Consider the following 72,089-nt stretch of genomic DNA (forward strand, 5'->3'; position numbering starts at 1 on the left):
TCTTAGAATTTTTATCACAATGTTTATAAAGCTTAGATTCCAAGAATGGAAATGTGTTCAGTACATATTTTCTCAGAGTAATAATAATAAGAAAGCCAAATGGTGTTCTAGCACTTGCTAGATGCCAGGTACTGTTCTAAGCACTTTATACATTACTGCTAATACTTCTCACAACATTTTTATAAAGCAGGTACTGTTATAAGGAAGCCCCATTATAGAAGTTAGGTAAGTGAAGAAAAGAGAGGTTAACTAACTTGCTCCAGATTACACAGCTGGTAAGTGATCAAGCCAAGATTTGGATGCAGTCTGCCTTTAACCATGAGTCCAAATCACGGAAACTGCTTAATCAATTTTTTTAGCTTCATATTTGATTAAAGCTTCATATAGTAAGCATAATTTATTTAAGGTAAAAAGATGTGTTACTTGGAAAAAGATGGTTTCGGTTTATCCAGTTTGATGACTAAATAAGATTGATGCATAGATTTGTGATTGGCTAATCAATTTTATCATCTGCTTTGAGAATGTTTAAAACAACGGGAATGTTTAGGTAATATTCATATTAACCTGAAATTATTGTTATACTATTCATGTGTACTTTTATAGAGAATATGCCAGGGGTATCATCAATTCTATATTATCAAAGCCCATATTAATGAAGGTTTGAGAGCCAAGTTCCAGCTTCAGGGTACATACTCAATGCTGTGGACATCTGTGAGTTTGGGTAGTGGTCCAGGACCCACCCACCTCCTTCTGGCAGCAGCATCTTGACTCTCTTTTGGGGAACAACTCCCCCCTTATTCTGAACACATGTGGTTTAGGCATTGTCAGGCCTCCCTCCTGGACATGGGGGTGGACCCACAGAGTGGGAGACAGCACACCTACTCTGCTCCTTTTTGTCAAACCTTTACCCCACTGATACAGGAATGGACTAAGGGGTGACCTAAGCCAAGAAGTGAGACATGATGCCCAGATATGTTGAAATTGTTCAGAGAGATGCGTTCTTATTTTTCCTTTCTAGTTTACCAAACTGGAAAGAGGTGAGCTGGGAGCTTCAGAAGACCACTACTTGAAGAAGGAAACAGAGATAAAAACCCTGGTGATCTAGCATGCATGCAATAAGTGATCGTTTAAACAAATATATGAGGGCATAATCAAAATGAAAATGGGAAATTCTGAGCCTTTGGGTTTCATACTTATGGTTGGGTAGAGCAAGTACAGGCAGGAACAAAGAACTGTGATGTCAGAGTGCATCAGTAACTAGTATAAGGAAACCCTGCTTTCATATTTGTAATGAAATATACAGTCTTGTCAGCTCAAATCATTGCCTACTAGCCACTCACAAAAGGATATGTTCCAATCTCTCTTGGTAATTCTTATTTGGAGAAAAATTATTTTCTTTATTTACTGCCACATAGACATATACTGACACACATATTTCTGAAGTTTATTTTACTTAAAAATGCTGAGTTTTAATACATTTTTTATGAATATAATTAAAATTACAACTTGAATCACAACCTTGTGAAATTCATACTATAATGACAGCGGATATATATGATAAGTAGCAGAAAAATCTTTTTGTTCATTTCCTGGTGAAGAACAATAAAAACGAAATTAAAATAATTGGAAACCTTTTATTACTTTAATCTATGTGGCAACTTATTGAAGTTTTAGGGACAAAGAGCAGGAACATCTTAAAATAAAATAAAATTTTCATATAATTATGCCTATTTAGCACTGCAACAATTTTTATATTAAAGTAATATTTTAAATTAAACCTTGCTGTGTATGCAAGTTGTGAAAAAAATATCAGTACCAAAATAGAATGCATTTTTGTTTCACAAAGAAAAAAAAATCACTCTTTCCATACACTCCTCACAGTTGAATTGCTTAAACTGCCAACAGAACTTCATGCCCGCCGGAAGCTTCGGGCCACTCCTACCTGTGAGCAGGGGAGTTAGTGTAGTGGCTCCTCTGGATTAAGAGACCCAGCGTCTATCCACATCTATCCAGATCAGACTTGCTGTGGCTGGTCTGACCTGGCTCCCAAGGCTGGATACTATGGTCTCTCTACCTTGCCTTGGAAACAAGGCTCCTCTTTGAACCACCGACCACACCAATTCCAATCAATTGGCTTGACCTTATTATTCGTCAACATTTCTCTGACTTAATAAGCTACCAAACAACCCACTTCTCTTAAGACCAGTTCCCAGTTTTGGTTTTTACTGGTGTGTCCAGGATTAAAGCCCTAAACTATTACACAATCAGAGCCTTGAGTCCCACCGCTTGATCTTATCAATAGTGACTACAATCCTTGTAATTTGTTTTAGTGCTTTGTAGAAAACAGTTACCATGACAAATAGTAATGATTAATTAAAGTAAATGTAGATTCTTTTTAAAAAGACTTATTTTTAAGTACTCTCTATACTCAATGTGGGGCTTGAACTCACAACCAAGGTAAAGAGTCGCATGCTCTACCAACTGAGCAGCCAGGCACCCAGACTATTTCTGATCTTCAGTAGCTCATTATCTAATGCAGAACAAAACATTTTACAAAGTTAGAGATCCTATACCATGAGTGGTACAGTGAGAGTGTCTAATGTGCATCCATTTTCCATGCTTAGTCTATAAGCTGATTCAGTCAATTGGCAGCCACGGAAGGCCATCATTGTAGAATAGAGTTGTTTTGTTTTGTTTTGTTTTGTTTTAGAACAGAGTATTTTTAAAGCTTGACAATATAAAAACAATGGCATGGGAGACAGAAATTGGAAGAAAAAAAAAAGAGATGATACACAAATACTTAATCTTACATAGAGACAAGTCATGACATGTCTAATATCAATTAATAAAGGAAATAGAGTATCAAACACATCAAGTAGATCAACAAATCTAACCAACAGAAGAAATAAAAGTAAAATGTTAACTATTCAGAGGGTAAAAAATAGAGAAGTCAGCTTTCATGTTTTATGAATGGAGGCAATCAATATTGTTAAAAATTAATAAATTGTGAAATGCAGACATATTTAGGAAAAAATGTTAGAAAGAGAATCGCTAGAAAAAATATGACAGAAAAGTTTAAAATTGAAACCCTCTGAAGATTGGGGTTGGAACTGGGTTTGGGCAAAGAAACGGAGACTTTTACTTTTTGTTTGATACCCTTCTCTACTATTTTTTGTTATCAAATTTATGTATAGACTTAAAATATTCAATTAAATTATAAACTGATTATGAAATTTAATTATGGAAATAATTTAGGAGGACAAATTACATTTGGAATAAGCTGCCTTGGGAAGGAATACGTCCAGTTTCTGACGTACATATTCTCATTATTCACATTTTACAATTTGAGGGATAGAGGCTTGGTGATTTTATGTAAATTGTTCCAAGTTGAAAGGTAACAAGGAAAATTCACGCAAAGTCCTACCTGAATTCAGAATCTGTGTTCCCCATCAAAATCTCAATGCTTCCAAAATGTGCACTTTTCTCACTGACCTCTGTACCATTCAGCAAAAGTCCTAGCTGCAGTGACCTCATCTACTCAGATCTTTTGGTTAATGCTTTTTGATAACAACTTCATCACCAAATTATTTATGTGGCATGAGATCCTCTCATAATATGTCTTATCTTTCAGGTGTAGAACATAGTAACTCCACAAGTTTATTCAATATGCTATGTGTACCACATTCTTTAATTTGGTAAGTTCTGTGTCACTTGAAAATTGTTAAACAGTTTAAAACTATTGATCATCTCACTAAAGATAGAATTTCCCATTTTTGTCAGGTTTAATGATTTCCAAGTTTTCTTAGCTGATATCAGTCTGTTAGTCATTTTCTTATTTTTATTGTTTTGTGCCTCCTTGATTTCCATAAAATAATAAAGAAAATATGATAAATCAATTTTCATTTTTTTTTGGTAGAACACATTCTTCAAGCCAAACATGATCTAAAGAGCCAACGTGTAGCTTGGCTATAAATAGAACCTCTGTCATCTTCACTCCATGTGTCCCTTGAATATCTTTGAGGAACTGCAGAAACTCAAGGCTATAAGTAAACCAGAATGAAATTATCTTCAATGAAATATTGAAATATGAGCTTACAGAAACCTCACTATTCCAAGATGGTGGAACTTCTATATGGAACTGTTGGCTGTTACAGTAGACCACCAAAGGATAGGTCACAAAATAGGCTGAATAGGCATCTTTAAAACACTGAGTGTCAATGCTTAAACCCCTAATGTTCAGGTTAATGGAAGGTCAAAAGTATAAATTTAAAGACTACTTGTATGTGGGAAACATACAGACTTATAGACATAGCCACTGGCAAGAGCCAGCATTCCAGCAGGATTCTAATATGGGTGGACTAAGATCACAGAAACAAGCATTTTTGCATTTCTTGGCTCTTTCATTTTTTTTCCTCCTTAATCATTATTTTCATCTGTTTGCAATTTTAGTTACCTCTGTCTTTCCTATGCCATCTATCTTGTACTTCTTTGCTTTTAGAGTAGCAATGGCTAGGCTCTCATTTATACCCATTATCAAAAAGAGAGAGAGAAAGAGAGAGAACATATCTTCTTGTCAGCAAACAAGAAGCTATTCTCTTATTTTTGAGTCATCAACCATTTTCATAGTTACTGTAATATCTCACCTCTAGTTTGATCCATATTCTAGATAATTTAAGTTATAAGGGTCTAGGTACCACTACATGGATGCTCACGGTTTGAAACTTTTCTGTGTAACAATCACTAAAAAGAAACAGTAAAAATTCATGAATTTTTTAAAGATTATTTATTTGAGAGAGAGAGAGAAAGAAGAGAGGGAGCATGAAGAGGGAGAAGGACAAGCAGACTCCCCACTAAGTAGGGAATCCAACATGTGGGACTTGGTCCCAGGATCCTGAGATCATGACCTGAGCTAAAGGCAGGTGCTTAACCGACTAAGCCATCCAGGTGCCCAAAAAGTTCATTAATAATTACTGACTTCACTGTTTGCTCTGATAGAAGCAGGGTTATTTATTGGAAAGAATATGGGGAAACCATATTGGAAGAAACATGAAATATTCACTTTATTCTCTTTAAAGGTTTTCCCCTCAGTATTTCCTATTTTACTTTTTTTTTTTTTCCTATTTTACTTTAATGGTTCCACCAAATACCCAGACAATACAACTGAGTCTTATCTCTATCCTCCCAATCTATCTCCCATATCATAGTGGTTATTAAACAAAATTTATTATATTTCTAGCATTTCTTAAATTCATATTATCCTGTCTTGCTCCACTGAAACTACTCAACTCAGCTATTCATGATTCACTTTCTTCACTAATTTTTTCCTATGACAGGTTTCCATTCCACTTACTTTGATTCTCTCCAGACCACACACAATACCATTATCAGTTTTAGCTTATTGCATTCAAAATCCCATATTCTTCCATTACTCAAAATTCTACAATAAGTCACCAGCAGAATAGGAAGGCACTGGAAATTCTGGCTTCTTTCTGCCACCACATCTTGATCTACTTGCTGGTTCCTTTCTCCATACCTTTGCACAGGTGTTTCACACTCTCTGAAATGGTTTCTTCCATCCAGCAGTCTCCTAGTCTTTCTTCAAGAATCACTTCTAGGGGCATCTTTGTTTTTTTGTACTCAGTAGAGGCTGAATGCCTGGCTGGATTTGCAGGGGAGGCATGGGTGGCTCAGTTGGTTAGGGAATCTGCCTTCAGTTCAGGTCATGAACTCAGGGTCCTGGGATGGAGCACTGCGTCGGGGTCCCTGCTCAGCAAGGAATTTGCTTCTCCCTCTTCTCTACCCCACTCATGCTCAGTCTCTCTCTCTCTTTTTTTCAAATAAATAAATAAAATCTTAAAAAAGAGAGAGAATCAGTTCTATAGTCAATCACTCTATGATACTTTCATTGTCTCTTCCAAACAACTTATGGGCCTTTAGTCTATGTTTATATTAAAATACGCACATGCCTCTATTATAGTAAATCACACAGCATGAAGTGTGCTCTGACTGTACTTTGACTGGTCTACTAGTTTCTCAAGAGTACGAAGCATATCTTTCCACCTTTGTGCTCCCAGAGACTGCACCATCAATGCCTGCCACATGGTTATGCTAAAAAATAAACAAAGAATTTATGAAATCACAGGAAATCTTATTTTCTCATTTTATTTAAATATCTTTTAACTTTAGTGAGAGGGAGCATGACGTAGCAGTCCAGATTGTGATGGGCTCAATTCAAAGTCTGGCTCCACCACTCATGAGATCCACAACCTTGAGTAGATAACAGCTTCTTTGTGCTTCATTTTCATTGTATGTCAAATGAGGATGACAATGACACTTACCTCATAAGATGTGTGGCAAAATTATAGTAGCTAATATATATTAGTTCACTTGGAACAGTACCTGGCACATAATAAGGGATATATAAGGGTTTGCTATATTATTAATTTTTACCTTATCTGTGCTTATTTACAAAAAAAAATGACAAATTGTAAAAAATCAAGTTGGTATCACATATGTTTACCATGTATATTTGACATAAGACTGAGATCGTATCGCTGAATTACGAAATGGTTTTCATTCATTCATTAATAAACATTTCCTCAGCCCCCAGTTTGAGCTAGACACTCCTTTAGACATTAAGGAAACAGAGATTTATTAGAAATAGTCCCTACCATCCATTAATGTTTTCAATCTAGTTGAGGGCGATGAGAAGAAATTGGACAATCACGATGTGATGCCGTAAGTGCTAACATAAGCACACAAAATGCAAAGGTAACACCAATAGGAGGAGATGAGACATAGGTCGTATTTTTCCTTATTTTAAATACTTACATTAAAAACAAAGATCTTGATCCTCATGTTGCTAATTTAGCTCTTATGGTTAAAGAAGGAATCATAAACAATCATAAGCAATCATAAACAATACATGTATCTAATATTACAGCCACGATTTGGCATTACGAGCAGGAATTAGCTCTGATAAAAGAAATCCACTGATAATACAAAGGCTATTTTATCCATTTATTTCAATATTCTCCACACTTTGTGCTATTTACTATAGCTCCCTGAGCAGCCAAAATTATAAATTTGAGCTGTATTTATTATCCTGTACACTATTTACACAGAAATGGAGGTGTCAACACCCACAGGCAGACAAAAGAAAGGAAGCTAAAAAATGAATGAAGTTGATAATTAAAACCATTAAACATTTAAGGATCTTAGAGATAATTTAGTACAAATCTTTAATGCAGAGATGAAGGCCCTGAGATCCCCTGTGGGCTTAGATCAATGCCACTCAGCTAGTTGGTTACAGAGCGGGAACTATAACCCAGGTGTCTAAACAGCAATGCTCATTAATTTATCCTAAAGAAAATGACAGCTGTGCAACATTTCAGGCACATAAGCTTTCCACACATTCTCTAATGCATTCCACAGTTCAAGGTCAGTAATTAAAGGAAAGCCATCCCACCAATGTATTCACTGCTGGAGAAAATAACATAGAAGACTGGGGGGGAAAGAATAGTAAAAACCCAAGGGGCTAGGAATTGGTTGTATAATGTTCAGAGAACTAACAAGCACAGATTTTAAATTAAGCTAAGGCAATAGAAGTGACATAAGACTTTCAAGAAAAGACAAGGAGACAAGAATGTTTCAAATAATGGATATATCTTCAGAGCAGATATATAAACTGATTTTGTTAAAATAAATGCATAGTTTACTAGAGAAAGGGGTTGAATGTCTAAAACTGTATCTTATTACATTACATCAATAGCGGTATCTACAAATGAATATATTTTTCTTTTCCTCCCACTTGGATAAATGTTAGTTTTCAAATGAGTAAAATCATTTGTCCTTGATATTCACATTCTGAAGGTTACACTTAAAAAAATGCATGAGACACAGCATGCTGTTTAAACTCATACAAAGACATAATGAGTAGGATTTTCCTCGTGGTGGCCATTTTCTTGTTTGAGTTGCATAAATTACTCTTTATCATTGTCTTGTGTATTATTAGATTACCTCACACTGACATTTTACAAAATTAAAAAATTAGTAGGCATTTGTATTTTAAGAATACTGTGTCTCTCTGTGAGATTAGTAGGATGCCTAAATATCACCCAGATTCAAAGCCATACCCTTGAATCTATCTTTTCGATGGTTATGTTCTTTGTTCAAATGGCACATGAGTTGTTTTTATTCTATCAATAGTCAATTGAGTGCTTCCTTACGTGTGATTTGTAGTCTCTAGGAAAGTTTCTATAAGTGATATGCTATATTAAATTTGTGTTTGCGTGTCACCAATTTTGTAGTATTACACTTAGAAGCAAGCTCATTTTAAAAGGTACTAACAACCAAGAAAACAGATCAAAAAGAAGAGAAAGTTAAAATTATACCAGGAATTTAAGGTTAAGAGTTACATCCTGAAGAGTTTAACACAGTAATTAAAGAAAAAGAAACCATCATGATTAACTAATAAATGCACACGTCTTTTAATTATATCAGCAACAATTTATGCTGCCAGTCTTAGGAACCATATCGCAAACAGGAATATAAAGAAATATTTCATGAAACATATGACAAAATATTAGATTTTTTACTTTGAGTTCTGGAAAATACTTTGTCTTAACTTTGATTATGTTTAAAAACATATTAGACTTTCAGAGGCGATAATTACCAAGAAGGATTTATTTATGAAGGAATTTTATTCCCAAAGCTTCTACCTTGATCTTATCCTGCCACTTAACCAGGTAGGTTTTACTGTATTACAGTGCTTGATTCTGTCCCCCAGGTCAATAAGTTCCTTTAAACTGACAAACTTCTATGTAAAATTCACTGGATTCTATAGAGGCCAGATGCCCCAGCATTTATCGTTTTATTGTTTTGATAATGCACATTTTATATTGAACTGTTTCTCATAACTATACTTGTCTCAGACACCAATTTTATCTCTTTATTTCCTTTTGCCATTGTTCCAATGGCCCCCCATTTTGATTCCATTTATGTATTCATCCATCACCTCTGTCATTAATTCAAAAATGCACATGTATTTCCTACTCAGTAGTAGACATTGAGCTATTTTTCCATACACAGTGAAGAGAATGGATACATTTCTCTGGTTTCTAGAAACTGAGATAGGAGCAGAGAAATTTCAAAGGAAAAGGAAAAAAATGAGGCCAAAAAAGAAAAGAGGGAGTATACCAGAAAAAAGAAAAAAAGAAAAAACATTGCAAGCTATAATAAATGCTACAAAAGATAAAAACAGAACTGAGAGAAAAGAAATAGACACCATATAATGGATGGAATAATCAGCAGTAATTTTTTTTCTTTGCAAATTACAATAAGGTCTAAAATATGAGCAAGAGGAAAGTGGTGGCAGGGGAAGGCATTTTTTAAATGTGCTGACTGACTTCTTTGCATTGATGTTGTTCTTAAATTTTGCAATTCTACTTTGTTTGGCCTTAGATAATATCCCTGTTTAGTTCATCTAAAGCTTCAAGAACTTTATATGGTCCCCGGTAGCTCTAGTTTCCACCTGAACTGACCTATGTTTAAGGACAGGATTCAAATAAATAGCTCTTTGTTAATAGGATATTTTCCCTATGTCATTATCTTTATTCCACTATTAATGGTAATGGAAGTTCTCTGTAGAAAATTAAAAGTGTTAACAAGTAAACCCAAAATATATGAATAGAAATCACCCTACCCAGCAAAGAAAACCACCATTGATATTTTGGTATGAGTCTTTCGTGAAACTTTCTTATGGCCTTATATACAAAATAAGGCTGTAGTTATATTTTCACTTAACAGTAACAATTTATTTCCATCATAATAAACATACACATCATTTTAATGGCAACGGAGATCCATCCAGAAGACATTATTTGTAAGGCAAGATATTAGATTATATTGATTAAAGCTGAACTAATGGCTTTTTCACACCTCCCTCTTTGCATTGGCAGGTTATTTCCTTTGTAAACAAATATGCAAAAGTATTTTTCTCCTTTTTCTTTTGTGTTTTATTACATTCACAGAATTCAAACCATTCATGCTAAAAGAAAATCAAACCAATTTTGTCAAATATGTCAAATACAGTAAGAACTTGGAAAACTGTAAGAGCTCTATTTCTCATGAATTGCATAATTTTTACATAGAAACATTAGGAAAAGAGACAAAGGTTGAGATTATGACTGTTTACCTAATGGGCAGTTTCCTGTTTTCTGATAACTAAACTCTGAATTTGTCCATGAAATAGGCAGAAATCCGGAGGAGAGATGAGTATGACCTCCATCATAGGCATTGAATATATGGCAAAGATCTGATCAATTCGACATAAGAAGTCGGCTAAGTCTTTTTCCACCTTCTGATGGTGAAAAATACCAATTAACAGTTTGTGACAACAATTTGCTGATGTACGCCTTCCTAATAATACAGCTTCCTGGGATGCTATTGAGATACTTGGAGTGGAAGGAGCTTTCTTGTAACCATGAGGCACCCGCAAGGAGGACAAGAAAGTCAACATGTTCAGGATGTTGTAGCAGATGGATGGAAAGAAATTCGATCTCGGCACTGCTGAGCTGCTGCAACAACCTGGAAATACCAACCATAAAATTTATTTTAAGTGAGATAATTAATTGTTTCTAACACCTAATACCATTTTTGTCACATTTTCAGCTAAAACCACTATTGAGACAAGATGTATCATGAAAGGATTTTAGCTACGAGTAATGTTCAAAATCAAGTTTTGAAAGTGGTTTCAGAAAACATCGAGCAAGAGCCTATAAGTAGGAACTAACTATACCGAGTAACATTGGAAATATGCAGAGAAAGAAAAGAAATGTGTTTTGGGTTCAGGAAAAAATGTCTGTAAAGAGAACTAGTGTTCAGCATTACTGATGTTGTGACATACTTTGCAGAGGTCAGTAAGTCAAATGGTCCAAGCTATTTGGAAATAATAGCATCTAAAGCTAACATATATTTAGAAAGTAAATAGTTTTCAAAAATTATGTAGGATTTGTCTACATCTACATTTTCTTTGATGATTTAATCAAGTGGTATTCTAATTTAAAATAACTTTAAAAGTTTAACAACTTGCTATATTCAGTTTGATTGTAGTTTATGTTTTAATGAAATATGATCTAGAATAATGTCAAGGTAATACTTTAAACTTTTGCCCACAATTCATGCTGGAAATCTAACTATTTCTTTATATGGAGCTTCATTGGTAGTTTAAAATAGCTAATTTAAACATAATCCTGTTTCTTTATTAGTTTAAAATAACTAATTTAAACATAATCATCAGGTATTTATCCTTACTAGATTTTTTTCCTTAATGTCATCAGATCAAGTGAGCAACTGAAGACATCATAAAATTAAAAACCGAATCCCTGTATGCCGCTTGGTTAATATAGCTGAAAAAAAATAAAGAATTGTTGAGCAAAAGAAACAAAGAGAAACAAGTGTGTTAAATTTTTTTCAGTATTCCCCCAAAAGTACCTGTTTAAAAATGATAGTTTGCCATGACAATGCTTTGCCTGTACAGCTCAAGTACAAAAGCATTATCTAGCAAGTCTAATCTTGTATTTTTAAATTAGAATACTAATTCAGGTTACACATATTAAACATTTCAACTTCCCTTTTCATTATGAAGCTTCTATTTAAGCATCTCGTACAAAGGGATAAGATTCTAACACATATCAAATACAAATTGTGTCAAAAACTCTCTGGATGCCCTAATATATTTTTGTTCTCACTTATCACATTCCTACAGGGTGAACTCACACGCATATATATTGTTTTAATCTATCATCAATTCCCATGCCCTACTCTTTCATGACTATGTCAACACAGAAGTATTTTATTTTCTGTGTAGTTGTAAAAAAAAAAAAAAAAAAGTTATATGTTGGCCTTCTGGTCATTTTCTTCTTCTCTTTCATTAAAAAAAATATTATTTTACAATTTCTTTTTTTTGTCCTACCCTTTTTTCCTACGCCCAGAAATCATCAACCTGGCATTAAAAATCAACTCAAATGCTGCCTGCCCTGTTTCTATGTTTCAAGTCAGTTTCCATCTCTAATTAAGGATATGATTCAATATATATTTTTAAGACTTTATTAATTTATTACTCAATATTTATTTTATATTATTTTATTTTTTTTCTATTTACCTATTTGAGTTATTTTATCTCTACATAATTAGAAAAGAAAGTTAACTGATCTGTACAACCTTTTAATTGCCAATCAATACCCTCTTCATTCTACATAGTATTTGACTTTTCATAAAGATCTCTTTTAACTAAGCTTTTATTTATTTTTTTAAATTTATTTATGATAGTCATACAGAGAGAGAGGGAGAGAGAGGCAGAGACATAGGCAGAGGGAGAAGCAGGCTCCATGCACCGGGAGCCTGACGTGGGATTCGATCCCGGGCACCAAACCGCTGCGCCACCCAGGGATCCCTTAACTAAGCTTTTAATAGGTATTGGGCTTCAGCAATTCCAAGGTGTATATAAATATATAGCATAAACTTAGAAAGCCTCATTACTGAGCAAGAACAGATCATATGCTTTGATACTTAACCAGATGGAAGGCTAACCTCCTTTCATAAAAATTATGTAGTCCATCCACTTACATCTAAAAAGATGGAGGACCTACCTGAGTTTGGAATTCAGCTGAGAAAGTCCCCTCAGTGCTGGACAGGTAATCATTTTAGAATTAGCTAGAGTTCTCTGCTAAAGCACAAGTGAGAAATGATCTTTATATTTTTGTTTAGCTATAAAGCCCTATATTTCTATTATTTATTAAATATTTCCTAAGCCTTCTTTCCAAATACAAATACTCCCTCTTTATTTTTTTTTAAGATTTTATTTATTTATTCATGAGAGACACAAAGAGAGAGGCAGAGACATGGGCAGAGGGAGAAGCAGGCTCCATGCAGGGAGCCCGATGTGGGACTCGATCCCGGGACCCAGGATCACCTGAGCCAAACACAGATGCTTAAACCCTGAGCCACCCAGGCGTCCCCAAATTCTCCTTCTTGGAATACTTAGGAAAGTCTTTGTATTTTTCGCCTTTTTTTTTTTTCAATCCACATTGAATTACAGGTGGCTGCACAGTGTGATTGATATAATGAAAAACACAGGCTTGAATGACAAATAACGTGAGTTCAATTAGTCTAGCTTTCATGTTAGTTTGACTTTCTATTGCAAGAGAAAAGTAAGACAAGCCCCACTGTGGGATTGCAAACTTGTGAATTTTCTGGGTAAAACTGGCCCAGTATATGGAGGGCACAGAGAGATCGAGGAAAGAGACAGGCCACTCCGGACAGGTAGGTGACAGTGTAACAAGCGAAGTAACATACTTATGAGGCTTGTCTTGGGTGGCCGCAAGATGACTAGATCTCTGCACCCATGTGGCAGAATTTTAAGTTTATGTAAAGGCCTTACCTGGGTTCAGCTACACGGCCCAGAGAGTCACAAGAATAGTGTCCTGTGAAGGCTATGTCCTTGAAAAGGACCCCTACTGTGGGAACAACCATTCTAAGGACAGGGAAAGGGTGAGGAGCATCTGATTACTCAGGGTCAGGTCATAGGTCAACCGTGGGTTATGTGCTCTTGATTATTTCCTCCAACACCCATAAGAAGAGAGAAGGAAATAAGCATACATTTCTTGACAATATAACCTTCAGACAATGCCCTTGATTAACACTGGGTTGAAGTGATATTTCTTGTCTGTACAGACTCGTAAGCAAAAATATGTCTCTCATCTTGAATCTGATCACCACTAATTACTTCTTATTTTTATTTTTTTACTTTTTTGCTGTCCTAACCCACAAATGAGACACTCTAGTGCTATCTACGAAGTCAATACATTTCAAGTGTGAGAATAATTAAAAATATGCACACGCACACTTACAAATGCACAAAGACATCATAATATCTCCTCTTTATCAGATCCCTCTTTGAAAAAATATTATGTATCTGTTATTAATAACCTCTTTTTCAGATAGGCCAAATCTGAAAGTACACTTTAAAAAAATATATGTTTTAAGAGAATAAAATAACAATTACTTTCTTTTATAACCACAGAGAAAAGATAATATCCTGAAGTAGTCCTCTCTGGGAACTAGAATTTATATTCCATGTATATAGATGAAGTCATGTGGTATGTCTCCTGTTTGATCTAAGTGTTTATTATTGCATGTCAATAATAACTCAATAATTTGTTTAAAAATACATTCTATCATGTACGGAGGTAAAAAGGAAAGTAAGCTTTGTAAGAGAATGGAGAATGATACAGAGTTGTCTCTATTTTAGATAGTTTGGCTTTTAAAACGCATCTTTAATTTGCATTTAGGTACAATTGTTTAAGGAAGACCTCTGTGTATTTTAAACCATATTTATAGCAACAGAATTCTTTGTATCTGTAAAAATTCTATATGTGGATGTAGGAAGAAAACAAGCAATTTTTTTGGTCCAGATGAGAATTATTACATACTGCATCACCACCATCATCATCTTAATCATAACAAAAATGTGTGTATGTATATATATTTGTGTGTGTACATACATATTATATAATATATATATATATACACACTTTATACACATATAAATACCTACAAATGTATGCATATGTATATGGGCCTAATTCCCCAAGTGTAAGACATACATACAGAAAATGTTTGATGCTCTTAATCTACATGTGACTTTTAAGTAGATCTCAAATCAGATAGAAAAGTGTGGACTTCTATCTGTATCAGTATTTATACCTTGCATTTTTTGTATACAAAAACAATTACTCAAAGTAAAATGGAGATGGAAAGACTTCTCAGTACCATCAAGACTAAACTCATCTCAAGGCCACACTTCCTATATTAACTATAGAATAATACATTAGTGCCGTCCCCTAAATAATACACCAAATAGAATTAAATTATATTTACTCATTTTAATAAAGTGTGAAGATTGTTCTTACTTTTACTCACACATTCATTTAGTAAATAATTTTTTCAAAGATTATTATGAGTCAGACCATTGACTGTGTTGGGTGGGTGGGAGAGGCTAATTACCTAGTCTCTTATGCTCACTGCACTGCTTGAAATGCGAAAGCAAGATATACCAACTACAGTAGATGTTTAAAGACAAGAGTTTAATTATTTTCTCTATAGATTTGGACATTCACTTTTGAGGGCTATAAATCCATCAAAAAAAAGGATAAAATGTACCATATTCAACAGATATCAAAATTATTGGATTATTAATTCACAGAATTAGAAACAAGACCTACTTCCATCATCTAGTGACAATATAATGGGAGAAGTGTTGAATAGGCTCACTTTAAAATTAAGCAAATCTTGACTAATAGGTAAAAGTGAAAACAACTCTGATTATATATCAGTGAGCTACATTTCTCATTATTGCAGCCATAGGACACCTGTTAACGCTGCCCTGAGGTGTCAAGAGGTAGGACTCTATAAAATGTGTAATCTCAGATTGCCCACCAAATATCCATGCTGCTCACCTGCTTTCATAACATCCTCCACTTTTTCAAATCATTTATTAGAATTATATTTGAAATCTGCAATAAGGAAAAAGTGCTTTGCTTGGTAGGCACTGGAGATCTTTTAAATGTCTAGGAAGTCATATGGTAATTAAATATAGTACCTACGGAATATTAGTCAGAGAGAATTAAGCAGATTTAAAGAGAATTAAAGAGAAAGATCACAGTCAACAAGGTATTTTTGTGTTATAGATACTAGATAATAAGAACACATCTCCTATGGCAAATAGAAGCCAAAGATAAAAGGATAAAATGCCTCAGGTTTTGAATCTGGATTACTTATAGAAAGTTAGTCATATTTTAAAATTCCGTATATAAGAGGGAAGCCGTGTTTGGCTTCTGTTGTTGTTGTTGTTGTTGTTGTTGTTGTTTTCCTTTGTTTTTAAGAAAAGAAAAAATGAATTCAGGGATGAAAGTGAAATAATAAAGAATATCCAAGTAATTTTCATAATGAGTGTTAATATTTTCAACTACTTATTATGTTCTGGGCACTAATCTGGTGCTTGTTGGCTGCTTGTCACAAATCCATTTTTCAGAAGAGGCAGCTGGTACCAAAAGAAGTAATGTATCCAACGTTAGTTAGCTCCTCAGAGACAGAACCAGGACTTGAATCCAGACATTCTGGCTATAAGAGAGTGTGTTATCATCCAATTTACCAACCACAAATAAATGTTTCATGTAGGGCTTAAGGAAAGGGTCAGAGCTGAGACACAGACTTTGTAGAGAGAAGAAATCATAGTTGCACAAGAGAAGACAGAGCAAGTATTCTCAACAGTGACCAACTGTGTAGCTATACAACCAGATCCATTGGTCCAAATATTGAGAATCCCCCATCAGTAGGCTTTGAGAAGAAACTGGCATTTCTATTTATGTATTTTTTATTCTTCTTAAATATTGTATTTATTATTCATGAGAGACACACACAGAGAGAGAAGCAGAGACACAGGCAGAGGGAGAAGCAGGCTCCATGCAGGGAGCCCGACACGGGACACGATCCCAGGACCCCAGGATCACACCCTGGGCTGAAAGCAGGTGCTAAATCGCTGAGCCATCCAGGCGTTCCTGGCATTTCTATTTAAAAGAAGGTCCACAAGTGATTCTGGTTCACAGGCAGGGTGAGAATCAGTAATGTAGGAAGGAAATTTAGAGGGTGAATACACAAGCCTTGAAAATATCTACATGCATTAGGAACACTAGTTATGTCATTAATTCTGTACACCATCCCCATATCTCAAATGTATCTGGAAATAACCAAGTTTATTGCCATATCCCCGGCTACACAGTTCTAAAGGTTGAAACAGGATTTGAATCGAATTCTGACAGAGTCTCTATTTTTCCCATTAGACTAGTGCTTCTTAGTGATGGTGTTTTCAGAGCCTTAGGCTTCTAACGAGTTGTCTTGGGGCAAACGTGGTGGAGCAAAGAGGAGTAGATTAAAAGGACAGAGAGCAAGGACGGCTCGGAGGCCTCCGTTCACCACTGCTCTATTCCGGCCGCAGCATCTCTGCCATCACATAATGGAATTCGGTCTAATATTTTTTGTAAGAGGGAGTCCAATGACTAAAGAGTCTGAAGGTTTCTGAACTAAGCCAAGAAGACAACGCAGGAATAACACCAACAGTTAGGGATGTTTGGACGATGTTGGCACCACAGATGTACAAGAAGTCTCTATTTTAATCAACTTATGTAAATCACGAAAAATTTTAAAATTCACAAATCCTATCAACTCTAAGATTCAATTGAAAAAATGAACAGATTATTCTCAAATGAAACAGTGATACTGGTACTGTTTCTGTTTATCATTGAAATCACATTTCTCACATAATGGACAATCTCCCTCTGCTTCTCATTATGAGGATTCTCACTCCTTCTCCCATCGCCCCAAGTCAAGACCTTTTTCTCCCAAAGAAAGAGAATTCCGATTGACCATACCATCCATCCATGCCGTTAGTATTGTGATTTCCACTATTCTATTTGACTGGGCAAAAGAAAAAAAACCGACCACCTACTTGTAGCTGGTCAACAGTGAGAACCAAACACCAGTAAATATCTTAATGCTCGGCCAGATTTTTTCCCATCTGACCTGTATTATGCTTTTTAAGTGAAATCTAATTAAATGCTAGCTTTGCTGAATATATTCATCATAAAATAAATGGAGTAACATTAGCAAAATAGACAGTTCAGAACATTAGTGGTGCATAGAAGTGTTAAGGTGGCTATTTTACCAAGACTTGCCTTTTATTTTGGAGAGCTTGAACATAAGCTCAAAGCCACAAACAAAAGAATAAGAATGAGGGCAATAAATTATGGAGATGAGGACTAATTGTGCTTCCAGGGGTTTGATAGATTAATTTTTTTTAAGAGGAGAGAAGAGCTGGATTCTTGTTTGTGCAATGCTGAGATGAATTGCCCATGACCTTATGTAAACCGAAAGCTTGTACTGACCTGTTGAAATGGGAATGCTTGTAACCATGGCAACGGAGGACAAGTAAAATAGGTTTTCACTGCAGTTATAAATAAGGCAGAGAAACCAGTGGACTTTTCCTCCCTCATTCTGTGATAAAGACAACATGGGATATTTTTTAAAAACACCATTTTTCTGTCTACATTTTTTCCAGACATAAAACACACGTCATATTTTGGATGAAAATCTCCAGAGAGTCAGACTGTGGTCCACAAGGCGGGGAGGAAGGGAGGTTGGAGGTTGGGGAATGAAGAGTGAGAAAGAGGTAGAAAATAGGAGCCAATGACCTTGTTTCAACAATTCATGCTTTCTGAGACACATGCCATATATCATTGCAGTTCGGCGTTGGATATATTAGAATGCCTAAACACGATTGAGTCAAGGTGAAGGAGAAAAAATGATCAAGCTGTTTCAAGTTGACATACTGTATCTCTCTTTTATCTAGAATTAAAAAAAAAGGTATGAAGTATATTTTATTTGTAACTATGTCCATGCTCATTGTGTTCTAAAATCTATGGTAAATGAATGATTGTATATAAGGCTTTGAAACCTAAACCTATGCAGGCTTAGGGGCCACCACGGTTAATTCTGTTAATTCTCTTAAATCAGAATTTTCATCAAATTTGTTTCAAAAATTTGAACCTCTTTCACCCAACACTTGGTGGCACTACTACTTCATAAGGTAAGTGCCCTCAAACAACTCTCAAATCTGCTTCATGGCTTTCGGAAACACCGTGTATGCCTTCCTACCTGTAATCCTTCAAGTATAATGCCTTGAATATGCAACCTGAAGCATCAATGAGTCCCCTGTCCCTTGCACAACAGTACTGCTGTGGCAGTTGGTGAAAAAAAAAATTGTTAGAAGCACTAATTTTCATCACAGAAAGTTCATAGGGATGAAAAATGGAAGAAAAGCACTCTCATGGAACAGTAATTGGGTTGATGCTCTAGAGTCTATGCTACCTAATAGAACCATCTGAGATGATGGGAATATCATATGGAACACGCAGAGGACGGAACTCTGTCTGACAGGTAGGCACTAGCCAGGTGAGGCTATTGAACACTTGAAAGTTAGCTAGTGCCTTAGAGAAACCACTTATTTTATTTTAATTAAATTCAACTTAAATTACAATAATCACAAGTGGTTAGAGGCTATCATGTTGGGCTGTACATGGACCTTGCTAGGCATGAACCTAAACTGTTGGCTCAAGATTCAAGAATAAGAGCAGAAAAAGCTGCAAAGTGTCATCAAAAGTGATGACACCATCCACCCTTCAACCAGTGGAGGGAAATAAAACAACATTAAATAAGCCAGCCTCTGATACAGTGAAACCGGCCCATTACCCTTTCCTTCTCATATAGGAAGTGAAGTGTTTCTTTTGCAGTCACATGTGAACTGATCATGTTTCCCTTCAAACATTTCTTCTTTTCAATGTTTTTTTGTTTTCATTTTTTTAATTGCTGTTGTTATTTTTACCTGCCTAATAGTTAAGGGAGAAAAACACATATAGTGACCGTCACTTTGAATTGTGTAAGCTTAAGGATGACCCTATGGAGTTCCTCACTACTCAGCCCCCATCCCCAGTGACCTGGACTCAAGGACAGAATGAAACTTCCCAAATTAGTTCTTTCTTATCCTATCGAATGCTAAACAGTTTGAAGAGCTGAAAGGTCACACAGTGAGTGGCAACAGTGAGATAGATGATTCAGAGATGCAGCTTGTCCTCAGAAATCAGGATGTGTTTGGAAGGAGAGTGACAATGGCAATGCTCATGATGCTGCTCTAGTATTCTTTCTACGACACCATGTCACTCTAGTAGAGATTTCTCCTATTGCTTCTCTCCGGGGCATTTTTTCAGTTTTGTTAAACTGGATTCTATCTTCCTTATTTGGAGTTGAGCTCTCAGAGGAAAAGGGTTGAGTTTTTTTGGTTTATTTTAATTTGTTTTGTAACCACTGGTACTTCTATGGTGACTCTTTTCCTGTTGACAGGGAAGACGAAGGCATTAAGAGAACTGAGTCACAAGTGGAAATTCCTCTATTGTAAAGCAATGGGCTGATAACAACCTCCTAATAGTGACAGTGCAATTACTCTACTGACAGTTATGGATGTGGGGACATTTAGTGCCAGAATCTTGTAAGAAATCCTTTCTGGGTTCTGAATTTGAGCAACTGTATTGCTGTGATAAGAAATCCTGTGGCATATCAAGAGTGACTCTATAGGTAACTGGTTCTTTTTTTAAATTATTCTGTAGCTATATCACTGGCATGTATATAAAAAAATCTTTCTGAAAAGATATTATATTTTTCACTCATCTGTTTCCTGTTGCCTTCAGCTGGTCAAAATCTGTACTCTGTTCCTACGGACCATATGCCAAGACTACTCCCCCACTTCCATCACATAAAAATTTTCCTTTTTCTCTTCCACCTCCCTATAAATAATCACTTCTGTTTATAATCCATTTCTAGTTCAAAATAGGTACAGAATGGACTTGATGATTACATCTTGACAACTATATCTCACATTTTCACTAATATTTTCATTGATCATTTTCTGTCTTTATCATGTGCCCAATCACATGTCCTTAAGAATCACTGAATTTTAGTACTTACATGGATTATTAGTTAAGCACTTCTTAACTCAAGATCATCAACCTGAAAATTAAAGAAAAAAATTTGTTTGCGTGAGAGTATTTAGCATTGAGGACCCATTTGAATGAACCACACCTGCTACTTGATTGGAGAGAATTAGTATAATGAATTGTTAACAGAGTATAGACAGTAAAAAGAAAATGTTAAGGTAGGTGTCATGGAAGTTGCCACTCTAAGGAACAACCACAAGCATTTGTGCCCAGAAAACAAGGAAATAATGGCAGAAGCTCAGAAACTTAAAGGAGGGACCCCTGGGGGCTGAAACTCAGAGTTCTGAGGAGGGGCTGAACTGATGTTTCTGGAAGGGAGAGAAGATGAGGCTGATTCTGTAAGAGTTGGCAAAATTGCTGAGTGGGTTCAACTGCTGCTCCAGAAATAATTGCTGCCACCAGGGTGAGGAAATGTAGCAGAGAGGCTTACAGGAACCAGAAGCAGACAGGAAGCACACGTGAGACAGACGGGAAGGATCAAGTTTCTTCCTTCTCTAGCCTCAAAGTCTCCTTCTGATGCCTTTGATTTGCAGAGCCAAACAGGAATGGCAGAGCAGAAATGCAGTGGTCCGAGTTCCAGCTCCCAAGCTGACAGTGCTGTTTCATTTTGGAAAGATCCTACAATTTCCAGAATTAGGTAGATGCAAGGTTCTGGATATAGGGCTGCCATTTAGGAGAGAGCTGGCATGACCTAGAAAGCCTATTTGTACTCAAGCAAATGGATTCCTCATCCTAACAGATCTCCAGTCCCAAGGGATGAATGGTAGAAGGAAGAGAAAACTCAAGTAGAAGTGCTGTCACATGGGCCAAAGTAATTCAGGGAATATTAAAACAAAAAGCTACAGTCTAGCTTATATTCAGCTGTGTAGGGCGGTGGACATGGACTTCGGCACAGCAAGACTAACCTGTCCACCAATGTTGAAGAAGCGGGTCTAGGACACGACTGGACACAACTGGTGTAGGACACGACTTTGTTCACCAGTTAGACTGAGGCTACAGGTGGTGGAATTTAAGAAACAAAGACCATGAACATGGGGGAGGGAGGGACAGAAGGGCAAACCAGAAAACAGACTCAACTACAGAGAACAAACTGAGGGTTGTTGGAGGGGACAGATGATAGATCTTTATCCATTCATTAGTCGATGGACATTTGGACTGTTTCCATAAGTTAAATGTTGCTATAAACATCTGGGTGCATGTATCCTTTTGAATTAGTATTTTGGTATCTTTGGGTAAATACCTAAATACTGCAATTGTTGCATCATAGGGTATAGTTCTATTTTTAAATTTTTGAGGAACCTCCATACTGTTTTTCAGAGTGGCTGCACCAGTTTGCAATCCTGCCAGCAGTACGAGACTGTTCTCCTTTCTCCTCATCCTCACCAACACCTCTTGTTTTCTGTGTTGTTGATTTTAGCCATTCTGACAGGCATGAGGTGATATCTCATGGTAGTTTTGATTTGCATTTCCTTGATGATGAGTGATGATGAGCATCTTTTCATGTGTCTGTTAGCCATCTGGATGTCTTCTTCAGAAAAATGTTTGTTCATGTCTTCTGCCCATTTCTGAAGTGGATTATTTGTTTTTTGGGTGTTGAGTTTGATAAGTTCTTTAGGTATTTTGATACTACCCTTTTATCAGAAATGTCACTTGCAAATATCTTCTCCCATTCTGTGGATTGCCTTTCAGTTCTGTTGATTATTTTCTTTATTGTGCAGATTTTATTTTGATGAAGTCCCAGTAGTTTATTTTTGCTTTTGTTTCCCTTGCCTCAGGAGACCCATCTAGTAAGAAGTTGTTGAGGCCGAAGTCAAAAAGGTTACTGCCTGTGTTCTCCTCCAGGGTTTTGATGGTTTCCTGTCTCAGATTCAGGTCTTTCATCCATTTTGAATTTAATTTTGTGTATGGTATAAGTGAGTGGTCTGGTTTCATTCTTTTGCATGTTGCCATCCAGTTTTTCCACAGGCAAATTCTACAAAACGTTTAAAGAACAGTTAATGCTTATTCTTCTCAAACTATTCCAAAAAATAGAAAAAGAAGGAAATTTTCCAAATTCATTCTATGAGGCCAGGATTACTCTGATACCAAAACCCAATAAAGATATCACTAAAAAAAGACAATATCCCTGATGAACATGGTTGCAAAAATTCTCAATAAAATACTAGCAAACCACATCTCACAATACTTTAAAAGAATTATTCACCACGATCAAGTAAGATTTAGTCCTGGCTTGCAAGGGTGGTTCACTGTTTGCAAATCAATCAGTGTGATATGCTACATTAATAAGAGAAAGGATAAAAACCATATGATCATTTCAAAGGATGTAGAAAAAGCATTTGCCAAAGTACAACATTGGTTTATGATAAAAACCCTCAAAAAATAGGCTTATTGGGAACATACCTCAACTCATCTTTGACAAAGCAGGGAAGATTATCCAATGGGAAAAAGACAAATGGTATTGGGAAAACTAATGGAAACTTTTAAGCAGAAAAATAGATGGGTCTGATGGATATATAAAAGTAGGACTTCAGAGGGGCGCTGGGTAGCTCAGATAGTTAAGCGTCTACTTTCAACTCAAATCATGATCTCCAGGTCCTGGGATTGAGCCTGGTGGGACTCCTGGCTCAGCAGGTGTGCACCTTCTACCTCTCTCTCTCTGCTTCTCCCCCTTGCTCATGCTCTCTCGCTGTCCATCTATCTCTATCTCAAATGAATGAATATATTTTTTAAAGTAGGGTTTTAGACATATTGTGAAGAATACATAGGAGAATCGGGGTGAATTTAAGGAGACTGCACAGAAGGCTATTTCAGAAGTCCTGGTGAGATCATTTGTCTTTCAGTAATGTTTTGGCAATGGAGATAGAGGCAATTCTTAGAATTCATATATATGTTGGAGGTAAAACCAAGAAATGGTTAATTCAATATGGACTTAAGAAAAAATGAGGAATCAAATATAATTCCTGAATTTTTACTTGAGTATCTGAGTAAAATGGTGCACACCTTGAGATAATAGGTATTGGTAAAAGAAAATGTATATACACTATAAGAAGTTGGGCATAAAATCAAGAGTGCCAAAGCCTAACCTGAGAAATGCATTTAAGAATTTTCTGCACATAGAAGAATGAATAAGATCATAGATATAAAAGAGGATACTATCTTAACCCAACCCTTGCAATCCCCACAATTATACACCAAGTAGTATAAGATGCTCCATCACAGGAATTCGAGAGGGAAAGGATAATTAAATTAGTAGTTAAAACAAGGATCTATGGTGTTAAAGAATCCTGGGTAGTAAAGCATTTTAGGAAAATTAAAGGTCGAGATGAGAGTGAGAGTATATCAAATGTTGAATTGGGACCACCCAGGTCAACTGACCTTTACAACAACAGTTTGGGCAGGTAAATGAGGAGAGAGGGGAGACCTGGTAGTTGAAGAGTGGATGGTACCCACACAGCAGGGAAGGTGAATGTAAACAGATTTCTTGAGAATATTTCTGATGCACATTAATTGGAAATATACAAATTGGAAAGGAGTGTAGGATAATGAAAACAACACCGACTCACTGCCCAGCACAAAGCTCTTTAGTGATGACATTGCTTACAGCTCACATTCGTTTCCAAGCTACATTTTTCAATATTTTCTCCCACTATTCTGGAATACTGTGTCAGACATTTTTCTGCTTCTGTGCTTCATTTAATCATCTGGTTTCACTTCTGGTTCTGTATCTTAAAAAATTCTCCCACCTACTATGTGCCCGTCCTACTCTAAAACTCAGGTCTCATTTTCCATTCACCATTAATTCCTCCCTGTGATTCTGATCAGCAGTAAATGTCTTCAAAACCCTGATCCCGCAAAACCCAAGACCCCGCTTGTCTCTTCCAGAGGTTAGAGATCAACAGAGAATTGTGGCCATGGATTCCTGGAATTTATAAGTCTTACACTGTCTAAAGCAGAGAGAGAGAGAGAGAGAGGATAGAGCAGAGAATGAAAAAGAGAACCAGGTATACTTAGGAAATTCTAATTCATTTGACTACCCAGAGAAGATGGGAAACAAAAGAGAAACACTTCCTAGACATGTTTATGATATGGGGAGAAGAAAATGTGAGAAATTATTTACAAGAAAAAAAAAAAAAACTAGTGGACTAGAGAGTCTGCATTCTTTGGAACACAAAATAAGTTATCTCTCCTTATAATCTCTGCAAAATCCATTTGTCTATCTATCTCTGACTAATAACAGTCAAAGAATAGTCTTCTTATAGAATAGTCAAGCCAAGGAGGGCCTGGTACAAAAGAAAAAGAAACCTGCTCCTTTCTAGTTCCTATTTTTGGCCTTCACCAACAGGTCCTGGTCATTTAACATACTTTAATTTTCCATGCACTTACATTTTCCTAAAAACAATGAAATTTATTGTGAGCAAGGACATGTGTGTCTGCCAGTGTAAGTATTTTTGCTTATGTTTGTTTTTTCTGTAAAGTCTTGTAAATTAAGTATTCATGTGTCCATCAAAAAATTAAAAGTTATAAATTTGATCACTATGTGACTGGCAATTAAAAAGACACACTTATTGGTAGGAATAAGTTCCATTGGGGTACTGGATGACTTTAGCCTAGACATAATAGGTCATACCACTAGACATTAATTAGTTCCCTAGAACTCCTTAAGTAGCAAATTGTTTAACATTCTTTATTTCTGTGATCTAGTAACTCAGTTAGTATATATGCATGGATTGATGGGTGGATTGAAAACCTCCCTCAAGTAGCTTGCAGCTCCTGAGAAAGAAATATATAAAAATATGAGCTTTTCTAATATCTCCCTTACCTCCATTCATCATCTTTCTGGGTAGATCAATTTATGTAGTTGAATTAAGAATGGATCATTAAAAGCAATGGTGAAGTTAATATATCTATTGAACACACTAAAAAAATGATATTTAAAAAAGTAATTCTCAAATTGTAATTTCTGGAGATGTGAGGTCACTTATGGGCCAAAAAGAAGTTGCCAAAAAAATAGCGTGTGTCCTCACATGTCCATCAACATAACTTAAAATGTTCATTAACATAACTTATGTTCTGAGAAGAAACCAAGTTAGAAGCATTGAGCTAGAAAAATCTCTTCCACTGCTCTTAGACAGGGTCTACATGCTCATTTCAACCTTTGTGTTCTTTTCCCATATCATTCATCCAACCTTTCTTCTCTCCTTCTCTGAATTTTTCAGGTTCAGTTAGACTGTATCAGGGGCTTAACACAAGAATTCCCTGCCAAAGGAGATGACTCTAGGGCAACTGTTCTTTATGCAACATTCCAACCATCATACAACTCAACTACTTCTATCTTGCCGCTAGGTCATTTGACCATGAGACTTCCATTTTTGCCACAACATTAGAAAAAAAAAAAAAAACCTGGAAAGTTGCTTGGGGATATTCATGCCTTAGTTAGCTTAGAGGACCACACATCTTCACTTCTCTTTAGACAGAATTCATCATTTAGCCCTGCCTAACCACAAAGAGGCTAGAAGTATACTTTCTCATATGGCCAAAAAGGAAGAGAAAATCAGATATTGGTGAGAACTAAAATATCTACTGTATTCTACAAATTTTGTTCATGTTTCTATGATCAACTCATCCATACATGCCACTTATAGAGCAGCTATTCCAGAAGCATCCTGGCTACAATGAAATGCATTTTCAACCACAGTTACAGAACCAATTGCATCCATTCCCCTCCAATTGAGGATCAAACTATCAAGACTCACATTCTTATTACTTCAGTTAATGCCCTAAGTATAATCTTTCTGCTTATCCATTATCACTCTCAATGTCTCCCTATTCTAGCAGCGTATACTCCAGGATGAAAGCCAGTTTTCCACTTGTTTTGGCCAGCTGGACTTCTACTTGGAATCTATATGCAAATGGACTGATTTTGAATCCTGGCACCAATATTTAAAAGATATGTGACCTTGGGAACATTACTCAACATTTTAGTGCTATGAGTTTCTTACCTGTGAAATAGAGACAATCATAGCTTCTACAATCACCTTGCTGGGTGATTATGATAATTATATATGAAAATAAATAAATATTAATTATTTGCTGTAAAAGTTTTAATGTGTTTAATACCATCTTAAGATATTTCTACTACCTTTTTATGTTAACTAAAGACTGAATTTCGTTCCATAAAGCTGAATTTTTTCTTTCATTGTTTTTCCTCTATGTCCCTTCATGCCACAAGAACAGACAATATGAAAGTGTATTTTTGCTCTCAGTATGGTCTCTAAGTAATTTCTTCCTCTTCTTCCTCCTCTGGGAGAGGGAGGGAGAGTCCTGTCTCCTTAAGCCACATGCCTTCAAACATACCATACCTCCTACTTAATCCTACTATATACCAACATCCTTGCCATCTCCTTGTGTTAAAGACTATCTCCAGGTTCCTAATGCTTCTTGGTGAGCCCAAAAATCCATGTGGGTATCTCTTTATTATGTGCCACTTCTCTGTCCTATAACTCTAGATGTCAAATAGCTTATTTCTATTCAGTTCTAGATTTTGCTTCCAAAATTATAATATGTACTTTTATCACTAAAAATATGTTAATTTAAATATCTAATTCCTCTACTGTCAGCTCTTGTCATTCTAACTCTCTTGTTCTTATAGCCACATGTCAACAATGCTTTCATCTCACAGAATGATCCAAAATCTTTTGAATGTAGCAAAAGCTGTTCTGAGAGAGAAGATTATAGCAATACAGGGTTACTTCAAGAAGTGAGAAAAATCTCAAGTAAATGACTTAACCTCACATAAAGGAGCTAGAAAAACAAGAACAAGACCCAAAACCAGTAGGAGGAAAGAAATAAAGATTAGCACAGAAATCAGAAATAAACACTATAGAAACTAAAATAATAAATAAATAAATAAATAAATAAATAAATGAATAAATAATAAATGCAGATCAATGAAACAAGAAGCTGTTCTTTGAAAAAAATCAACAAAATTCATAAACTTTTAGCCAGACTCATCAAAGGAAGAGAGAGAGAGAGAGAGAGAGATGAGATTCAAATAAAAAAAATAATAAATAAAAGAGGAGAAATAGCAACCAATAGAAATATAAAAGGTAATGAGAATATTATGAAAAATTATATGCCAATATATGGACAACCTAGAAGAAATGGATAAATTCCTAGAAATATATTACCTACCAAAACTGAACCAGGAAAAAATAGAAAAGTTGAAAAGATTGATTACCACCAATGAAACTGAATCAGTAACCAAAAAACTCCCAAGAAACAAAAGTCTAAGACTAGATAGTTTTACAGATGTATTCTACCAAATATTTAAAGAAGAGTTAATATCTATTCTTCTCAAACTATTCCAAAACATAGAAGAGGAAGGGAAGCTTCCAAATTCATTCTATGAGGCAGTACTATCTGGATATCAAAACCAGATGAAGACACTACCAAAAAGAGAACCACGGGTCAATATCTCTGATGTAAATAGATGTAAAATTTCTCAACAAAATATTAATAAACCAAATCCAAGAATATATTCAAAAAATCATTCACCACAATCAAGTGGGTTTCATTCCTGGAATACAATGGTGCTTCAGTATTCACAAATCCATCAATGTAATGCATCATATCAGTAAGAAAAGGGTAAAGATTATATGATCATTTCAGTATATGGGGATAAAGGTATTTGAAAAAGTTTACATCTATTCATGATAAAATCCCTCAATAAAGTAGGTTTAGAGGGAACATACCTCAGCATAATAAAGGCCCTTTATTAAAAACTCATGGCTAACATCATGCCTATACCCTGAAAACATTCCTCCTCAGGTCATAAACAAGATAATAATGTCCACTCTCGTCACATTTATTCAACAAAATACTGGAAGTCTTAGCCACACAATCAGAGAAAGAAAAAGAAGGAAAAAGGAATAAAAGCATCCAAACTGGTAAAGAAGAAGTAAAACTTTCACTAATTATTGATGACATGGCACTATATATAGAAAATCCAAAAGACTTCACCAAAACCTACTAGAACTGATAAATGAATTCAGTAAAGTCATAGAATACAAAATCAATATACAGAAATCTGTTGCATGTCTATACACGAAGGATGAAGCAGCAAAAAGAGAAATTAAGAAAATAATCCCATTTGGAATTGCACCAAAAATAATAAAGTTTACCTAGGAATAAATTGAATCAAGGAAGTGAAAGAACTGTACTTTGAAAGCTATAAAACATTGTTGAAAGAAATTGAAGATGACACAAAGAAATGAAAAGATATTCCATGCTCATGAATTAGGAGAACAAATATTATTAAAATGTTGCACTACCCAAAGCAATGTACACATTGAATGCAATCCTTAGCAAATACCATCAGTACTCTTCCCAGAACTAACACAAATTATCCTAAAATTTGTATGGAATCAGAAAAGACCCAAATAGCCAAAGGAATCTTGAAAAAGAACAAAACTAGAGTTATCATAACGCCACATTCAAAATATATTACAACATTGTAGTAATGGAAACAGTATGGCGCTGGTAAAAATAGACACATAGATCAATGGAACAGAATAGAGAGCCCAGAAATAAACCCACAATTACATAATCAACAAAGCAAGAAAGAATATTCAATGAGAAAAAGTCTCTTCCAAAATGGCATTGGGGAAACCAGAGAGCAGGATGCAAAAGAATGAAACTGGACCACTTTCTTACCCCAAAAATAAACTCAGAATGGATTAAAGACCTATATGTGACACCTGAAACCATAAAAATCCTAGAAGAGTACAAAGGCAGTAATTTGTTTGACATCGGCTATAGCAACAATTTTCTATATCTGTCTTCTGAGACAAGGGAAACAAAACCAAAAATAAATTATTAAGACTACATCAAAATACAAACTTCTGGGACACCTGGGTGACTTCATAATTGAGTGTCTGCCTTCAGCTCAGGGCATGATCCTGGGGTTCTGGGATCGAGTCTTGCATCAGGCTCCCCTCAGGGAGCCTGCTTCTCCCTCTGCCTCTGTTTCTGTCTCTGTGTCTCTCATGAATAAATAAATCTATTCCTTAAAAAAACTACAAACTTCCACATGAGAAAGGAAATAATCAGCAGGAAACCTACTGAATGGGAGAAGCTTATTTGCAAATTATATATACACAATAAGGGGTTGGTATCCAAATGATATGAAGAACTTACACAACGCAATAACCAAAAGACAAATAATCCAATTCCTCCAAAGAAGACAGTTAGACATGCAACAGACACAGGAGAAGATGCTCAGCATCACCCATCATCAGGGAAATGCAAATCAAAACCACAATGAGATACCACCTCACAGCTGTCAGAATGGCTAAAATCAACAATATAAGAAGCAACGAGTGTTGGTGAGGATGTGGAGAAAAAGGAGTCCTCCTGTACGTGGGTGGGAATGCAAAGCGGTGCAACCACTATGGGATACAGCAGGGAGATCCTGAAAAGATTAAAAATAGAATAACTCTATGAGCCAGTAATTCCACTACTGAGTATTTACCCAGAGAATACAGAAACACTAATTCAGAAAGACACATGCACCACTATGTTTACTGCAGCATCATCTGCAACAGCCCAACTATGGAAGCAACCCAGTGTCCATCGTAGATGAATGGATGAAGAAGACGTAATATATATATACATAATGGAATATTACTCAGCCAGTTAAAAAAATGAAGTCTTGCCATTTGCAACACCATGGGTGGATCTAGAGAGTATAAAGCTGAGTGAAATACGTCAGTCAGAGAAGGACAAATGTCATATCATTTTACTCATATGTGGAATTAAAAAAGAAAAAAGAGACAAACCAAAAAAAAAAAAAAAACACTCTATTTATTAGCTACAGAGACCAAAATGATGGTTACTAGCCAGGAGGTGGGCAGGGGGAATGGGTGAAATCAGTGAAGGGGATTAAGAGCAAGATGAGAACTGAGTAGCGTATAGAATTGTTGAATCTCTATATTGTACACTTGAAACTAATATGAAACCGTACATTAATTATACTAGAACTTAAAAATAAATAAATACATAATTTAAAAAAAATCCACGGTGCTTTCACCTCATCAAGATAACCCAATTTATATATCCTCTCAGTTTCTTACTATCAATAGTCTCATCCTGTTTTCATGTCTGCCCTTGCCCTGGTTATACTTCTTGCTCGATTTTTGTAATTTTTTTCCCTGAAGAAGCTTTAATTTCTTTCCTTCCTTCTTTTTCCTTTATACTTCAGTTAAAAAAAACAAGCCTGGGTGAAATCAGATCTCATCCTTTTCCTTCACTGCATTTGAGCATCTGATCATCTCCCGAGAAAATCGTACAACTGGCTGAGCAGATTCACTTTAAGAGCTTGATCAAAAACATCAAAAGCATTTCCACATTTCTTGGAAATGCTTTGTTGTTTCTTTAATATTATCTTTTATCTTATCTCCTGGAAAAGCCTACATTTCCCAGCCCACCCTGTGAGCACCCGCACATTCAGTTAACGACCTCATTCGTTCCCGATCCATTCCAATTACATTACACATCTCTTTTCTTACACTTGGTCAATAATCCCTCTCAGGCTCTGGGTCTCATCTTCTATGGCTTCCTCAAGGATTTCATTCTTAGAGATGTTTTTTTCCTGACTTACATCATTGTTCTCTTTCTTTTCTGGAATATTCATAGAGAGCCATCTATTATATCTTTTATATCTTATTCTAAGAACACACTCTTATAACACCCTATCTTCCCTCCAGCATCTTCTGCATCTTACAACTGGTCTGAACAAAAGGCTTCTCTACACAGTCTCCCAACTTTTCACTTCCATTGACTCTTAAATACAACTTCCATAAAAACGCTTACAAAGGCATCTCTCTGATTTGCGTGTCTTATGCCCAGTGGCATATTTTTTGTCCTCACTTCTCAAGAACCTTTGATACCACTGATCACTTCTTGGAATCTCTCTCTACTTCCATGATGCCGCATTTCCCCTAGTTTCCCTTCTGTCTCAGAGCGCCTCTCTCTGGTTTCTTTGCCTGTTCTTCATGCTTGGTCCGACATCTAAATTTGGAGTTCCTCGGCAGTTTTTCTCATGTTTTCTTATCATTTCTCTCACATGTTCTCTTCTGTGACCCATTCATTCGCATGCCACGTATCATTTATATTGTTATGACTCTTAAATTTAGATATTTTTAGTGAAATTCAGACTCGTTCAACATCTCTACCAATCTTATTACTTTTTAAGATTTTATTTATTTATTCATGAAAGACTCAGAGAGAGAGGCAGAGACATAGGCAGAGAGAGAAGTAGTGGGGGGAGGGAGGGTGTGATGCAGGACTGGATCCCAGGGCACCGGGGTCACAACCTGAGCCAAAGGCAGACACTCAACCACTGAGCCACTCAGGTGTCCCTCTACAAACTGTCTTATAGACACATCAACATCATTTTGTCCCAAATAGAGCCCTCGATATCCTTCCTAAATCCTAATAATATCCCACGTTTTCTCACCTGGGTTACATGCTATATCTATCCTGGGAGTTACTCAAACCAGAAGTTGTATAGTTGTCCTGTTCCTCCCTTTGTCTTACGCTAACATCTTATCTATCAGCATATCCTATTAATTCTTTTTGTACAATGTATCTGGACTCTTTCCACTCTCCTAGCTCCATTGTCACCTTCCCAGTTCAAAATCTCAACTGTTCCCAGCCCTGCAATCACCTCTTTATTAGTGTGCATCGTTCTATTCTCTCCACCTTCTAATAATCCACTCCCAATAGTGAAGTGAGGTTTGGAGAATTTGTTGGATATTCTAATATTTAAAGGTCTTCTTCAAATCATTAATCCTCTGGGATAAAATGAAAATTATTTTATGGGACTGTGCTTATGCTGAGCCCAGCTTATACTCCAGCCTATCTGGTCATATCACCACCCAGTTCATTTCACTTCTGATGCACTGGCCTTTTACAGCTTCATTTCAATGACCAACTCCTTCCAACTAGGGACCTCTGTATAAATCTTCTTATCCGGATGGGGGGCTCAGTTTGTTAGGCGTCTGCCTTCAGCTCAGGTTATGATCCCAGAGTCCTGGGATCAACCCCTACATCAGGCTCCTTGCTCACCAGGAAGCCTGTTTCTCCCTCTCCCTGTGCCTGCCACTCCCCTGCCTCTGTGCTTTCTCTCTCTCTCTCTCTCCCTCTCTCTCTCTCTCTCTCTCTCTCAAATAAACAAATAAAGATCTTTAAAAGAAAATCCATCCTCTCTCTTCCTCTGATCTCTTTAGCGGAAACAAAGCAAATGAATCTCCATGTGTTGCTAGACATCCATGCAACGAGCTGGTGGGAATGATCAGTTCCATGACCTGAATAGGGAACAGGCTCCTTAACCAAGAGCCTCTTGTTTTTGGCATATCCATCAACTGTATGTCTAGAGACTCAACCATTCTTCCTGATAGAAATTACATAAAAAATCTATCTAGGCATCTTTTGGCAATATAATAATTTGAAACCCCATTGTCAACACCGGCAAAATTCAGATACAGGGTAGCTCTCAGGAAAATTATGAAACAGTCATCAGGATCACCTAGGTGACCACTTTTTAACTCAATGCATAGAATCTGCAGACCTGTAGAAATATATCACAGGACACACCACTATTTTAAATGATTATTTATTTGCATCTCAGTGAAAGAATTGAAGAAGAAAATATAGCACAAGCTTTTCCTGGGATCATGACAGGTAAGATTTGCCTCAGCATTTGGATCTCACAGAATCAAAGAAAATGAATCTTCTTTTATGTGCACTAACTCAAAAGCCATTATTTGGGAAATAAAGAAAATGCTACATCCTTTCATAGGATTTCAAGTCTGGAGAGGTGTTTGCAAGGTGAGAGACTATCTTTGTTGGTATAGAGAATAATTTCAATACAACAGATTGAAAAGAAAAAGAGTGCAAGAGACCCAGAGTCAGGAAAGGTGTTTATTTAAATGAGGGTTGTTCCATCTTTTAATTTTTTATGATTAATCTCAAAATGTAGTGACAGATAATGTGAACAATAAATGCTACAGAAAGAAAGCAAAGCTGGTGATCCAGGGCAGTAGTAAAAGAAGAGAATAGGGTAAAGTGATTCAGTAATTTTGACCACAAAAACAGGGGGCTAGGAACCTTGACCCAGTTCATTACTCACTATCTGAATTGCATGGAGATGTTAAGAGGCTGGAAAAGAAGAATAATGTAAGTATTAAAATGATTGCTAAGGTGTCAGAGGAGTTACACCTGCCACGATCAGTCTCAACCCATTAACCTCTCCTCATCCTTTGGTTAGGTTCTAGAGCGAGCTGTGTTTTTACAATCTCATACGTGGGACATATATTGATTTCTGGAGTGATAGCATTGCATAAAAAAAATCTCATTAAAACCAAATATTTCAGATAATAACCATGGTGTTACAAGAGATTTCTGGGGGAGTCAAGAGAACAGCTGGATGAAAGAGAGAAGTGACAGTTGGCTAAACATCAATTCAGGAGGAGATAGTACTGAAAATTTTAATATGAAATAAGGCCACGTAGATAAGCTAGGCATCAGGATGAAAACGTTTTTCTGCTCTTTCATAATAAACAGTGATAACCAGCTGCTGTTTACAAGATTTTTCATTCTATTAAAATTAGTCAATATTTTATTACCTCTGACATTTATCTTTGCCTTTGCCTGTGTCAGTGTGGCACATGAAGGCGCGTCACGTCTTGTTTTGTTTATTTTCTGCTGTGGTATCATTAAACATTTGAGTGTTAGATGTGATTCAAATGATAGTTATAGAACCTTGCAATTAATTGTAAATGAATTTGGAAAGGGGAACTGCCTCCCTCGCACAGCTTGCTGAAATGGCATCTATAATACATAAAAAATTCCTCTGAATTGTAACTAATTACATGAGCATCTAGGGTGCAGCAAGATGCTAAGGCGTTCAAGTGGAAAAACATCGGCGAGACTCAATTCTGGAAGAAAATAGGTGATGATGTTTCACGTGTTTTTACTGAATATTCCATTGAACAGTTAATTTTTGAAAGCAAACGATGTCTAGAAGTGTGAACCTGCAACGTAGCCGCTCAGATCCAGGCTCTTTCGGTTACCAAGGAAACCATCTCATAGACAGTCACATAAATAAACTCTAGACAGTGGGAGGAAGCACCATAAATATAGGGACTGGTTCACTAGATTCTTTATTTCTATGAGAACAATTCTCTCTCCCTGTAACCATATATATACTAAAAAAAAAAAAAAAAAAAAAAAAAAAACACTATGAAACACGAGAGTATTACCTTGTGCATGACAAATGCAAGCAGGGTAATACTACATTTACTCAGAACATGAGAATTAGCAGTGGGAAGGTGGCTAAAGTTGCCAGCTTTCAAAGTTTTGGAGATGAGCACCACAAAGGCTTATTTCCATTGGGATTTTAATGGATTGCTTGTTTAGACAGGCACAAAAATAGGTCCTCATGTTTTCTTTCTCTTCTGTGCCTATCTCTCAGGAGAAACGAGTAGAGATCATTCTCCTCTTGCAAAGTCATGCAATACTACCTGTCAAACGAAAGCTCAAAAACATTGTAAAACTACATCTTCAAATTTTTGTCCGAATTGACTATAGGGAGTGATCTCAGGCTTTGTTAGGTCCGTAACAATGCGGAGTTCTGAAAATTATCAGGCACCTAAATACAAATCAAACCAAACTAAACAAAAACACAATTTTAGAAACCTTCCTTTTAGGCATTATAATACAAATTCTTTGAATTGAGAATGTATTTCTCTTTTCAGTGATTTCTTGGCATGAGGAACCTATCTTGACCTATTTGATCATCAGCAGGATGGGCTCCTCAGATTTTGCTGGATGGCCACATGCGTCCTTCCTTCGCAGGAATACGCTTTCTGTTTTCCTCTGTGGCACTTAGCCGTTCCCTCATTCTAGGGCATCAGACAGGGCAGACCAATCACAATTCCCCTGGGGTGTAGACCTGAGCCTCAATCCAAACCTAGTTCTCTAACCAGATTAACACAGGAGTTGGTTGGAACCCACTTCCTGCTGTGGAAAACCCTGATGTCATCTTATTATCTGTCCTAGCCAAGGTCTGGCTTCTCAGGGTTTCCTTTAATTCTTTCAATTCCTCCTCATTCTTGTCATATATTTACCTTCTTCTTTAAATTAGCTAGAATAGGTTTCATCTGAGTTCGGCCAACGGCCTCCAATCCATATCTATAATACATAAAAAATTCCCCTGAATTGCAACTAATTACACGAGTGTCTAGGGTCCAACAAGATGCTAAGATATTCAAGTGGAAAAACATCAGCGAGACTCAATTCTATAAGAAAATAGGTGATCTGCCTCTGACTACTGCAGCAAAAATATTTTATAATAAAATTACCAGTCAAAGCTAGCTTCCCCGTAACAATCAGTATAGAAAATGTCTTATTTTCACTAACCTGTCTTGTAGGTCTGGAATAAAAAGTGGACATCCTTTCTATTCTCTCGAGGTCTCCTAGTATAGTAAAAGCTAAAATTTTACTCACCCTCAGTTGTCAACAGACTAACTGCCTCAAATACAAACTTCAGATCGAGCCCCAAATATATTTCAGTAAATTGAAAGCAGTATCTATATTCCAAAAACACTTAAAAATCTAGGAAAAGAAGATGCAAATTTGTAAAGTATATAGTGGATTTGTAATATACTCAGAGAAAACTTAAAACAAGGTGATACTTACTTCCATTCAAGCCATTTATACTTTTTACCAACCAGAGTGTTGGCATTTTATAAATATTACCTTGTGCTCTTATTCATTCACTCATCAAGTATTTATCGAATATCAACGTGGACGAGAAATTGCTTCAGCTCCGAACAAAAGGGACAAGAAATGCCTGCTCTCATGAAGATCGTGGGGCATTGTAAGAAAACTGTTCATGTGTTTGATCATGATGAGTCTATGGGGGCAAAAGTAGGAAAGGAGAAACACGTCACAGAAAAGCCAAGGAGAGCTTCTGTGGAAAGGACTTTTGATCCAAGATCTGAACAAAGGCAGAGGAAGAGACCCGTGGGAATATTTGACACAAAAACAAAGAACATGCATTTTATCACCATTTGCCTTGTTAAAATCTTCTCCCAGCACTGATCATCAGGGCCATTGCAGAAAGCACTTGAGGGAGATCCTGAAAGGGAATAGCAACTGGAAAGGCCCTGAGGTCACAGAGGGTTTGATGTCTTCCAAGGGGGGAGAAAAGAGTTCAGGTGGGAAGTTAGTGAGGATGGCATTTTAGTCGAGCAGAAGGAACAGTGTGTGACATTAAGTTGGAACAGAGGGACGCTCTACTTAGGACAGGGCTTCGGGGGTCTTGCCGGAATACTGTACTGTGTTGTACGTGAGAAGTCATGCGAAGACTTTTGAGCGGGGAACTGCTATAAACAAATTGGTATCTTCAAACGGTCACTCTTGGACGTTCAGGAATTAGAAATGAGAAGGCGAAGAAACAGCACAACCACTTAGAGATTGTTCTGTTTAAATCAGATTTGCTCGGGCTCCTGTTGAAAATGTAGTTGTAAGGAAAAATGGACCCAAACGTCCTTTCTGAGAAACAGCTGATTCTAATTCAGCTTAAATGTGTCCGAGAGGTCTTTACTCAGGACATTTAAAAGTCCCCAGACAGATGCCAAACCATTTTCTATTAAAATAGGGTCTGGACTCTCTATCCTCCTAGCACTTATCACCATCTCTCTCTCTCTCTCTCTCTTTTTTTTTTTTTACCATTTACCTCCTTTCACCATAATGCAGGTGCTAGGAGGGTGGGACCTGGCCTTTCGTATTAATTCTTTTAGTTGATAGATATTATTTTACAGTAATTTTAAGTTTACAGGAAAATCAAACATAAAGCACAGAAAGTTCTCAATATATCCTCCTACACACGTCTGACATTAGTGCAAGCTGTCTTGCATCTGCGCAGTGCATTTGTTACCCTGATGAGCCAAGCCTGGATCATTATTATGAGCCATAGTCCAAAGTTTACGTTAGGGCTCACTCTTTACATTTGTGCATTGGATGAGTTTTGAGAAATGTATGATGGCTTGTATCCACATTCACCATTACAGTATCCTACCATACAGAATCATCACACTCTACGGAGTCCCACCTGTTCATCTCCCTTCCTCCCTCCACCTCTTCTCCTAGGGCAACCACTGATCTTTTTAGAATTTTCATAATTTTGTGTTTTGCAGATGTCGTTTAGTCTGAGTCATATGATAGGTACCCTTTTCAGACTGGCTTCCTTCACTTACCACTATGATAAATCATTTACTGCTATTGCTGAAAAATATTACATTATATGGATATACCACAGTTTGTTTATCCCATTCTCTATTAATGGACACCTTAGATGCCTCTAAGTCTCAGTACTTGTGGATAAATATGCTATAAACATTTGTGTGCAGTTTTGATGTGAACACAGATTTTCCACTCACTTGGGTAAATACCAAGGAGCGTAATCATTGGATAATATGCTGGGAGTATATTTAATTTTGTGAGAATTCAAGAAACTACCAACTCTCTTCCAAAGTTTTTTGAGCCTCTTTCCAGCAATGAACAAGAATTCCTATTGTTCCGTATCCTTGCCCGTTTTTGATATTGTCATTTTTTTTAAGCCATTCTACTAGGTGTGTAGTAGTATCTCATCAGTGTTTTCCTTTAAAAAAAAAGAATTTATTTATTCATGAGAGACACAGAGAAAAAGAGGCAGAGACACAGGCAGAGGGAGAAGCAGGCTCCCTGTGAGAAGCCCGATACAGGACCAGGACCCTGGGGTCACCCTGAGCTAAAGGCAGATGCCCAACTGCTGAGCCACCCAAGCGTCCCTCCTCATTGTTTCCATATTCACTTTTGAATCCCCAGTATCTAGAAGAAAATCTGGAAGAGAAGGGTTGTGTGTGCGTATTTTAGAGAGAAAGAGAGAGAGAGAGATCGCTTCTCGGCCTTTTGGATAAGATCATGTGTAGTATCTGTTCTTATCAGTTTAATATCTGATACGTCCTCTATCCGAGGACAATATATTAAATGGATTTTTGGAGCAGGGAGATGGAATAGGAGCTTGCTCCATCCACTCCGCGCATCGACCTGGTATTGCAGTACTTCCAGGAACGGTGCACAAAAAAAAAAAAGAAAGAAAGAGAGAGAGAGAGAGACAGAGAAAGAGAAAAGGGGTCTAAAAAAACTAGCAAAACTAAAATTCAGGTACATTGCCCACAAATCAATGGCTTTCATGTAAACAGTGGAGTATAGTAAATAGAAGTACCAAGGATTTGGACATAAAGTACACGATTGTATTGAGGAGAATAAAATAATATTTGAGTAACGAACAAGCATATAGAATCTTTAGATTAGGACAACTAAAAGTTTCAGAGAATTCCCAAAATAAATTTAAAAGATAAATCTTTTTAATAAAAATAAGGAGAAGGTTTTTTAATGTTATTATTTTTTTTTACACTGACATAGCAATTAGAATCAACTGAAAGACTACATCAGGGAACGAATATCCTAACGAACACTGTAAACCAGTTGCTCCACATCAAGCAACACTGCATTTCTTGAAGGGAAGATATCTTCATCTCTCTTTTCCGATTGCTGCTTCTTCAAAGCCTGCAGTGAGTCTCATCTGCTTCCGCCACGCCATCAAAGTAAATCTCACTTTCTACCCAATTTTGAAGCATCGTTTTGGCACTGCAATTATTTTGCCCAAAATATCCCTTTATCGAACTTAAAATTTATTTAGCTTCATCCAGTTCTGCTTTGAAACAGTTTTCTTTCATAAGTAACACTCCTGGTTCAAGACACTTGCCAAGCAACTAGCACTTCCCACGCAGAGGCGCACATACTAGAAAGTGTTACAGTCGAAATCAGAGACCCTGTCTCCGAACAATAGGGACAACTTTTAGGAAGACGGTCCATGAGAGCTGCAGTGAGCTGTGCAGAAAAGCGTTTGGACCCGAGCCTGACTCTCCCGAACTTCCCACATGCTGCCCCCGTGTACAGCCTGTTTTGTTAATCAAGGACAGAAACTCCATTTGTAGAAATCATCTATCAAGAAGTTATATATTAGGATTATTTGCCTTCCAGGGATCCTTTCATACAATTCCAACAAAAGGAAAATGTCATCGTGCCAAGGCCTTGACTGGGCCAGGCAAACCCAACAGCAGCTGCTTCCTGACCCACATCTGTGTCTAATAATTCATGCCTGACTTTGATGTAGTCATTGGCAAGTTAACATTTTCCAAAATCCAGGGTCTCAACTGAGAATAAAGTTTCACGCTTTGTATTTTTAAGAACTTAACCCATTTCCCCCACTTAAACTCCCTTATCTCTCCTAATGCAATGACATATGCCTAAAAGGGTTCGGGGCATCCCTGGTGCTGACATACATCATTTGTGCAGGTAATTCACATGCCCTCGAGCCCTTCTGGGTTCCATTTGTCTCTGAGCACTCACAGAAGTTTATAATCTGTTCTTTCCTTTTTTTTTTTCCTAAGATTTTATTTATTTATTCATGAGAGACACACAGACACAGGCAGAGGGAGAAGCAGGCTCCCTGCGGGGAGCCCGATGTGGGTCTTGATCCCAGGATCCCAGGATCATGCCCTGAGCCAAGGGCAGACGCTCGACCATTGAGTCCCCCAGGCATCCCTATAAATTTGTTCTTTTAGCAGTTTACCCTGCTAGCTCTACCCTAGTGAGTCACATTTTATGACTACATGCCTTTATTCAAATGATCGACTCTTGCATAAACGTCCTGTCATCCACAAATAGAGTATCATCTCAAGTTCCTCATTCATGGATTCATTCAGGGAACTTTACTGAAAGCCGAGAATTTCTCAGACACTACAATGATAAAAAAGTTAAGTTATTCTTATTCCTAAATCCATGTCAAGCAGAAGAAGAACATATTAAAATTAATATTACCCAAATAACCATAACATGAGAACAATAGCTGTAGTTTCTTGCATTTCATAGAAGATAGGTCACGGATGGGCAGTAGAGACCAGAATTTCAACCTTGGTTTTCCAGGATCAAAGATGGTTCCCCAGTTCCTCTGAGCTCTGCTTGTCATTCAGTGAACAGTGAGAAAGGAGAGCTGCCAGTGTGCAGGATACATGAGAGGGATGGTCAAGAGCAGGACATGAAGGGGCCCCTGGGTGGCTCCATTGGTTGAGCATCGGACTCTTGATTTCAGCTCAGGTCACGATCTCGGGGTCCTGGGATCCAGCCCTGGGTCAGGCTCCCTGCTCAGTGGGGAGTCTGCTCATCTCCATCTCCCTTTGCCCCTCTCCCTGCTCATACATGCTCCTCCTCTCTCTAAAATAAACAAATAAATCTTTAAAAATAAAAAAAAAAGAGTGAGACATGGAGAGGTTGCAGTCCTTATTGGAAGTTTCTCATATGTGCGGTGCATATTTTAGATCTATTTGTTTCTCAGTGATTTCTGTCTATTTTTATTTATCTCCACATTTATGTTTTTATTGCACTGCACTTTCATCCCCCTTTCCAACATAAAATACAATATTATACATGTAAGTTTGCTGTAAAATGTTGACTAAAACAAGGTCATCAAAATGGGCCACTGCAAATCTCACTGTTGATCCTATTCAGAAATTATTTTCTTTAATTAAAATTGTTAAGTATTATCCCAACCGTATAGCATTCTAGTCTTTATTTCTCCATTCTACATATAAGACATGTGCAAGAAGACTTGTCAAGTCGTTTGCTTTCAACTTTGACATTCCCCTTGGTTTGTTTATTGGTCAATAAAAGACAAGCTCGGTGATTATCATCTTCTCGTTTTACTCCCATAAAGTACTTCTTCACTATCGCTTAGCGCTCAAGCTCTGTGAGGCGTTTTGTGTTTGAGTCAATGCCGTACCGCGTCCTGAAAGGGCGTCTAACATAAAGCAGGTACGGTTGCCTGAAAGAAATGAAGTAAATGAAACCCGCAATAAATTTATTCCAGAGCACAAAACACTAGCTGATCCAATGTTACTGGAATATACCTTCCTGTTCATTTTGAAAATCAGAGTTACACGATCTGGAAGGCTCTGTCAGAGGCCTAAGAGGTAATCCCAGATTTGGATTGCAGATGATATGGAAGCTGAGTAGATGATACGAACCCTGTTGAAGAAGACTTGGCGCTAGTAGACAAGCCAAGAACATTCAGGCCTTTCTCCTTGCTCCCAGCTGTGAGGCCAGTCTCAGTAATAATGACAGACCTCGTTCCCCCGTCGTGGATCCACAGAGGCGAATCACGTTTGTCCTCTTCACATCTGGAGATTCAAAGCAAAGCTCTTCATGGGGTTGAAATGAACAAAACAAAATAAGAAAAAAAGCCAAAAGCCCCACCTTCAATCAGGCTTCTCCTCAGTTCTTGATACGAGTTACTGGAGTCATCAGTCACACTGTGGCTGATGCTAGATGACACACCAGGGCTTCTCTTCTTCCTTGGCAAAGTAAAGTCAGAGTCAAGTTGTCCTAAATCATTATCTAAACAAGAAATGTGTGCACTCAACCACCGTAATCTGTAATGAGGGTTCCAACTATTTCATTGCTTCAGCGGAAGTAGATGTCCATTTCCCACTGGCCGCTGCCCTAAAGGTTGCTGTGTCCAAAGTGAATCCTTCTCTCTTTTTGGCAAATTTGACTGTGGCATCATTGGATGCTAACACGTTTCACAACTAATATTGTGAACAAGAATAAGATTCTGCTGATTTTCCTAAGACAGTCACTAGAGAAATGATGTTTGTTGTCTCTTGTTCATTTCTAATGGAGAAATAATATCATCAAGAAACTCTCTCTATATTCTCCCACTTGCTGGGGTCTTTCTAATTTGCAAAGATCATTACAAGCACTGATTGTGGTTGGAATTCATATTTCCAGGCACTCTTGGTGACTGAGGATATAGTTAATCTTGGCCAGTAGAACAAACCAGTTTCTCACACGATCCCTTCGAGGTTTACAAGCTTTGGCCCAGAGTAACCGGTATTTGTCTTCCCTTTTTTAAATTGGAAAATCCTTTTCCTTCAAAAGAAGATGACAATAACAGGAGCTAAAGAGGACTTTTTAAAAAAGATTTTGTGTATTTAGTTGACATAAAGAGAGAAAGAGAGAGAGAGCACGAGCTGGGGGAGCAGCAGGCAGAGATAGAGGGAGAAGCAGGCTCCCCATGGACCCAGGAGCTGGAGGATCAGGACCCTGTGATCATGACTTGAGCCAAAGAAGGCAAATATTTAAGCCCCTGAGATGCCCTGAGATGCCCAGGTGCCCCTAAAGAGGATTTTTCCCCCTCTTATCCACATAGCATTGGTTTGAAATGTGCGTTTTTAAATGTATCCTCCTGTAAGAAGTATTTTTTTTCCAGCAAGCTTTAAAATCCTTTCACGTCCTGAGTAGTTTTTAAAACATCTGCTCATTTTAAAATGTAGTGTCCCTGGGGCACCCAGGTGGCTCAGTCGGTTAAGTGTCTGCCTTTGGCTCAGGTCACGACCCCGGGTCCTGGATTCAATCCTGGCACCCAGCTACCCACTCCTCAGGGAGCCCGCTTCTCCTTCTCCTTCCGCTGTTCCCCTTGCTTGTGCTCTCTCAGTCTCTGTCTCTCTCTGTCTCTCTGTCTCTCTCTCTCTCTGTGTCAAATAAATAAATAAATAAATCTTTTAAAAAAATTTTTTTAAATAAAATAAAATGTGGTGTCCCTGATGCGCCTTTTGTGGATATAGGCCACCATATTATTTTTTTCTCACCTTGGCGTCCAATTTTCCACATTCTGGATGGAAGCACCTGACTATGAATTAGTATATCTCAGGTCCTGGGAGCTTTCTGGAGACCCCTCCCACATTGCAGTGAATTCTTCATTCCTAAATTGTCACCATAAACTATAGTGATCCTTCCAATCCCTTCCTAACAGTCTGCCCCAAGCTCTGAGATTTGAAACATCGTCAGTCAATGACGTGTTTTCAATGTTTGTCACAGGTGCCTTCACCAAAGGAAGAAAATCATCACTTGTAAAGACAGTGAGTTAATGAAGTTGGGGGGAAAGTAACAGCAATTATGTTCTATAAATAGAAATAGGATTAATTATTTTCGTAACTGTTCAAAAAATCATTTTCTAAAAAAATTTTACAAAGATTTGACCTATGCTTAATACATACATAATACAACTCTTAGTTTCTTTTCATATTTGGCAGATACGGTTTTGTAAATAGCGCTGCAAACTCAGTCACTTTGATAGAGTTAAGGGTTCTGAGGAAGTGTACTGAAACATTTCGATTTTAGAATTTCTGATTTAGCTAGAGTCCTATTACTTGGTAATGTATCCCTGAGCAGTACGGCTCTCTGGGCTTCGTTTTGTTCATCTGGAAAACGTTCCTCCTAAAGTGTCCTTGAAGAGAGAGACGGACCAGCAAGTCTGTCTTTCTAAAATTCAACTTCGTTATCCATGACATGTTCTTCCTCTGTTGTGTGTGTGTTTTTGCTTTCCTTGTAAATTTGAGACTCATCCTGCCAATTTACACAAAAATGGTTTCAGTTGCAATTCTTTGGAATCAATAGATCAGTTCAGTTTTGGGGGAGTTGACATTTTAACAATATTGAGCTTCCAGATTGAGTCTCTGTACATTCATTACATCTTTTTTAATTTAATTAATCAGTGTGTTATCTCTACATTTATGACATTTTTTTTAAATTCATGAGTGTTTTGTTATTTTCAGCACATGTACAGATATTGTATACATTTGGGGAGATTTATACTTATTTCACATATCAGTGCTTTTGGTAATCATTTCAGTTTTATTTTATTTCAGTTTCTAATTTTTTTCCTGCTAGCATATAGAAATATAATCGACTTGGAATATTAATCCTCTAACTTACCATCTTGCTAAATTCACATTTTAGCTTTAGTATCTCTTGTATAGTCCAAGTATGATCTATATAGACAGTTTTGAGAAAGTTTCGTTGTTATTTCTCTAAATATTTTTTCTTCCCCCTTCCATCCCTTATCTTTCTGGGTTTCTGATGACATATATTTTAGATTATTTAATTTTGTTCTTAGTTTGTTCATAGTTCTTAGATGCTTAGGCCTTCACTGCAAGAGGAGGGATTTTCTTATAGGACTCTCATTCTTTCCCTAATCTTATTAAGAAGATCCTATGGGAGACAACCTCAACAACAACAACAACAACAACAACAACAACAACAGGCCCTTAAATACAAACTGAGAACAAATTGGTGGTACCCAGAAAGGACATGGGTGCAGGTGGTGAGTGAAATCGATAAAGGGATTAAGAGGTGAGAACTTCAAGTTATAAAATAAGTAAGTCACAGAGATGAAAAGTACAGCATAGAGAATATAATCAAAAGATTATAATAACGTTGTTTGGTGACAGAGGATGACGACACATACTGCAGTGAGCACTGAGTAATGCACAGAATTGTTGAGTCATTATGCTGGGTACTAAACAGTGTATGTTAGGTATGCTTCAATTAAAAAAAAAAAAAGATCCTATAAGTAGGAATCAATGACTTTTGTTTTCCTGGACCACATATGGTTCTGTATGCTGACCTCTTACCAGGTCACACTCTTTATAATTAATTAAAATTTTAGTTGAATTCTTATCAATATCTGGCCACATCTGTCCCTGGAAGCAAATACTTACTTCCAGTTTCTCCTTGGAGATGACGGTCCTTCTTTAGATTTCGGATCAGTAGGCAGCTCTGCAACTTCAGCTCTCAGGTAAGTTCAAGAAAAACTGTGACTCTGTGGATACTAGACGTTGCTGTGAGGATGGGCGGAGTGTTCTCCCTCCCCAGCTTTAGGCTTCTCTAGTGGGAGCTGCAGCTTTGCAATCTTTTTAAAAAAGCTCATTATAAAAAAAAAAAAAAAAAAAAAAAAAAAAAAAACACAATATGCGAAGAAACCAAAGGAACTTTAACAAAAGTGCTTTAACAATTTGACATGGTCCTTCCAAACACAGGTCCATTTTTCTTCTCTCCTTTAGTCAAATGCCATAAGAGACTTGACTCTTCCCTTGGCCTCCATTCGATGTCGGCATGTATTGAATCCAATTCAATCTACTACCTTTTCAGTTTTGTCCCTGAAATAATATTGTCTCTATTAAACTCACTATATTCAAGGGACAGTTTTCATTCTCATCTCACTTGATCTCAGCCTCATAGGACACTCTAATTACTGTCTTCTTTGCAAAGCCTCCTTCCCTTAGCTTCAGGACCCCAGTCTCCAAGTCCTCCACCTAGGGCTCTAATTGCTGTTTCTGAGTCTCTTTTGTAGGCTAATATTCTTCCTCCAGGAAATCAATGTTGGAGTTCCTCAAGGTTGTTAGGAAGATCCCATTCAATTTTCATTCATTCATTCCTATGGCTTCAGCAGCTTTCTTTATACCAACGATTTCACAATTTATATGTCCAACCTAGGCCTCTGTTCATAGCTCTCAATCTTTTTTTTCCAGCCTTATTGAGGCATACTGACAATATTGTGAGATTTACAAAGTGTATGACATGATGATTTGATATACATATACATTGTGACAGGAGTCCCCGTTGAGTTCATTAGCACATCCGTTACTTCATGTACCTGCCATTTACTTTTTGGGATGAAACATCTATGTTCTACTCTCTTAGAAAATTTTAAGAGACTTCATTCATCCCCTAACTGAAAGTTTGTCCCCTTTTATTTCCCATTCCCACCATTTCCTTCATAGCTCTCATTCTGATCAACATTCCTAAAGGGATGCATTTCAGGCATCAAAAACTTAAAATATTCTCAACTGAACTCCTTTATCCTCACTCACTGGCTAGTTCCCATTAAACTGCCTCCACAAGGTAGTATCCATGCAGCTATGTTCAGCACGTTGGTGGACGACCCGATGGTGCTCTGGGGCACCCGGTTGGTAGTTCACTCACGCTCTCCAGTTCTGTTCATGCCCAATCCCTGATGTGCCACTTTCATCGACAGAGTTTTATTACTAGGGCTACCCATGTTTAGAACTCAGCGGCTCTGATGGAATCTATCTTTGCCTCATAGTCATTTGATACCCCATGGTCAAAGAAACCATCTCTTCCAGCACCCACCAGCACAACAAGAGCTCGTTCTCACATAGTGTATACTTCTATGCTATGGATGATACGGCTTTGTCTGAAAATCCTAGGGGCTCTGTGTTGTGATCCTCCTACTGAAGTGAGGTTGGCTATAAAACTAACACAAACATCTTTTTTTTTTCACCACAGGTATCTCTAATAGTAGAATGTCTGCCTAATTTTAGGCTCAAACAGCGGTTTTTATTGACTCGCAGCTTACATTTGCTGTAGAATTATTTATCTGTCTAGGTCCAATTCAAAGCTGGTAGCTCTCTATGTCACTAAGTAAATGAGATGGAGAAATGCAGAATATGCTGCCTCCTGAACTGAAACATGCTTATGAAATATCAGGCAACCTTTCCTGGTGATAGAAAGAGATTGTAATTCAATAATGTGTCCTTTATGGAAGATGCCTCAGCACACCTCAGCCCACTGAACCTTAAAGTATTTAATTTACACGGCAGGCCCTGAATCTTGGTAGAGTATACTTTTCATCTTCTCAGATCTTTTTTACTGAGATTTCTCATATGTTAGTCACATCTTGCTCACCTGGTGCCACTCAGATGAGAGTGGCAGTAGAGTTGATTGATGGGTTGTCCTGCAGAATATCCAGGTGATCTAGTCCCTTTGAACTGTATTATGACAGAAGGCAAAAGAGTAGCAGAACTCATAGTCCGTGTCAATTCAAACCAATGTCCAGCACTCTTGAAAGGTCTTCCCCCCCATGCATATTCACATGACTAAAAGGCAACAGATAACTGGGAGAATCAAGTTATTTGCAGGAAGTAATATTTCAAGGCCCTTCCTCATAGACATTCAGCCTCTCCTCAGATGAATGGGCTCTGAGTCTGAGAACTTGTATAGGATCCTGTATGGGCTCATGATTTTTTATTTGATTGTATAAACTACCTGTAAACAGAGTGTCTTCTGGATCCACCCATGGAATAGAGTCAGCTGGTGAGTCTTCTAACCCTACATAGGATATACATGCCCGCTGTTGACTCATTCCTCTACCATGTGGCATTAATACTTAGTGTGAGCAATTGCTTTTATCAAATTTCAAGGACCATCCTAGCGGCATACTGGTAACATCATCAGGGGGCCCTGCCAAGGTGTTAAATCTTCTATCACAAGAATACTCCAATTGCTATAAACTCTTTCTTATCCACCTTCACATTCTGCATCCCTTCATCAGCACCTGAGGATTCCTCCCCATGAACGCTGTCCCCGTTCTTGCTGGCACATACTAGACATATCCTGCAGCTTCTTCAATACATAATCCTTCTCTTTTCTTAGAAAATCCAGGGTCTTGTCATCCACACTGTGCTGAAATTCAAACTTTGTTGTTGGTCTGGTTGAGAGCAAGAGAGATAGGTTAGATCCTGAGAGGGTATGAGCATTGTCTTGAAATGTTTAACTTAAGTACTTTTCATGATCTTCAAGCAAGAGAGGAGGGCCAGGACTAAGCTGAGGTGAGTGAGGTGCCCCGAGTTGCTCAGAACCATGCATTTGCACCACCTTGAGAATGAGTGGTCCTTAAATTTTGTCCCATATACACCTCACTTTCCTCACACTAGTCCTAGTCATGGAAAAGGAGAAGCACTGCCCTCAAACCAATGTGTATGTGTGTGTTTGTATGTGTGTATGTGTGTCACTTCTGCAGAGCTAGTGGGTTCATTAGAATCTTGACCAACTGTCTCCAGTGCATCTACCTAAATATACCCTTCTCAGATTCATGGTCCCACTCCCTTCCAAGGAGTCCTTTAAATTTGGTGTAAGAGATGTTAGGGCTAAAAAGCTCAACCTTCTCTGAAGTTCCACTATTTCATAATTAAATCCTGAGCCAAGTACTTCATTTGTTTGCCCTCCAGCTGCAAGAAATGAAAGTTTCCTTAAATACTACCAAAAAGACTCTCTGCTTTCAGTTTCTCTCGAAATGGTGATTTATCACCCAGACCCTGTCATTTTGTCTCATCAATGATTCAATGGTACTCAGCAAGAGTCATTCAATTCTATTGTTTGTAAGTACAACTTCTCTCATATTTCTTAAATACCAGAGAGATTGCATTAACTAATGATTTTCTTCCATTTGCATCCCATCTAAGGTCATCACCAAAGTAGAGTCCAATGATTTTATTTCTAAAATATTCTAGGTTCCTTCCATATCCCACCTACCATCAGTGATGGAGTACTCAGTGCTAACCAAAGGGTAAGTTATATAGCTCTAAAATTCTACTTTCTATGTCCCCTTTTGGTAGTAATTATCTTAGGTCAAGTTCTCCAGAGACAGACGAGGTAAATAACTTCATGTAGCAGTTATGCAGGAGTAGTGTTCCTGGGAGGTACTCTACTTAAGGAAGTGAAGAACTCAAGATTAGGCACAAGGAGAAATTGTTAGATACACGTTGCCACTGATTAGGGATGTAAAGCAGTTTCCAAAGCCTCAAAGTATTTCTCAGGGAGGAACAAAAAATGTGAGCCATTAAAATCACATATTCCCAGCAGCAGCACCTGAGGATGAATATGTTGGTCTGTAGAGGGGATAGATCACCTCAATTCCCACTACACGGTATATTTAATTTTATTTAAGATGATTGTCTCATTCATAATGTATTAAAACAAAATTGTGTTTTTGAGTAATTTTGCATTTCTCCTGGAGAAAAAAAGAGTATATATTCAAAGGCAACTGGAAAAGTCTATGTATCTTGAGATGGAGATACAGGCAAAAAAAAAAAAAAAAAGTGTCAAGTAATGCAACTTTTGATATCACAAAATGATTTGGGATATAAGATGGTGGTTGTGCTTGGTGTACCTTCAAGCAGGTTTTGAACTTTGAACATGTTTCCAATGATCATGACATTTATCAGTGTAAACTGATAGAATATGTGCATGGAATGTGAAACAATTCAATTCTGGTCTTCCTCCAACATGACAAATCTGCATATTAGATAGATAGACCCCTAATTTTAATTTCTAATTTTGCTGAATCAAATTTCTTTCAGTCCACCAGAGAGTTTGCAGTGAGCATGTAGGGCTGTAGTTTGTTCGGACCGTTGTGAGAATAGAGATCATTGTATTGGATAAAGTCAAAATACCTTATAGTCTCGAGTTTTTCACCTCAAATCTAAGGATAACTGCCACCCAGATGTCAGACTATTGAGAAAAACAGATCAGAGTTGTTGAAAATGATGTGCTGTTTTTGAATACCAACAAAAATCTTTGATTTTCTTGCTTATTTGGAAGTCATACATTTGAAAAAATGTGAAATGAATATTTAAATATGAAAAAGAATGTTTAAATAATGCCCATGCTAAACTTAGAACTCCTGTGAAACACTTTCTTAACCAAGGTTTAATGGAATTAAGTAAAATTAAGTAATTGGGATATAGGTTTTAGTATATACAAAGGGATTAATACAAGAACCCGTTTCTTAATAAGTATTTATTATCTAAATGATCTGTTGGTTAAGAGGTAGTCCCTGACAGTAATTTCAATTTGGAATGGAGCCTTCTGAGGTTAAACCACAACTCTCCTTTCCATGCATTGAGAATCAATGAAAAAAATAGAAAGAAGCATCAGATGGGAATCAAAATATCAGCTCTACTGAAAGACTGTTGATTTGACGATGCAGCTTGGATCAATGCCCAGCTGGTCTTTTTTTGCTTTATCCTGACTTTGATTCCTTTGCCACCTACTTTCAGAGAAGAGAAGACTTGTTCTAGTCACCTGATGACAGAAGCATGAAATAAAACAGACCCATTCTGGAGAGAGGATGACCCAAAGGAGTGAAGTCACAAGTCATAAGGCACAGCAAACATCACGCCTTCATGTTGTCTGAGAAGAACTGCTCCATTGAATGCGGGACTGCCCACAACACAATCAAAGTGATTTCTGTTCCCGAGAGGAAGAAAGTATAAATAAACTCAAAATGCCAAAATGTTACTCCAATACTATCGCTTCATGAAAAACAGTTTCCTCTTGAAAACAATAAGAGGATAAGTAAGCTTCTCCTTTAAAAATGACCTGGAAAATGTATCTGTCATTTGCATCTAATACTGAGACATCATGTCTCTGAATACCCATTGAAAACTATTTCTGGGGGAGCCTGGGTGGATCAGCTGGTTAAGCATTTGCCTTTGGCTCAGGTCATGACCCAAGGGTCCTGGAATCGAGCCCCAGATCTGGCTTCCTGCTCAGTGGGGAACCTGCTTCTCCCTTTCCCTCTGCCTCTCCCCCTGCTCATACTCTGTTTTTCTCTCAAATAAATAAATAGAATCTTTTATTTAAAAAAAGAATATACCAGAGATATTCTAGAGTTGATGAATAGCAAGAGAAAGAGATAACATTTTAATATAGAAAACTAAGGATCTATTGTTATTCTAATCGTTCTGCTACTTTGTGTCATTTTTCTATGATTTGCGATTTCGAAAATATTTCCAAGAAAATAACATGCTCCAAATTTAACATTAACTAAAAGGGGTAGATGAATATTTAAATTCTATCTTGTTGGGAAAACAAAATTTTTAAAAGCCCAATTTACATAGTGCCTGATGGTGAATTGTAAGTATGTTCTTCACACAGCATTAGTAAGTCAGAAAATTCCATAATGCATTGAAGAAAAAGTGTCAATATATCCTAGCAGACAGATATTAAAGTGAAAGTATGAATTCTGCTATGTAGGAGCATATATACACATATAGTTTCCATACTCTCTATTTCCATCTGTTGGTCTGTTTGCCAATGAACCAATTCCAAACCAACTTCACCACTATTGTTTTATAATGTTTTGATCTTTTACAACAAATTCTCCCAACTTTTACTTCTTCAAGAACTTTTTTTTTTTTAAGATTTTATTTATTTATTCATGACACAGAGAGAGAGAGAGAGAGAGAGAGAGGCAGAGACACAGGCCGAGGGAGAAGCAGGCTCCATGCAGGGAGCCCGATGGGGGACTCAACCCCGGGTCTCCAGGATCACGCCCTGGGCTGAAGGCAGCGCTAAACCACTGAGCCACCTGGGCTGCCCTCCAAGAACGTTTTGATCATATTTGGCCTTCACATATATGCAATAGAATAGGATCATTAGGTTGCGTTAGAATGTAACACACACACACAACACACACATACATGTGCACAAACACACACATTCACAAACCCAGTGAATTCCTGATTGGCTTGGTATTAAACCCACATATGTATTCGGAGAACACTGAGCTAATTCAAATATCACATCTCCCACTCTTTGAATATGGTATAACTTTCTATTTATGTGAATTCTTTTATGACTCTTTTCTCTAGAACCAAGAATATGGAAAAGTAGGAGGAGAGGAAGGTTTACTTCTCAGGTTCATGCTTACTCTGAAGAGACTCCTATCTTTCTTTCTTTTTTTTTAAATAATAAATTTATTTTTTATTGGTGTTCAATTTGCCAACATACAGAATAACACCCAGTGCTCATCCCGTCAAGTGCCCCCCTCAGTGCCCGTCACCCGAGACTCCTATCTTTCAAGTAAATGTGAGGAGGATGTCTGATAAGACCCCTCACCTTGATAGTCCTGGGCCTTAGTCTCTAGGTTTCAGTTAGCCAAAATCAATTCAAGATATTAGATAATGGCCTTAGGACAACAGTGGTGCAACTGTAGTGCTCGAACACTCTTTACTCCTCTGAGTTCATGACCGCCTACTAAAATTGTCTTGGCTATTGCCTCACATTTTTAAGCTTTCCAATCCCATTAGGAAACTTGAAGAAAGTATACTGGGTATTTATAAAGATGTAGCACTGAATCTAAAAAGACTAGCTCACTGTTACAGGGAATAGAAGTCAAGTATGCGTTTCATAAAGGCCTAGCAGATGGAGGGTATGTGACCAAACTGGAGGATTCGTAATTTTAAATTAAATCTATTAAATTTTAATATTAATTATTTTTATTTTATTATATGTCAAGGCATTAATAATTTAAGGACAGAATTCAGAGGCTCCAAAGAAGTTCATTTCTCAATGTTCAAATGGAATGTTTTTCTCCTTTGTTTCTCTAAAGATACTTCAAGAATTGCTACACAGGAGTAGGGGAGAGAGAGGTGAGCTCCACTAAAGGGATTCAAATACCACTTTAGCAAGAGTAACGCTGTGTTTTCTCTTCTTATTAAGCTGGGATTCCTCATACAGATTTATTTGAAGGAATGATTGCCACAGATAAGAAATATCTGAAAACCACTGGTTTGTGAAAAGAGAGGACATTGTCAAACATGCTGACCAAACAGTGGCGGGGCTATTGTATTAAGATCTGAGCACCGCCCTTCTTGAGATGTAGCCAGTGGAGAGTTATTTCAGTTAATCCTAAATAAATCCAAACCGCATTATGTAAGAATCTGTTTACCATTTATTCAACAAGTATTTACTAGGCTCTGGCTAACCCACTAGGCACCGCTGCTGGAAGAGGAAAGACTGGAGACACGGTCCCCTGGCTGATGAAGCTGGCATGCTCGTGGATGAGAAAAACATGTATAATAAAATAACGGTAAATATGGTAAATATAGTACTTACCCTATAACAATTAATATTATTCAAACTGATGATTTAACAAAATGTCCCAGAAAAGGAGGTGAAATTTCTAAACTGTAAATGCAATTGAAATGCACTTGGATGCACTGAAAACTGAGTTGCCAATTCCTACTTGAATTAACAACTACATAAAATGTACTTAGGCTGTGAACCCGAAATTTGCAATTGAATCAGAAGTTACTTTTGGTGACTGGTGATCAAAGGGATTCTTCATCTCTGTATTTTCTCTTTACTTTTATAGACACACACTTCTTAAATGTCTTTTTCTTCTGTTGTTTTTTTTTGTTTGTTTGTTTGTTTTGTTTTGTTTTTACTTCTCTTAGATTTTGGATTGGTTTCTCTATATATAATGCCCTTAAAAGTTTTTTTTTTTTTTTTTTTAAAGAGAGAAAAAAGAAGAAGAATAGGTGAGAGATGAGAGGCCATGGTGATTGCTAACTAAAATAAGCCAGAGTTTCTTTTACTTTTCGATTTGCAGAGCGTTAAGGACAGCCTTTGTGAAATATGACTCCTCTGTCCCTTTCAGTTTATTAGATCTTGAGGCTGGACAGCAACAAAAATCAAGACCACCTGACACTAGAGAAACCCAGAAAGACCTCTCCATGGGGCTGCATCAGTGAAATCACTCTGGCGGGGAATAGCATGTCCCGACAAGCTGGTGGTGGCATCTGTTGCTGTATTGATTGTCAGGGTTTGTTCAAAAGCTCTGCTCAGCTGAGAGGGTGTCTCCTTTCTCCCCACCTAGTTACATGTGTCCCCCCTCAGGCTGCATTCGGCTGAAGACACAGGAGGTCCCAAATCAAAGTAGCAGCGTTCTTCAGTGCCAGGATATTACTAGCAAACTTCCCTGCCATGGTCAGGGCTGGCTCAACCCACAGAGGTCAGTTTAGGGAGGAGAGGAGGGACTTCTGTCCGGAAGGAGAGAAGTATCAGATAATAATGCACTAAAGGGAGCGGGTTGTTTGTTTTGTTTTGTTTTTTGCTTTTAATTTTTGGGCAATTGTTTTCGTTTCTTTTTTTTTTTTATTTTTTTTTTACGGGTGAGTAGCAATGGATCTTCTCCTTTTTTATTTCTCTTGCCCTTTTACCTTTCATCTTACTTCAGGGATCAAAAGCGTTTTGTGAGATCATCTAAACTTAATGTGTGTATGTACAAGACCTCAAACACTTTGGAACATTAAAGAGATATAATGATTAAGAAAGTCATGATTAGGTAGGGTAATATTGATTCCATGAATGAATATTTGAAATATAATAGGAACACAGATATAGACTATACATTCTGAACTGTGATATTTTCCCATATCAATTGAATTTTATATTTACAAAAGCATGAATCTGTATAGTAGCTGAGATATTTTATCATCCAAAATTTAATTATGTTATTTAAATGCTACCATTTCCAGGTTAAAGTTTTTGAACAAAAATAGTATCATATATCCTAGCTATGTTTACGTTTTAAGTAGTATGTTTTAAATGGGATTTTAACAGGCTTATGATACACTTTCTTAAAATCTTTGAACACAAATAGTGCTATTGAACAATTCATATTTTTGAAATTCTGCTTATTTTTTCTTATTAAAAGACAAATAGTTCTCAAATACATGAATATAAAAATATTCTGTGATGAAAAATTATTCTGTAATGGACTATTTAAGCTTACGAAATTATCTTACTCATTAAATTATAATAAGCATGAAACTCATGAACTCTTCTGTCATTACATACATCCATACATATACTTAGTTGCCTGAGGAAAATTAATGATAGGTGTATTTTTCCTTTCATTGCACCAGCAATTTTTATATTTTTAGGAATTTTAACTCTTACTACAGAAATATGTAGCAGAAATGTATAGATGCAGCAAAATTATACTTAGTATGTGCTAAAATATCTGAGAAGCCATCATTAGGTTTCATTGAGACATAAATGTCATTTCAGTATTGGAAACTTTTCATGGAAGAATTATGAATAATTATTTTTATTTTATTATTTGTTTCTTTTTACATATCTACAGGTTTGTTTGTTTGTTTTTTTTTATTCTTTCTTTCTTTGGAGAACAAAAAGTATCTCCAGCTGAGTGGTACAAGTTTCAAGTATTTAAGACAAAGGGAGTAGACTGGATCAGTAGTGTGAGTCCATTTCATGGAACTCAGTGATTAAAAACAAAGTGACATGAATACCAGGTAGTGTCATAGAGTATTTGCTGTGGAAGAAAATCTCCATCCTTTTGCAGAGAGAAAAACTGAGGCCAAGGGAAGATAGGAAGCCAGCTTGAGGACGACACTGGAAATCAGAGCTCCAGACAACCAACCCTGGAGATTATTGCACCTTGCAGGCTGGGATTCAGAAGTTTCTGAGAAGTTAATTTGACAATTGAAATGGCTCCTCCACTAACTTTGAAGTCAGAATTAATTGGATTAACCTATTTGGCCAATCGTTTCAGACTTATAGGGCTCTTCTCTCTGCATTTTGCAATTCACTTCATTTCAATGGACTTTCAAGCATCTAATATGCCCAAATCAAGGTGTTCAGCACTATAAAATGTAAGAGTATTCTTGAAAAACGCCTCTTTTCTTGAAAACTACACTCTACTGAGAGAGAAATGAAATATGTAAACTGGTAATATACACAGGACCATACGCCAAATATAAATATAAAATATAAATATAAATATAAATATAAATATAAATCTACCTTTTTCATTCACTCAGGATATAAGACTTTAGGCTTCATGTCTGGTTTGGGTTTTGATTTTGGTAATAGTCCTTGTCATTATGTGCAACATACATGGACCATTTAAGTCACAAGCATAGTGTGTGCAGCTCCTTCCACCTGTTGTGACAATCTCTTGGCTACCTATTCATTTCTAGGGGAGACTGAGTTGGAAATTGGATACTGGAAGTGAACATTAAGTCTAAATTTAAAGATTATTAGTTGTGGGCAAACGAAACAAATCAGGGATAGTTAGTTTAAGTTTTTGTAGTTACAGTCCTTGTCCCTAGAAGAGAGCTTCTTTCTTATGGCTTTATTAAGATACACCATAATTTTTCACCACCACACAGCACAGAAAACTTCATAATAAAAAGGTACAATCTCTGTCCCAATTATCACCACCAGTTTGCCCTCTCCAGGTGAGACTTGTCATAGTTCCCACTTTTAGTTCTTTGGTGGTTGTTGCTTTTACCCTAAATAGCATGTTTCTCCAGCTCTTCCTTGACTTACTATATCATATATTACCTATTGACTTCCTGCTATAAAAGACAAGGATTTATCTATCTTCTATCACTCTCAAAATACTCAATCTCCCAATGATATCATTGTGTCTCTGTAAATTAGCACTATAATTTGTTAATTTATTTTTAAAGATTGTATTTATTCATTCATACAGAGAGAGAGAGGCAGAGACACAGACAGAGGAAGAAGCAGGCTCCCTGCAGGGAGCCGCATGTGGGACTCAATTCCAGGACCTGGGGTCACACCCTAGGCTGAAAGCAGGTGCTGAACCACGGAGTCACCCAGGCATCCCTAGCACTATAACTTAAAATAATATGTGTAACTTCTGATTTTGGTCTATTAACTGAAGATATATATATTTTTTTACTTTACCCTTGGTAAGACGAGCCCCCTAACTCTGCAACTTGCTTTGTAGGTCCCAGGTCGTACTGGCAAAAAAATGTGCTTTTACATTGCTAAAGTTGGTCAGCTTGCATTCTATTCCGTCATAGAGTTCCACTCTCAGCGAATTTCAATAACATATTATCAACAATCGTCACTGTGCTATGCACTAGATTCTCAGACTTTATTCATCTTACAACTACAATTTTAGCCTTTTATAAGCATCCCCTATTTACCCCACTCCCTGACTCTTAGCAACCATTTTTCTACTCTCTTTCTATGAGTATGTATGTATGTATGTATGTATGTACTTAGTGGAGAATCCACATACAAGTGATACCATGCAGTATTTGGCTTTCTCTGTCTGTCTTATCTTACTTAGCACAATGCCTTCCAATTTCACCTATGTTGCAACTTACAAGATTTATTTTTCTTTTAATGCTGAATAGCATTGGACTGTGTGTGTATATATATGTAGCTATGTATATACACCACATTTTCTTGATCCATTTGTCCATTAACAACATCAGTATTTGAATGACTTATGAGCAAAGATACCTCTTAGGTATTGTCATAGGTCAGAAAAGAAAAAGAGAAAAAAAAGGAGAGGCAAGTCTTTTTTTAAGGAGTCAGTCTACAGAACGAAAAGAATCATATAGCCTATTGAAATTCAATAGAAAGCTATATGTAAATGTCAAAATTTTAAAAACCACGCATCTAGTTGTTTGTAATTAGCCAGAGCTTAGGGAAGGATCAGCAGGAAGCCTGGAAGTAAGATAGACATAAGTAGTATTGGAAGAAAAAAGTTATGGTGCAAAGGTCTTCAGTCAGAAATTAAGGTGTTTTAGATCTTTTTTAAAAATAAAAGTGCATAGCGTTTGGGACTGCTAGAATTTAAACTGTGTAATTGTTTAGCCAGAAGTCAGAGTGGTTAAATTTTGTTTTGTTTTGTGTCAACTCCTACAGCGTGTAAGTTTCATTATGGCAAATTATAAAGGAAATCACTAATTTAGTGAAGGCCTAAGTTGAAGTATTCATTGTACTCTTCTCAGGTCCCAAAATCTGTTGAATTTATGAATGAGGAGACTAGAGGGCAAAGAATTGGCTTCACACTCAACTAATTCTAATTTTTTAAAAAACCTCAATTTCTATTGGTTAAGCTGCATGACATTGTCAATATCCCAGGTATTGACCAATATCAAGGTCAATTTGGACCTACCAAATCCAATCTCATATGGTTCAACTTAATAAACAAAATCCCACTTATAAAGTATAGCTCTGCTTTCCAAATGCTGCACTTGAATATATAGTAAGTTCTACATGCAGTTAGCCTTGTAAATCATCCAAGTCAATGACAGAGCAATTACAACTTGAAAGCAAAGTCTTAGGATTCTATTATTCTAAAGGTTAAAGTCAACTAGAAAATATGCTATGCATTATTGCAGCATGGCAGTGACTTGGGTATTTCCGTATCCTAAGGGATAGAATAATAGAGAGAAAAAGCGAGAAAATTACATCTTTGGATAAGTCATAGGACTCATAGGCTGCTCCAAATATTCATAGAAGTTTCTTTCACATGAGGCGGCTGGGTGGCTCAACTGGTTAGTCTGCCTTTGGCTCAGATCATGATCTCAGGGTCCTGGGATCTTAGCCCCTCTCACTGCTCAGTGGGGAGTCTGCTTCTCTCTCTTCCCCCTTCCCCGCTGGGCTGGTGCGCTGGCTCTTGGTCATACACACACACTCTCTCTCTCTCTCAAATAAAAAAGAAGAAGAAGTAGTAGCTTTCACTCTCTACCATCTCTTCCTGTATTTTTAGGTGGCTCCTGTAATAACTGATGACATGTCAATGAAAATATCAGAAGAGGCATTCCAAGTGCATTAGTGTTGCACTGTTATGATGCTAGTCTGTTTCCTGGGTGCACATTAGACTTTCAGGATTGTGCAACTGGCAAAGAATGAGATGCTATGAAGCAGCTATTAAATGTGAATTACTCTTCAAGCTGCCAGTGGTAATAGCGGACTTAAAAGAAATTTTCTCCATTTCAGAAAATTAACAACCTCTAGGGAGAAATATTCTCAAAGAGTCACTTAAGACATAGGGCGCTTTCTTTTCATGCATTAAAATGACCACAGCTTCCAAAGAAACCACCCCAAGGATATGTCCTTGAGCCTTCATATTCCTGTAAACTTTATTAAGCATGCGGCCTGCAAGATCTAGTCAATCTTTAAACCTTAAAACACAGAGAACTGATTTGTGTTTCCTTCTCTCGCACACCTAAACCCAGGCACCGAAATATTAATAGATGCAATGACTCTGGAAATTGCATGCAATTTTCCTTTCACAGGCTAAAGAATGGGTTATTACTGTTAAAGGGGATAAAATTCAATTACACATTTTCCAACCTGATTTGTGACTTAAAAATAATACAGTAGTATGTGAATGCCTATGATTAACTTAGCACAGGAAAGGAAAATGTAAGCAAAGACACCTTGAATAGCAGTTCATTTGCATTAATTCTTAAATTACTAGAACTGGTGTGTTATCATCAGATTTTAATCATCTTTATTTGGAAACCAGTTCTATATAAATATAGAGTTACCTTGATCAAAACTTGGTGTTTTGGGGAGCGCCTGGGTGGCTCATTCCGTTAAGCATCTGCCTTTGGCTTAGGTCATGCCATGATCCTGGGGTCTTATGAATGAGGCCCATAGGCACCCTGCTCAGCAGGGCATCTGCTTCTCCCTCTCCCTCTGCCCCCTCCCTGCCTCTGCTCTCTCTCTCAAGAGTAAATAAAATCCTTCTCCGATTGACTTATTTCACTCAGCTTAATACCCTCCTGTTCCATCCACATTGAAGCAAATGGTGGGTATTCGTCGTTTCTAATGGCTGAGGAATATTCCATTGTATACAGAGACCACAGCTTCTTTATCCATTCAATCAGAGAAGGACAAACATTATATGGTCTCATTCATTTGGGGAATATAAAAAATAGTGAAAGGGAATAAAGGGGAAAGGAGAGAAAATGAGTGAAAATATCAGTGAGGGAGACAGAGCATGAGAGACTCCTAACTCTGGGAAACGAACTAGGGGTGGTGGAAGGGGAGGTGGGCGGGGGGTGGGGGTGACTGGGTGACGGGCACTGAGGGGGGCACTTGATGGGATGAGCACTGGGTGCTATTCTATATGTTGGCAAATTGAACACCAATAAAAAATAAATTTATAAAAATAAATAAATAATAAATAAATAAAAATCAAGAATTAAAAAAAAAGAGTGAATAAAATCTTAAAAAAAAAAAACACCAAAACTTGGTGTTCTTATTCAAAAGGAATGAACCGCTTTAGTAAATGATCTTATTTGAATCAATTTCCATGTTAAAATTGGAAAGTGATCTCTTTATGAATTTTAAAATATCCTTTAGCAGTGGCTTTGGAAAGCTGCCCAACACGTGTACCCTTTGCCCTTTGGTTGAAGAACGCCTCTCCCTTTATGAGTCTGGGTGAGGGACACAGAACACCTCTCCTCTGAGGGCTGGAAAGCCCAGGTCCCTGGTTTCCTCGCCTGCTCTGTACCCTACGTGCTGGCATGGGACTCAGGCTTCTTTGGGGAGATGCAACTTGCCTAACTTTGCGTCGGGAGTTGCAACACCTGTGGGGGAGGCTGCTGAGTGGCATATCCGTTCTGTCTCTCATTGCCCAGAGGGATCAGGCTCCCCGAGCAAAAGAAGCAGCTGCAGTTGCACACAGGTTCTGGAAAATTGAGTGCTGAGCGCAGAAGGGCAGGGTGCCAGCTGCAGTGTCTAGGGAAAGGCGTAGCTTTCAGCTGAGTTCTCTGCAGTGTTTGGGGGCCTTGGTCTGGAAGGATCTTCCTCTGTCACTCTTCCCACCTTCTCACGGATTCAGGAGTTAGCCGATAGCTTTTTATTACATTCCTTTTCTCCCTCTTCTGCATCACATAGCTATGAAATCTGGCTGATTACGTTGTGCCTTTTCTGTACACTCTTCACCCATTCCGGGCCTTCTGCACTTCCGAGCCCACTTGATATGGTAACCAGTTCGTACAGTGACTTTGCAGAGTAACCACACTATTGTCTGCTTGATTTTTTTTTTTTTTTTTTGGTTTATTTGTTGGTTGGTGGGCATTTTTTCATCTAGATCCATAAAAACATTTAGTATCTATTACAACTGTTTGAACAGCTCCTCTGGTGAAAGTAGATATGGTGATTTTGAAGATCTGGCTCCCTCGTGACTGGTCACAGTATTTCTTTAAAAAAATCATTCCAGAAGCTTTAGAATCAGGATCACGTCTTTAGAAACCACAAACTTATCAGGGCTTCTCAAAGTGTGGACACTGAGGAATGGATAATGTTTGTTTGTGTGAGGCTTTCCTGTGCATCATAGGAAGTTCAGCAGCAGCCCTGCCCAGTAGATGCCAAGAGCAAACCATCTCCCATCAGTTGTGAGAACTTTGGTTTGGGGTCAGATGGGAGATGATACTAGGGTTTCACCCTGAGGAAGGAGAGTGATAAGCCCGACCTCATCTTTGAGGCTACCTTTGGTTGCAAACACCTTGCTTTACTCTGATTGCTCTTTTGCTGTGACCAAAATGCCATGTGAGGACTTAAAGGAGCTAAGATGTGTCCTCAAGCCTCTTCTCGGGACTGCTCTTGTGTCATACAGTGACAAATTCTGAGGGCCAGGCTAAGGAGTGTTAATGTAAAAGAGTGATTAAATATTTTCATACAGAGGAGAGACATAAGCAGAGTCTTAGAAATTTTAATCTGGTTTAGCGTGTAGAGGTTAAAAGGAAGAAAGGATGAATGTTGAATTTCCATATAAGAGGTTACAGCAATAATCCAAATGTGAGATGAAAAGAGCCTGAATTGGGAACATGTGAATTGATATTATAGAAAGGATGGAAATGAGAGGGAATCAAAGCTCGAAGTCAACTGAAGTTGATAACTCATAGCAATTTGGATAAAGAAGAGAAAAAGCTCTAAGACCGCCATGATGTTTTGAAAAATGTGTACCACAAAAACGTGTGTAGCATTAAGAGAAATAAGGCCATAAAGAATAGGAGTCAGTATTAGGGAGGAAAAAATAGAGTTAAACGACATAGCTACAAAGTTTTAGATGACATGTAGCAGAATGCCCGAAAACCTATAGATCTGGTGCCTAAAAGAGAGGATTAAGTTGGAGAAGTAAATTTGAGAATGTGTTGTTTCAACGATATAGTCAATGATTTAATTTAACTCTTTGAACTTCCCATCAATTTAAGCCCGTGAATGAGTCTTTAACATATTGAATTGTGAAAACAATATTCAAAGCTCTGTATATTACCATTGGCCGTGGAGGAAGAAAAGTAACATATTTCAGTAAAACCACGCTGTTTAAGAAGGTTCTAAATGTCAAGATGAGGTATAATTCAACCCTATGGTAATCAAAATAATTTTCCCCACATTCGAAAAATTTAAATTCAGTCAACAAATATTATCCTTCATATTCTACTCTCTTGAACAACTATTGCAACTTCATGAGTGATCCTCAAAATCATAAACTCCTCCTTCCCCTGAATTAATAATACCTGACTTTCTTGATAAACATATAATTGAATTTTTTTCTAAGTTTACATTTGGTGTCATTTACTGTGACTCTCCTTCTTTTCAAATTCATACATGAACATCTTTTCGAAGAAATGGGTTTTAGGAAGTTTGTTTACGTCTGAAGGACCTGTTTCTCAAGGTCAGGGATACATTTAGAAAGGGACTTTGGGAAATTTGGCTTTTTGTCTGGGCATGAAAGAAACTGTAAAACTGATCTGTCGAGCACTGAAGGTGAAGATCTCTGGTGTAAAGTTTCTCCATTACTTCCTGCAGGGAGTTTTTCAGTAAATGACAAAATGTGTATTTCAAATTATTAAATCTATTTCTTCCCACACAAGCCAATGTCAAAAAGATTCTGCTTTTATACTCTATTAATTGTTCAAATTATGAAGCATTCCATTTGAATGCTGTTGGCCTTTTACATTTTTTCCATATTTTGCAACTGATTTTATTTTTTATGTTGAAAAATAACATATACCTTTTTTCATGACATCCATGAGGTCTTCTATTTTCTACTGATGTCTCCCTTGATTTAGGATTCCTTTTTGCTTCATCTGGACATTTTTATATTTTGGACTACCTATATTGATATTCCATTCTCATATTTTCCATTCCTGACTTCTTGCTCAATATTCTAAGAGATTTCCTCTAAAATTTCCTTCCAGTAAGTTCATTTATTATTTTGTCCCAATGTTTACATTTCTGATTTCAGAACTCTCTCTTGTTTTCACATAGTCTTTTCTCAAAGCTGCCATATTTGTCTTATCATCTTAAATTTTTCTGACTATACTAAAAAGTAAAAAGACTGATTTATGTCCCTCGAATATTTATTTAATTTGAATAACCACGTTTCTATGTTTATTTTAAACCTGAACTTTTTTTTTTTTTTTTTTTTTTTTAAGTAAGCACTATGCCCAAGGTGTGGCTTGAACCTGAGAGATCAAGAGTTACCTGCTCTACTGACTGAGCCAGCCAGGTGCCCCTGAACCTAAACTTTTAAGCTGTAAGTTTTCTTAAAATTCTGTTTATCCTAGCTGATTGTTCACTTGTACAAATTAAGATCTAGGTTGATTAAATTTTCCACTGTGTTGATTTATTTCCCCGCAATACTTTTCCCCTGAAAGAGAGGGTGGAGTAAAGCTTTGTGCAGAGGATGGGTGAGTCAATGGACAGGGTTTATGTTGATGTGCATAGCAAGGATCAGACCAGCAGGGTTTCCTGCCCAGAAGTGTCCAGTCAATGAAGGCCTTAGCTTGGAGTGTGAGCCCCCATGCAATGACTCTTACTCTTCCTAGAGAGTTGCTTCAATTTCTTTCTGTAACAGTTCTCAGGATATAATAGCAGGATGAAGACTGACGGTTGACAATTACTTGTTGCACCTGCAGGAGGTGGCAAGGGATGTGTTGTCACTCATGCTCTCTACAACATCCTCTAATTACACATCTTGATTACTTGCGAAATCCCAGTCTTTCCCACTCTGATGCTGGCATCATTCTACGGTTCTGCCAACAAAAACATTTCCTACATCCTTGGCAGCTTTCTCCTCTGAATATCCTGTTCTGTGCGTGCTTTCTCTTTGTCAGATTTGTTAGTATTATCCCACTTGGTTTCCATCTTCTAGAAATGTACATACATATTTGATGATCCGATGGCCCCTTTCCTGCTCTATGATGCAATCGTTCTTTTCAATTCTCTTTCTGTCATTTTAACACTTTTTGACAAAAGGGAGAAAATAAACATTATGCTCAGTTTGGCATCTTGAATAGAAAGTAGTAAAAGTTTTATAAATTATGGCAAGGAATGAACTTCCAAAGGTAACAGTATTTTGAAAAATAACAACAAGATTCTTTGTATGGAACAGAAGGGAGAGTGGGTTATATTACAGAAGTGACTCCCCGAGCTTAGAGAACCCAGATCTTTTGTAATGGCCTGTAAGCATGATTGGCCATATATATCTTTCCTATATTGGACAGTAAACAAATTTGTTCCTTGCTCCAGAGACAGACACTATCTTTATCTTCTAAGGCTGTTGTTCATCATGCCGACATCTTAGAAGAGGTGGCATAGAACAAAGGCATTGATGACTCTGCTTTCAAGACATCAGAAACATAAAGGACAAAGACTCCCCCAAAGTGTTTTGACCTAAACACTAATACAGTTTTCTCTTTGAAATAGGTTGCATACAAGTATCGATAGGGACCCTGTCTCTGGGCAAGAAGGCCTGGATTTAGAACCAATACCAACTTAGCAATATTAGGTCCCCTGCCCTAGGCCAAGGCTTTCTTAGTTGTTATAGTTTTCTACTTCAATAAGACATAAAGTCGACCTCAAATACAAATACCCTGAGAAAAGAAGGGGAGAACAAGACCATATGCTCTAAGAAGGCTTAGTTACATCCCTCCTCTTAATGCTCCATCATCTTGAGCTTTAACTCTACCTAGGAACAGGTCCCTTCGTGGAGTCGGAGGGAAGTGTACAAAGAAAAGAGAATTCCTCTAGAAACCAGTAGACATTTTTTTGTGCTGTACTTAAAGGATACGTCATTTTCAGATTTGTATCATACTTTTCTTGACTGCTGACTTTTATATTCTGATTTCTTAACTTCTTTTTTTTTTTATTTTAAGATTTTATTTATTTATTCATGAGAGACACACACAGAAAGAGAGAGGCAGAGACACAGGCAGAGGAAGAAGCAAGCTCCATGCAGGAGGCCTGACGTGGGACTTGATCCCGGGTCTCCAGGATCAGGCCCTGGGCTGAAGGCGGCGCTAGACCGCTGAGCCACCTAGGCTGCCCAGGATTTCTTAACTTCTTAAAACCTAGGATTCTGCATTATTTATCTACCAGAGATGTGTCCTAAAAGGTTATTTGGAAATACTTTTTTTTAATTAACTAGAGTTTTAGAATAACAAATAGCGTCTGATCAGCAATTTTCATTTGTCAAAAGGAAGCCCTCCTGCCTGATTCCTTGTCTTTACTTAATGAAAGTCATGTGTCCTTCATCCTGTGCTGGCCTTGTTCTAGCAAAGTCTGTCTCCACCTGCACTGCATATTAGTATAACATGGGAGCTTTTTAAAAAATATCAATGGTAGAACCTAAAACCAGAAAAGTTAGACCTCCTCGGATATATTTTTAAGCCTCCCCACTTGATTCTGATGCACAGATAGGGCCGAGAACCAGGATATGGAGGGTCACCAGGTGCTCTCTTTGAGAGAGATGAAATCCACTCCCCTCTACTTTTCTCTCTTCATATGCAGAAAGATGTCTTTGGGATGGTCTAGTCAGCCCAGATGACACATGCTACTGGCTCTAACAACCTCTTCTCACAGCTCTTCATTTTTATACCAAACTGAATTTTTATTTTATACACACATACCAACCCCCACATTCAAAAACATATATTTTGGAATGAAAATATTAGAGCCTAGTTAACATTCTATAAAAAAAAAAAAAACAAGGCAACTGGGGTGGCTCAGTCAGTTAAGCATCTGCTTTCAGCTCAGGTCATGATCTCTGGGGTCCAGGGATGGAGCCACATATCTGGCTCCCTGCTCAGCAGCGAGTCTGCTTCTCCCTCTTCCTCTGCCCCTCCTCGCCACCTCCCTACTTGTGCCCACTCTTGTTCTCTCTTAAATAAGTAAAATCTTAAAGAAAAGAAAGAAAGAAAAAACCTTGATATTTCCTAAAAGATGAAGATATGCATCCCTCATATGTTTTTGACTGGGAAGAACTAGGCGTTCAATAATTAATATTGAAAAAGAAAAGAAATAAGTGTACTCATAAGTGAAAAACAGAATAATATGCAAATCCATAAAGGATCCAGAACTGTGCTCTTAATGGGATGAGGGCATGAAGTATAAGATGGAGCACCCAGGTCATGGAAACAGCTTAATGGAAGAACTTCACTAGCAAAGCATTTATTAGATTTAACCATAAGAAATCAGTGCTTTTGACTGTTTTGAGTCACAAAATGGCAGTTCCATTTTACAACCTAACAATTTTTTATTGATTATTTCATGCTGTTCATCATTTTTGCTTATTTGGTTTACTGATTGTTATTCCCGGTTGTATTTGTCTTTTTTTAAATTTTTTTTTTAATTTTTATTTATTTATGATAGTCTCACAGAGAGAGAGAGAGAGGCAGAGACACAGGCAGAGGGAGAAGCAGGCTCCATGCAGGGAGCCCGATGTGGGATTCGATCCCGGGTCTCCAGGATCGCGCCCTGGGCCAAAGGCAGGCGCCAAACCGCTGCGCCACCCAGGGATCCCCCGGTTGTATTTGTCAAAGTCCTATGAAGACCCTACTAAGGAATAGAGCTTAAAACACAGAGATGATACTGTTTATTCTAAAATTTTAAACATTTCCATGTGTACAATGTTAAAGTAAAACACACTTGATAGAAAAAATATAAGATTATGTCCCAGGGCTAAATCTCAGTTCATTTTTAATATATGCTACTGACTTGGCCTTAATATATTGTAGCATCACATATTCTATGGCTAAATCAATTTCCCAAACTCAATAGCTATAGTCATCCAATTGCACCTTTGGATAATTAGAATAATGCCCCTTCCTTTGGAGCACATAGCTGTTACAAGGGCAAATGGCTTGAAGGGTAATTCCCAAGATGAATTTCAGCCCCCATTTATCTTCTTTTCCAAGGGCACAAATGCAGTGATCAATCTGTACCACCGAACATGGAGGAGCTGTACATCGCATGAGATTTTGTTCTAAATCAGAAGTGATTTCCTTCTCCTAATTGTTATAATTTCAGTGCCTATTAGTGACAAGGCAGGAATATATCTAAAAACCAGTCAAAAGGTTACTGTATTGGTCAATTATGTATTATATAAGATTATGCTAAAGAGCATTCAGATAGTTCCACAGCAGATTTAGTGGGTAAAATTGTGTTTTATTTGGTTTTATTGTCATATGTCCTAACCTGTCTAGAAGCCCCACGTTTTGATATGTGTGATGTGGTTAGGCAGGCCAAGCTTTACCTAAAACTTGGAGTGAGCTTCAAACGAGACTCCCTTTGTAACCTCTCTTAGCGCAGAATTAATTGGCTGTAATGAGATTCAATTATTACCTCATTTGAGGCCAATTAAATTGGCAAGTCCCTACATTCAATTTAGCAGAAATATTGAACAAAAATCTGGCAACTGATTTTGACCAGGGAGGACTCATAGAAATTCTGTGAGAATTGTGGGAAACTTATCTTTTTTGAGAAAGATACTGAGATTTTGGTGCCATCTGCTTAAAAGTAATAGTAAATAGGGAGAAATTGTTACTCAAAGATTTTCGCCAAGAGGAAAAAATAAATAAGTAAACAAATAGTGAAATAGTAAATAAGTAATTATATATAATAAGTATGCAAGACTTTTAGGCATAAAAAGATAGTGGTTGGGAACCAGTCACACCATCATAAAGTGAGCATTCACATCCATAACCTTGAATGTTGAAATGGGTACTCTAATTTTGGAAGTCCTAATGTTTTTTGAAAATTAATCCTTTCATTTTTATTAAAAGCCATATATCATTCAGAAACTATAAACACTTGCCTTCTAATATCAGTGTTAATTTATTTTCTTAATGATACTTAACAGTCCAATTTTTCATCCAGCTAAATGAGCTCTAAGAACTTTAATAGTTTTAAAAAAGAAATTATACTCTTTAAAAAAATACAAAGTATCCAAGGGGAAAGCCACAATTCCAGAAAAGCTTCTATAATTTTAATTATCTTATTTTATGAGTATAACATTGTCATACACATTTATAGAGGATAAGCTGGTTTCTAGAGGAACATCAAGCAATCTGTAGCTTAAGATCTGATTGAATGCATTTGCTCTTCTAGAAGAAAAAAGCGATACAGTTCTGAGTTAATCCTAAAGGTGTTCTATGTTTAAATGATCTCATTATTACAAATCACAGCATTATAGGATTGTAAGTGCCAAATAGCTTTGCAATCAAGAGATATGTAGAGGGGAATCTGATTTCAAAACCTTTGCGTAGGAATAGCTGATTATTAGTATGGGGTTTTCCAGATGGCTTTCTGTCTGCTTAGCAAAGTTCTGATACAAAAGTAACCTCTTAAACAGTTGAACTGGGTTTGTTCTTTTCCGGAGCCATATAGTAAGGGACTAACTTAACCTCCAGGGTAGGAAGTTTCAGGAAGCTGCGTAACGGGCAGTGAGTGGGTCTGTTCTACACTGTCAGAAAATAATGATGCCTGGGAGGTGAGTTTAAATTTTCCCTAAAGCAAAATTGTTTATTTAAATGTGCATATTTCTATATTGGGTCAGTGAAGCAAGGAAAAAGCTTAAAATACCTACAATATTCTACAAGCTAAAGACAGAACATATATTTATAAAACTACATTAGAGACAAGGTATCTGATCTCCACTGTAGCCCATGTATTGTGTAACTGGGATTGCCATTTTCTTTTTCTTCATAAGAAGAAAATATTTGGAAAAAAGAAGAGGAAGAAGAGGAAGAAGAGGAAGAAGAAGGAGAAGGAGAAGGAGAAGGAGAAGGAGAAGAAGAAGAAGAAGAAGAAGAAGAAGAAGAAGAAGAAGAAGAAGAAACCATTTGGCTCTCATGTTAACTATTAATGAAACTTTTAAGATTTATTTTTAATTTTTATCATAATATATGTGTCCAATTTCAAGGTTGACTATTTCTAAAATAGACATAACTTTTCTAGCCCCTAAAAGACTTGCTTTTATATTCTTTTACAATTATTTTTCATATAATAATTTACTTATATACGTGTTATTGAGTTTATATTTAATATACGGTTTAAATAAAGATTAACTGTTTTAATGTATGTTACTAAAATACTAAAAATGATTAAATAGAGAAGCAAAATGTTATTAGACCAATAAATCATGGTGTTTTTTTTCCAATGTGCCTGGCAAAGACAGTTTTAAGAGTCAGTCATATCAAACCATCTTGGAAGAGAATATTTCAAGTTTGTTCATAGCATTCCAATTCAAAGAAAAAAAATAAAGCTTCAAAACCATTTTATAGAGCTTTGACATCACAGCTTATATAACTAATATCAAAACCCAATGAAATCTCCAAATAAAGACTTAGATATTACTAATAAAAGAAAGAAGAAAAAATCATGAATAAAATGTAATCTGTGTACATTTAAAGATAAATGCTCCAAATAAAAAGATACTTTCCAGAAATGTAAAAATGGAAAGATATTAGAAAATCTAAATATATAATTTATCACATCTCTAAATTTAAATTTTTTAGTTTTTAAATATATAATGAAAGGCGTCTGAAATTTGAACACATTTCTAATTAAAATTCTTACAATATGATATATGGAAAGATGCTTCATTTTTATTATAAAGGGTATTTAGCTCCAACCAACAACTGAGAATATTTATAAAGATGAAACCCTACTACATGATAAGCATTTTTAGCAATGGAACCTCTGAAAACTAACAGAAAGAAAGAAAGAAAGAAAGAAAGAAAGAAAGAAAGAAAGAAGAAAGAAAGAAAAAAAGAAAGAAAGAAAGAAAGAAAAAGAAAGAAGAAAGAAAGAAAGAAAGAAAGAAAGAAAGAAAGAAAGAAAGAAAGAGAAGGGAAGAAATGAAAAAAAGGAAAAAAGAAGAAAAGATGATAGGAGAGGAGAGGGGAGGAGAGAAAAAAAAATGAAAAGAAAAAAAAAAAAAGAAAAGAAAAGAAAACTCACCAGAAATCCAACCATGAGAAAGGTCAACAAGCAGTGGTTTTAGGGTACTAGGAGAAGGAACGCATGAAGCATCACTACAGTCACTTCATACTACTTCTCACCAACCCGTCCCCAGCTACAAGGTGGCCCTGACTGGTAAAGGGTAATTCCATTCCCCACTCATGGCTTAATCAGAAGTGTGGCCCAAGCCATGAGTTCATGGCAAAGAAGGTAATTTGGAAAGAAAATTGTCACCCTCTTATCACTCTGTCATTTATATTAGAGACACGTGAAGTTAGTTCATTGAGAGTATCAGAGTAAAGTGTCCAGAAATTAAAAACACAACCTCAGGAAGAAGCAACTTTTAAATCATTCTTCAAGATGTTCCCACCTGTGCTGTGTGCCCTGAAACCTTGCCCTCAAGTTCCCCGTCTGAAGATGAAGCCTACCCACAGCACTCGGAGCCAGAGCATGAGGACAGCCCTGAAGTCATGCTCCTCCTGGTCGTTCAGGTTTTTCGGCCTTCCAGCCAGTTCTCACTGCATTTTCTACTCCTTATGACTGATAGCAGGAGTTGGCCAACTTCAGAAAAGAGCCTGCTGATAAACATTATGGGCTCCGCAGACCATATGATTTCTGTTACTCAACTCGGCTGTTTTATCACAAAAGCAGCCGAAGGCAGTACATACGCAGAGAGGCATGGCTGTGCTCCAGTACATCTTTGGTTACAAAAATAGGTCATAAAGTTACTCTCCCATGTTTTCTTCTATATCTTTTGTACTTTTAAGATTTACAGTAAAGCCTTTGATCCATTTTCAGTTAATTTAGGTATGTGAGGCAAATTATGGGCCTGTCCCAGCTGTGTTTCCTTCTTGAAAAAACCATCCTTTCTCTGATAAATTGCCTCTGCACTATTGTCAAGACCCATTGACTATATCTGGACTCTATTCTTTTCCATTGATCTATTTGCCTATCAGTATCACACTGCTGGTTACTCTTGCTTTTTTTTTTTATAGTTTTTATTTAAATTTCTGTTGGTTAACATACAATGTAATATTAGTTTCAGCTGTACAATATAGTGATTTAGCACTTGCATACATCACCTGGTGTTTATCCCCCCAAGAGCCCTCCTTGATGCCTATCACCTGTTTCCCTCATCCCCCTACCTACCTCCCCTCTGGTCACCACCAGTTTGTTCTTAAGAATCTGTTTCTTGGTCTGCCTCCTTCTCTCTTCTTTTTTCCCTTTGCTCATTTGCTTTGTTGCTTAAATTCCACTATGACTGAGATCATATGTCTTTGATGTACTTTGCTTAGAAGAATAGCTTTAAAATATATCTTGAAATGAGGCCGTGTAAGTCTCCCAACTTTGCTTGATGATGCTAATACTCATTTCTTTTTTTTTCTTTTTTTATATAGTAGCCACATTGTTTTTTTTTAATTTAATTTTTTTTTAATTTTTATTTATGATAGTCACACAGAGAGAGAGAGAGAGAGGCAGAGACATAGGCAGAGGGAGAAGCAGGCTCCATGCACCAGGGGCCCGATGTGGAATTCGATCCCAGGTCTCCAGGACCGCACCCTGGGCCAAAGATAGGCGCTAAACCGCTGCGCCACCCAGGGATCCCCTAATACTCATTTCTATCAATTTTAAGATCACCTAGTCAATATCTAAAACAGACTGTGAGGACTTTGATTGAGATTGTGTTGAATTTAGAGATCATTCTGGGGAGACTTGACATATTACCACTATTGAGTTTCCCAATTCCAAAACATGGTATATCTGACCATG

General features: G+C 37.1%; 1 non-coding gene across 1 annotated transcript; it reads left to right on the plus strand.

Annotated features, from left to right (window-relative positions):
- Positions 1-38,662: 38,662 nt before the first annotated feature.
- LOC140632815 (U2 spliceosomal RNA) lies at positions 38,663-38,853 on the plus strand. The gene has a single exon (XR_012030499.1). It is a non-coding gene; the product is annotated as a U2 spliceosomal RNA (small nuclear RNA).
- Positions 38,854-72,089: the final 33,236 nt, after the last annotated feature.

Source organism: Canis lupus, chromosome 4, assembly GCF_048164855.1.
Source record: "Canis lupus baileyi chromosome 4, mCanLup2.hap1, whole genome shotgun sequence".
Taxonomy (NCBI): domain Eukaryota; kingdom Metazoa; phylum Chordata; class Mammalia; order Carnivora; family Canidae; genus Canis; species Canis lupus.